The sequence below is a fragment of the Limanda limanda genome, chromosome 4 (assembly GCF_963576545.1).
Source record: "Limanda limanda chromosome 4, fLimLim1.1, whole genome shotgun sequence".
NCBI classification, from domain to species: domain Eukaryota; kingdom Metazoa; phylum Chordata; class Actinopteri; order Pleuronectiformes; family Pleuronectidae; genus Limanda; species Limanda limanda.
In genome coordinates this window covers 19,684,858-19,756,946 of record NC_083639.1, presented here as the reverse complement: position 1 = coordinate 19,756,946, position 72,089 = coordinate 19,684,858, and the positions used below count along the sequence as shown (strand labels likewise).

General features: G+C 41.0%; 1 protein-coding gene across 1 annotated transcript; it reads right to left on the bottom strand.

The window, feature by feature from the left end:
• Positions 1–21,765: 21,765 nt before the first annotated feature.
• On the bottom strand, positions 21,766–54,080 carry chl1b (cell adhesion molecule L1-like b). Its single transcript, XM_061069646.1, has 28 exons — positions 53,905–54,080; positions 51,771–51,788; positions 49,964–50,072; positions 49,549–49,739; positions 48,870–48,992; positions 47,949–48,119; positions 47,677–47,703; positions 47,413–47,524; positions 46,631–46,812; positions 45,147–45,278; positions 43,509–43,649; positions 41,617–41,728; positions 40,358–40,524; positions 40,107–40,272; positions 39,867–39,991; positions 39,406–39,507; positions 38,928–39,125; positions 38,641–38,711; positions 37,607–37,826; positions 35,877–35,992; positions 35,421–35,625; positions 35,165–35,287; positions 31,868–32,047; positions 30,019–30,048; positions 28,686–28,757; positions 25,987–26,118; positions 25,013–25,085; positions 21,766–22,609 (listed from the first exon to the last, which is right to left on the bottom strand). The coding sequence occupies exons 1-28, from the start codon at positions 54,002–54,004 to the stop codon at positions 22,405–22,407; spliced, it is 3,603 nt and encodes a 1,200-aa protein (XP_060925629.1). The 5' UTR covers positions 54,005–54,080; the 3' UTR covers positions 21,766–22,404.
• Positions 54,081–72,089: the final 18,009 nt, after the last annotated feature.

Genomic DNA, 72,089 nt, shown 5'->3' with positions numbered 1-72,089 from the left:
TGTGTGAGGAGGCCCTGTGGAAAGCTGGGCTGTGTGAAGCTGCAGCAGCTCTGTTTACTGTTGTTTGTAGTCACCAGGCCCACAGCCATTTGTCATTGGCGCGTCGGCATACAGTAGAGTACACAGCCCAAGCTGCTCTCTCATTCATCATATCGAAAGCTGGTGCAGGTCTTTGGACTTTAATTAGTCAAAACTGAATATAGTCATTGCGTCGTTCCCAGCGTGAGTGTCCTTTGTCATTTTAAATGCGTAATTTCAAATGACCCACATTTCTGTCCCAGCTCTCTACATGCACAGAAGAATGCACAGTGACACTAAATTATCATTTAAATGAGACATTGTCGTGGTATTTGTTACAATGTCATTATCTCCAAACATACCAGACACAAAATTGCAGTGAGATGATTCTTCCTCAAACTATAATTTAAACAAATTAGCATGACACTGATAGGGTTGTGGTGTGGTTTTAGTCAAGGCTGGAGTTTGACTGACTTGTTTTAGGAAAATATATTGGAACACGAGGAACAAAAACCAGCAGATACAATAGAATATCTACAGTGGGCACATTTCCTGTATAATGTTAAACGTCTCCGATATGACACTGCCATTTTATCTTTATCTGAAAAAGCCAGTCGTTGCACCACAATCTTCCTTTTTTTAATGTACAGCATCTTGTAAGTACAAGCTGGTAAAACTTCAGAAAACATCAGCAGATGGATCATTGCTAAGTTGCCTAATTTAAGAGACAGAAATTTCTTCACAGAAATAGATCATGCTGAAGTGCAGGGACAATGCATTTTAATAATAATAAAAAAATAATGTTTTTAGCCTAAATGTCTGTTATCCTCCTGCAGCATTTGCGAGTTCTAGCAATACTCACAAGGTCTTGTGAGAACTGCAGCAGCAATTAGGAGGAGAACAACAGGACATTTAAGCTTAAAACATGTGTAAATTAAGCGTTTGAGTCAAATTTGAATGTCAGTGCTTACGGACACTTGGACGATACAAGAGCAGCATTTTTGTGTTAGTTTGTCATTTGCTTTTTTACTTTTGAAGACCCCAGTTACTTCAATTGTATTGATTTGGCTGCAACACAATTTACCCCTGAAACTCCAAAAGTGTTTTGTGGACTCAAACTCTTCACCCACCCTTCCAACTTAGTGGTGAGTAGATAATGAGTGAATTTAAATTTTTGGGTGAACCATCCCTTTAAAAAGATTAAAATTGGTGTGGTAAAGGAGTAATGGTAGACTAAATGTATACAAGGACAGGGCATTACAAATAGATGAGAGATTAAAAGGGCATAAAAAGGCCCAGATAGGAATATAACTGAGAACAAATATCTATTATATAGCATAAGTATATAACATTTACCATATTTATTTTTGTGAAATTCACATCATTTACAGAAGCTTTTCCAGCCGTAATAGATGTGCAAAAACAACAAACAACTGGATCATAAACAGAAGCAATATGTAAATGATGGAAACATCTCCAAGGAATTCAGACGAGGGAAGAATCATGGCATTATACTTCTCGGTATTGTGATACTCATTATATTTTATTATATATCATTATTATATCATATTTTGGTCTTGCAGACAATTTCCGAACATTGTTTTGTCTCCAGATCTGAATCATATGTTCCTCATTCACTTAAATTTCTGCAACTTTACACTCGTTTCTGTCCTTTGATAGTACACTGTTAAATTGCACGGCCATTACACGGCTCTAACATTTACACGATCCAAAACACATGCTGCAACTACATTTTAGAGCATATTTGCTAGTTTGATTGCAGAAAAAAAGGTTACAGTCCCAGTCGCATGATTCAAAATGTTTAACATGGATAAACTGTAATAAACCAGTCAGAGTGCCACTTCCCACTGATTTAAGGCAAACATTTTCCATGGCCTCAAAATCATAATCCAAATCCGGCAAATAACAAACATAACAAACATAACTTCTAAGTTATGTTTGTTCCTTTTTATTTTGACGGTCTTAACGTTTCAGGCAGCAAGCCAACTCAGCTTTAATCCTTAAAATTGTAAGAAAAGTCTGCATTATGTAATCACCTTTTTATATTGTTTTTTCTGTTTTCAGAGGTGGAGTCCACCATGCTAACTCATGGGATTCGCAGGGAACAATGCAGCATAGAATGCAGTGAGATTTCTTATTGTTACAGCTTCAACCGTCAAAGCACAGCGAAGTGAAGCAGGCACAGAAAAGTGAATGAAGTACTGAAGTTAAAAAAACGTTATGATCTTTTCTGGGATTTAATTTGAGGTATTGGGAACACTTCTGTCTCTCTCTGCAGCTCCAGACAGAGCTTGCAGTTTTCCCCTTCCTCGTTGAATATTATTAGGCTTTACTCTGATTGGCTGACTACATTTTGAGTGACACATGACAAGGCCTACCACTGTTAACGGTAATGGTAAAAGTCGCCAGTAAACACAAATGGGGTTTTGCTACAGCTGAGAGTAATGTTATTAGACCCTACATATTTGAGTCAGACCCAGAGATGGCGTGCTGTTGCTGTGCAGTTGATCCATTATAGTATTGACAGGATAGAGCTTGAATTTTATTTGTTTTGGATCCAGAATTGTTGTGAAAATCACTCTGCTGTCGGAAAGGCTGCTCGTCTATCAGCTTGACCGGCCAGTAGTCCTCCTACATGTTTAGTTTCTGTGCCACAAGCATATCAATCTCAAAGAGGAAAAACAGTAATTCTGTACATAGAAGCCTCTGATGCTTGTTGTCTACATTTAATTTCCCAGAGCAACACTTGTAAATCCAATACTCAATTCTCACCGGCAAATTACAAACTTATTTACAAAGATCACAGATAAGTGTCTAACTTCAGCAGGAGAATGCCATGTGTTTTCCCAGCAGGAACTCCCAGAGCCGGTGAGTGTGCATCGCTGTTGTGTCGCTGCGACTGCGCTGGCATCAGCTTTTCAGATGTTAGCAAGCCTTTCAATTTGATTTGGCATTTTAATTATAATGTTTTGTTTAAAATGAATCCCGTGTTAACCCGCACATGAAAAAAAACACACACAAATTCTTTATCTCATAATAAACACATGAGTCATTGCTTACGTCTTTTGCTGTTTTGTCAATTCAAATACCATCTGGGTAAACACAGCTCCTGTAGCCCATCTGCTGGGCTTTGCTTCAATTCCTTGTTAATTTTAAAGACAACCACAGTGCGCACAGTGCTTACAACTTGACAGGTGGGAAAGGTATGAGGTTGGCGGGGTGCCACAGCATCACAGCCTGCATGGCAGATTCTTCTTAAGGACACTAGCCTCCAGTATGCTACAGCGGATGAGAGCCTTTGGACATTAATGATAAACAACATGATCTGTGTCAAAGGTCACCACATGAGAAATTTCATCGCAATCTGACAATTTGTGGCACAGTGAGGTCTCAAAGTGTAAAATAAATAAATAAAATCCCAACTCAATCTTCAAGGATGTTATTTACGGTTTATTTTTCTCACTGTTAACAGTTGAAATAAATAAGTAAATCAACAATGACTCCGCCATCTGTTATACTTTCCAATTTCCTCTACAATCTCTCTACTAAGAACAGGACCATGAAGTTTTATTTTCATTTTAAAGATGACCTTCACACGTTTTACACTGCGCACATTCTGTAAATACATACATCTGTCAACACGTTGACACACAACATGATGTTGATACAGGTGATCAAAACATTTAGGATGTGTCTGCTCAGATTTTTGAGAGGTTTAGCTGCAATGAATCTTTGAGAAAAAAATTCTTTGACACATCATATTGTTTGGCCCATGTCCCATTCACCAACATGGAGTGTAGACAGTATTTATGACCTCCACTGCTGCCAGCAACCAGGGGGCGATCAAAACACTTTAGCTACACCTTTGGGAGAGTCAGCCATCTTGATATACTGTCTATTGCTCATGGGTGGGTAAGGGTTGGGATAAGGGTCAGGATTAGGGTCTGGGTTAGGTTAAATCATTTCCTCTCGGACCAGTGACTCTTGAAGACTTTGCGGTGAGCAGGCTCAGTAATGAGGACTGGTCAGCTGCACAGGAGGGCTTCCTCTAAAAAAAGGACGTCTTAGACAAATAAAAAGCATTTGTATTGGGTCCTAATGAAATACTCGGTGATAATAAACTGGTCTTTGCTGGCTCAGCAAACATGAGATGATAAAAGGATCGCTGATGCACATTTGATTGTGAAATCTCTGCTACAAAAGAGAGAATAAAGTCCCTCTAAATCAACCGTAAAATTGCTGATCGTAATCCAGTGTACGCCAGTGAATATGTTAAATGACTATCGTCACCATCGCCTCTTCTTCCTGCCTGACCCGTGTCATATATCATTACCTCATCAATGAGATGGAGCTTCATCTTTCTTGGAGGAAAGTGTTTTATTTTATTTTCATCAACAACAAAAAAAGCCTTGGAAATGAGGGTGTGATTGAATAAAATTAAAGGGAGAGGTATGAAACATAATAATTTAAGAAAACAGAGCAGATCTATGCTCTGTTTTGCAGCTATTAAAGAAGGATACATACATTATTTATAGAGTTTAAACTTCAACGTAAACAATTTCTGAATGTTGTTTCGAACAATATTTTTACCCTTGTGCTTTGTTCTGTCCTCATTTAAGCCTATGGATGTGATCATAGACAACAAAACAAATTAAAATGCTAAAATTTAATTATTTCAGTGCCATGGATAGCTGCGCTCCACTGGCATGTCAAAACACTAAATTTGATGAAAAAGCATCACTGTAATGGTATTTTTCCTTTTATTTTTATAAGTTTTCCTTTTCTTAAAGTTACGAATAACTCATTTTAAATATCCTCAATATTGTCAGATGTGTAATAAGTATAGGTATTATAAGTAGTATAAGGATAATATGTCTCAGACAAGGCTGTGATATAATATCTTGTCAGCCATCAGTGATGATTGGCCTTAACATGGGTGAATCAAACCTTTTTACATTTGCTTGAACAGTCTCTAGACACAAAAATAAAAACTAAGCCTCATATTGATTTATGGTCTGAGATCAAGTTAAGATATGTGAGCTCTGCAGAAGAAAGAAAAAAAAACTGTGGCAGCAGGATTCCGGTCAGTTAGACACTGAAATCAGATAATCTGCTCAAGCATCAGATAAGCGTCACCTGTTTGCTTCTTTCATCTCCTCTCATGTAGAGGAGATCAATGTCAGCGAGGTCATCATTCCTGAAAATAATCTCTGCTCTGGCTCTGCCTCTGTATCTTGCCTCCTGTCGGAAATGTTATTAGGTATTTGGACGTCCACTGAAGAACAAAATCTGACTGACAGTGGAAACAACACAGCATCACTTGGAGCTGCTGCGTCTATGTATTGTGGAGGTTGTGAACTTGTAGAAGATGATGGCACAGAAATGCTGGAGGTTAAGGTAAAAGACGACGCCATGTGTGGTCAATACTTTCAGCTGCAGAACAAGAAAACATTCAATGCAACAGATCGAAGGGACACAAAGGGAGTCCAGAACAGTGACTGCATGTAAACATAAGGTAGCTCTGAAGAACGTGTTGTCTGTAGGTTCTCTTTAACTATTGTATGTTTACAGGGTTAGTTAAGCCGAACAACAAAGAATACATGTTGTTAGTGATATAGATAGTATTTGTTTTATTTCCAAAGATTTTGAGATAACTGTCTCTTAGATTTATTTTTCTTCATAATTTGTTAGGTGGAAAAACAAGTATTTGTGGGCACACCTCAGAAATCTACAGGATACATTTTAGAGCTCCGTGTTTGTCTGCTTGCGTGACACAGTGACACAAATACTTCAGCACAGTGTTGGCGTCCCGGTGGTGTGAAGACAATTGACCATGAGTTTTGATCTGAAGTATTTTGCCGTTTTAGGCACTGAAAATGTTATTTAGGGTTAAATTACTGTAGTTGTGTTGGATTGTATTTATGATGTGGATTTGCTATGTAATTTTGTTAAGAGTTTTGCACTTTCTGCCTTTTATATTTGTATATTTAAGTATACTTTAAATTGTAAAGAGTTTATATGTTACATTTCAAATTTACCTAGGCTTGTGTTGTGCTTTTTCTTAAGCAGTAAGTATTTGTTTTGGCGCCATTTAGGTACGAGTACCATTTCAAAGGTATCGACTTCACACCAGTGTCAGAAAAACCCAAACGACTCCAATTCCTAGTCCCAGCTGCTACAGAGCACGGATCGCCTCTTTATTCAAAGTATAGTAATATATAATATATTGCATGTCTTAATGGCACAAAATTCCACACTGGAATGTGGAACTGATAAAATGACCACTTCTCGAGATATGTGAGCCACATTCAGCCAGATTTATGAAATTAGAAGTGAAGCTCGATATGTTTGGATGAACTGATTTCCTAAACAACATCAAGTAATCTTCTTGTCAAAACAAATGTATTATTTTGTCGCTCTTCTGGCAATCACAAATTTTCTCTGTGTGAATGAATTTAAGATTTAGACAAATACTTCAATATTCTAACAATACATTCAAAATCAAACATCTTCATTGAAATTGTGAATTTAAGTAAAATATAGACCAGCTACACACGACTTGTTTGAAAGGTCTGGACAACTTACAGTTCATTCACACAGAAAATTGTTAATTTGTAGTTATCATCATCATCATGGCTCAAAGAGGATTACATATTTATGATTTAACTAGCATGCAGTGGCACAGCAACATTACAGTGTATTTGGAACCCCCCCTCAGAGTGTGTATGCAGGTCTTTGTCCAGTAACACTCTCTCATGCACCAAATGTCTCAAATCTACTCCTCTACAGTATGATAGCATCTGTCAAGCATCTCCATGAATTCCAAAGAGATCATTTTAAATCATATCCTCTTTATTTCTGTCAGAGCACAGTGCTGCTATGAGGGCAGGCTGTTGACAGCAGCACTATTAATATTAATATAGGTGTCTCAGGTCCTTCAAAAACCCTCTATACTGACTGTACTAAATGTGTTCTGTTTTTGTCTGCTGATTTTTCACTGCAGGATTGAGGCTCTAACTTGCCTACAAACAGAGAAGAAGCGGTCATCTTATTCAGCATTTTTAAGGGCTTTGATTATGCCCGTGACTTGATCTCATAAATTTACAGGTAGCATTTATCAGACTGACCTAAGCAATTTACATAAAGTTTGCACAATTGAGGGTCAGTGCCTCATAAACTGTTGAAGGACATTGCAGCTTCCTATTAACACAGTGTTTGCAAGAAGCAAGCTAGTCACTGGCTTGCAGGCGTGACGCATCCACAGCAACAAGCTAAAAATGGTGGAGCTGATGGTGCACAGTATGCTCACTGACTCACAGACAAATTATGTCCTGCTGGCAGAGTCATCAGATCATAAAACTATTTTTGTGAAGCAGCAGCAAGGGGCGCAGCCGAGTGCACGCTCGTTTCCAACGTGATCGAACAAAGTAGAACAATTAGTCAAAATGTATACAGGGTTTTCGGTGGTAATGGTGCAACAGTCTAGCGCTGGCTGCATAAAATGTAACCAGCGGACCAGCCATCATCACTCCTGTTAGAGAGTGTAGATGTAATAGATCCTCCCCCTGGGGCACACGGCCAATTACCTGTGCAAAATGAGGAAACAACCTCAGTGCACCGCAGGAGCTTCCTACAGCCTCCAGCAGGTGAGTGAAGGTATATGATTACGACTCTGAATTAATATCAAAAAACCACAAATGGCTCGTTGCATCATATAAAAATGTCCAAGATGTCTTATTAGACGTTTTATGCACGTCCCCCCTTCAGTTCAGAGTATGTTCAGACATATTTGGTATCTCAAATTAAACCTTTTCCATCTTGTCTAGAATTTCTAATAACGTTGTGTGATTTTGAACAATGCCTATGTGCTCAACATGCATTTGTGATGATAGACACGCCGCTGGCCATGGCAGAATTATACGAGACATTGGAAGAGGGAATCCCGCGCATGACACATTTTTGGTGAGGAAGAGAAAAATAGGATTTTGATATTTATGTCGGGCGTGAACAATAAACCCAGAGCAGCATGTTAATGTCAGAAGGAAAAGATGCTGCTGCCCGAGGACATTTTTATTCTCGAACAGACAGAGGACAGTGAGTTTCAACAGCCAGAAATCTCACCTGAACTGAAATTGGAGTCTGTTGATCAATACCCTCCCTCTGTTCACTGCAGCTTTATTATAGATACTTTGGGGTATGCTTCAGCAAAAGAGAAAATCTCATTTAATTTTTATTTGCTTGCTGTTTTTCTCCCCTCTCTTTTCAGGCTGAAGGTCAGAAGCATCAGAGCCTAAATTACTGTGACCGCGCACCGAGGCTGATCCTCTTAAAGTTGGAGGGTATTTCAAAGTGCCGTGTTAGGAGCTCGACTCAGAGCTTATCCTGCAGTAACTGGTGTGCAAAATGTAGACGAAATCTTTAAAAGACCTGTTCCTGCCTCTGAAGACCTGCAAAGTCTCCCACCCCCCGGGGAGGCGGCCCATGCAGATGGCTGGCGGTGCAGGTGGACCTGTGGCAGATAACACAAGTCCACACCTGACTGGATGGGAGCGGAGGAGCCTCCTGGTGGACGCTGCAGCAGCTCGAAGTCAGGGGGGAGGACCACGGCCAGAGAGTCATTAGTCTCAGCCTGAGCTGGGCCTGGAGCCCGGGGGACACACCTTGCCTCATACCAGGTCGTGTCAGAAATAGGTTTTGTCTGATTGATTACACTACTGCAGGTTTCTTTTTTCTGGATCACATACATTAGTAAAATTAAAAGGTCCCTTCTACAGCCTACCTGCCCATATTCTATTCAGAGTTGATCCCATGTGACAAGATATTGGACTGATTTCTTTAATTCGCCAAAGTTTTGCACGAATCACGACAAGTAATTCACCCTGTGTTACCTTTGCATTTGATGCTTCATTTTGAGTAAATCAGCAGTCTTTTTTTCCTCTTCTTCTTGTACAGCTTTGAACATACAATCTAACACAGATGGAATATCATTACGCCATGCTTTTACCCAGTATTCCTTCCAGGATTGCTTCCATAGCCTGAGCATCAAGACCCGACATGTTTTAAACAAGCTATCTGCGTTACACTTCCCTGGATGGGGCCAGTAAATTGAACAGCTAATGCCCTGGAAAGCTTTTGATAACAGCTGTGGTATATTAACATATGTATCACCGCACACTTGCATTGAGGAGTCTATTTGTCCTTTGCAGAGGACGTCGTTTCCAGGGTAATAATTGTCAAACCCGCATACAGTGAACCAGGATTTGCAAGAAGCCATTTGGACAATAAAGACAATTTGTTCAGTGCCCTCAACAGCACTTCAATAAATAATACAAGTAGCTCTGAAATTGTATTGTTATTGAATACAAGCTCAGGGCAATTCCTGGGTTACCCTTTTACCCCGTTTATCAGTTCACACAGTACACACATACAAGGAGGATTTACAGAGGTGGAGCTTTATGGGATGTAATCGTCATTTGAACTTTTGCCTCTCTGTAATTATCCACTAATTTACCCATTATATGTAATAAGTGCTGCCACACTGGTTTTATGTTTTCAAGTGATTCTACCATTGCATGTGGTTATACTTAACCCTGTATGTGTATCTTGTTTGTCAGCACATTAGCTCTGTCACGTGTCCTCCTCTCAGTAAACACTGCTTTTATTGCATCAAAACGTCATTATGTTTTTTAATTAGAGAATTACAACCTTCCAGTTAATATGATGTAAAAAGAAAATCCTGTTGTTAAGGTGGCCCAACCAGTGATTTTAAATATGAATCAAGTGCATGTGTAATTTGAAAGGTGGTACCCATAGTCTTAAAGCCAGAAGACAGTGTTTTAGCTTCCTTTAGCTCATAGTTTAGATTTTTGATTAACCCAAAACTTTTAAACGAAAACTAGATCCAGGGACTGCGGATGAAAAGTTGAACTTCTAAGCAGGCTACGTTTCTTTTTGTTTGTCAGAATAGTGGAGAGCAAGGCATGAACAAGTGACTGGTGAGGTCAAACATGGAGCCACCTGGATCTAAAGAGGATGGTGATTCACTCTCTGACCTGGCAGTGTTGGGCTGCGTCCAGAGAGAAGTGGATCTCTCTGAGCTGTGTAATATAGGCCCATCTGCCGGCCTCCCCTGGGTCCCCTGCTACCTTTGCCCCACCATGTGTTCCCCCCCGTAGCCTACATTCCCAAATCGGTGGCAGCCGAGCCCACGTTGGGCATCTGTCTGTGCTAGATACGTCAGTCTGTGCTGGCCCCCTCACAAAATACTGAGAGGATAGACTTGCACTCCAGGCTCCCAACACCTCTCCAGTAAATTATCACCTCCCCAGAAAGAAAGCAGTGTGTTGCCTGAGAGTTTGGATTAAACAACACCGAGCTCTGAGCCCACACGGTTGACATTGCTGTGTGATCATCATTACCCTCACAACTGCCTCTCCAGTAAGGTCACAAGGAAGTCAGCACTCAAGTATCATACGATAAAAATCGATGTAAATGCTTGAGTGTTCAAACTGCTCCACAGCTGAAGAAGTGTGTTAGTGCCTGTTTATCTGCACATAAAAAGCAGCTTCACTGCAACACTTGAACAACGATCTGCATATATTTGTTTAGGACAATGGTGATCTCTTAAAGGTTATAAATATACATATTCATATACAATAATCATTGCCCACTAGATGCTGCACAAGCACCAGCATCTTGGACCAAAACAAAAACTTAGTCGGTGACACCTCTCTTTCCAGATGTTGCGTACAATTTGTGAAGCTTAATGAAAGTGGCCCTCGACACAAACAGAAGAACATCTCCATAAAGTTACCCTGTGTAGAGGAGAAGAGACAAAGACAATCCAGCAAGCTGCTGCACCGACTGGTAAAATAGATCCATGACTGGTCAAAGCAAGAGTACATATGCGTGTTTGAAACTTGTTTCAGGTCTCTCAGCAGGCACGTAATGTGTCCCCGCCCCTGGCATCAGAGCTGATCACTTCAATACCTGACACTCTTAAAGTTGTATCGCTGCTTTGTTGGGCTTGTATGTGGTGTTTGGCTATAGGATAATTCCGATTCCATTTATGGATGGCATAGTGACCTATGCTCAACCACTCTGTCCTTCAGCCTCCTTTAAGTGAGGCCTACAGAGAAACAAGCACAAGTACATTCAAGTCAGTACACAACATGTCTTGTAACTCGTATTACAATTTATTAAACTAGTGATTGGATGGATTTTGTTTGTAGATACATCTCTCAAAGTGTCTGTTTTCACCTTCCCACCCCCTCACACACCTTCTCCAGTGACTATATTTCCCCCCTCCACCCTGGCTTGGACTGCCACACACCCTCCTCCAACCACTGAACATTTGAACATTTGCACTAGACTGTTTTTTTAATTCTGTATTATCCCGCCTATAGTGTATTCATATTTGTATATATTTATCTTGCTCATAGTGTATTCATCGTTCTTACATACAAAATCTTAATACTGTAATATTGCATATATATTTCTTACCACACAGATCTTGTTTATTTACATATTCACTTTAAATATGCACAATACTCTGCACTTTTATTGCCTTTTTTGCACTTTTGGTTAGATGCTAAACTGCATTACGTTTTATAATTATTGTACTGTGCAATGACAATAAAGTTGAAACTAATCTAATCTAATCTAATTATCACAATAATTGCAGTTACCACAGCAGTAGTTGCACTTGGGTCGGCGAATTTGTGTGTCCGATCTGAGGTTGATACTCTCTTCGTCTGAAGTGCTGCCGCATGTCCATTGATTGAATATGGAAGTCCTGATCGGAGTCACATTGTCTCTGAATTTGTTCAAATGGGATATTCTTAATGAGCCATGGAAGGTGAGATCTGTCTGCGTGCAATAAGGTTTTTGAGTCAGTGGCTTTTCTAAAGATAGAGATGTGCAGATAACCTTGGTCATCCTTTGAGATCCATAGGTCCAAAAGGATAATGACTTGTAGGTCATATTCCAAGCTCAATTTTTGATATTCATTTAAGTTTTTTATATAAGCATGGAAATGTAGAAGCTCTATTTCCACACCTGAAAATAACACCATGAAATTATCAATGTATCTGCCCCACCACACAATCTTTTATTTAAATGGGTTAATGTTGGAAAAAATGTGTTGTTTCTATCAAAGTCCTAAAAACAGGTTCGCATAATTAGGGGCAAAACATGCCCCCATAATGCAGGAACCAATATTCCAATATATTTGTGTTACTTTCTTTAGGACCTGAACTGAAAGTATGATGGCAATCTTGCAACAATTGGTTTGATGAAGTACTCGACAAGTTTGGAGGTTGCTTCTGTGATGGAATCATTTCCATTGACAACCTGTCTACCTGGCGTGTTTTCAAATTTTTTGTTAGCATGTAAAACTATGGTAGACGTGGATGTTGGCATAATAGATAGTCATGTTCTTTCTTGGAAATCCAGTCTTTGATTTTGTCATGTTGAGTAGCTCCTCACGCTCTCTTTTCATTTTATCTAAAGGGTTTGATGGTGGCTTGGAGTTATTAGGTGTTCTCTTGTTTACCCCATACACAAACTGCATACTTTTTAGCAGCACTTTTCACGATGATCTCATCTCTGTCTTCAGACTCATATTTGTAATTTAACGGACACATGCAGTGTAGGATGAAATCTATTTCATTTACATCGGGAATTCGGAAATTCAATGCTGATCTGAACTGCTGCATAGACTTTCACCCTGCACTGCAATATTCTTTATTTTATATAATCAGTCAAGAAAATAGCTGTTTGGGGGCTATTAAGGTACAAATGCATCCCTCCCTAAAAGTCTTTGTTTTTATTTTAAAAGTTCAGTATTTTTATGGGCAATGAATTCAAACTGCTTCCAATCTTTTCAGTCATTCTACAATAAAATGCACTTTTTCTTAATACAAGTGGAATAATTCTTAAAAGAAGTTAATTTGTATTGAAAGTTATCTAACTTCACTGGCAGAATGTTTTGCCTTGTTTGAAAATAGTACATAATTTATTGGATGAACCCGTGAGTTTATTTCCAATCTCAGGTATTTTACTATTATTTCCAAATAATTTCTCCAGGGTCCAGAGCTTACCTGGAGGTTTAAGAGTAAGTGTGTTGTCCGAAAAATAATGGTTCAGTCTTTCTTAGACAGAAAGCGTCCTTGCAGAGCTCAGCATTAAACACACTGTATTGCTGATGGGGACAGAAATCGAATAAAAATGGTGGTTCTGATTAAATATTGATAACAAATGAAAAATAAATATTGTTTCGATTTTCAGTCGCTGTTTTCATGGCTTAATGTTAGTGTTTAGCTGTTTGTGTTCTTTACTAACTGGTTGTTTCTCCAAATAAAGAAGGTATTTTTTCAAAATATGGAATACGTATCTTAATTTAATATTTTAAATTAAGACGAAAACTTATAAACCCAACCATTTGTTCCCTGCAACACACACCTCCTGACCACCTGACAATGGTGGTCCACCCTAAAGTGTATCTGTAAAGTTATTTCTGGATATAAAGTGTTCTGAAATGTACTTTCTATTAAATCAGGGGTGTCCAAACTACGGCCTGCGGGCCAACTGCGGCCCGCCATCCATTTTTAATTGGCCCGCATCAATGTCTAAAAATATAATGAAACTCAAAATTTAGTAGCGCTCAAATGGCACTTACTTAAAGCACTTTGTTTTGCTTTATGGGGCCAGGCTTCTTTGACAGGGGAGAGGCCGGTGCATGCCTTTTGGTAACTATACGACAAAGCTACGCAAGCCTCACGCAGCCCGCAAGGCTGTGATTGGTCCGCTAACTACATCCTTTCAAGAGTCATATTTCCGGTTTCATGCCCCATAATACCGGAAGAAACCAAGGAAGATTTAGAAGAACGGATATGGACCAAATAGAAGAGCACTTGGCAGAAGAGATCTGAAAGTATGACCACTTGTATAACCCGTCACTGACTAAATACAAGGACACGCAGATGACCTGCAATTCCTGGAAGGAGATCTCGGCTGACGTCGGTTTGCAGGTCGACGAGTGTACGAAGCTGTGTAGAAAGATCAGGGACAAATTTGTCCTCCAGAAAAAGTAATAAACAGTAGACAAAGACTGCCACACACAAAGTAGTTGTCTCTAAGGTTGTCTTCGACAAAAAACGTTACTCCAACTAGTGGTCTGGCGGTGAATTGCTTTGCTGACTTGCTAGCTGTCCCTCAGAACGCCACCACGCCACGCCGCCACGCCCCCCCGCCCTGAGCGACATGACTGTAAACAGTCCACTCCAGGGCAGGGGGGCGTGGCGGCGTGAGTGGCCCAGTCCTTGGTATTTTTTTCTGTATGTGGCCCTCGGGACAAAAAGTTTGGACACCCCTGTATTAAATAGACCAAAAGTGAGTCCAATTCCATAATGCTAACTAAAATCTGAAAGGTCTCTGTTCAGCAGATCATCCGATCATTCATGAATGTGAAGTTGTGGGCTCAACAAATACTTGGAATATAGTCTAAAACTGTTAGTGGTGCTTTCCAAGAGTGAAGTTGTATTTTTCTTATCATTCGCACCAAAAATACACAGGTCTTGCCAGAAATCTTCTAGTGTACATACCCAAATGGACTTTACTTCTTAAAAGTGACATAAACTATTAGAGTGTGAACTTGACTTAAACCTGCAGTTAAGTATCATTGCAAATGAATTGTATATATGCATGGGGCCTGCATTCCAACATGCACATTACTGTTTTTCATTTATTTCCGGTAACTGGAGGTAACTGATGTCTGAAGAGGTGAGACGATTGTTATTACACTTCACCTGAGAATTACAGCAGCCTGACAGGCACCAGTCCATGATTTAGTTTCATAGACGTTCCTCAATGCCACATGTATATTCAGCACCCCCCTAAAAAAAGAAGGGCTATTAAAAAAAGTTTTGCGAGATTTCCTTTGCCTCTTTTTTTTTTTTTTTTTTATCAAAAAGTTGCTGCTCACAGGGAAAAAATGTGTTGATGAATGAAGCTCTCATATAAAGTGAGTTGCTGACAGCTCTGGAGACCTGAGGGACCAATTCATTTGCAGCCGCAAGTGCCATACGTTGAGATCAGTCCCTCAGATGTCCCAGATGCCTGAGCACTTTGAAAGAGTCACAGGCCCGCGCGCCTGGCACCGGAAATTCTGCAGCACTCCAAAATGAATCGGTGCTTCAGAGCGCGGAGCCCTCGTTGCCGTTGTGGCTCCGATTTCTCATTACCTGACTGTATGAATCACACACCCACTGCCTTAATTTCCCCCTATAATTTCTGATGTGAACTACGGTACGCCCATAAGAGGCTTTAGCTCTCTGTCTATTGGAGAAACAGATTGCAATATCTCCTGCTTTATCGAGGAATATGAAGTAATCTGGCATGAGGCAACAGCATGCAGACGTTTTATCACTCCGACGCTGTGAAATGATAATTGGATCCACTGGTTTCCTTTGCTTTTGTGATGTCGACCTTACGGCACTTTTAGCCAACATGGGAAGGAATTCATTCGGCAGGGGAAGGAGCCCATTTCTCCTCTTTACTTAATACAGCTATTTTTTTCAGTTTAAGACCTTTGAGGCAATTCTGTCGTTCATTTGAGACCTATATTATTTGTAACTCTGATTAACATGAAACTGTCTGAGCGCTTTGTCTGAGAAAAGGCTCTCTCATGTCACTGGAGCTATTAAAAGTCCACCCTGTGCTTTGAGTCATTGACACTCCCCCTCCTCGATTCATCACCCATCAAATGGCGAGGCTGTAGAAACACTCGCTCATATTCCCTCCATTAGAGGTACACTCACAAGAGAGGGTTTTTTTTTTTGCAAGTCCTTGACTTTGCTATTCTAATGAACTGGTACCATGGAATTAAATGTAGGGTACAATTCTCGTTAAATATAGAGCGTGAGATTAGGACAGGGCTTTCACACACACACACACGCACACGCAGACAAACTCACATCTTAAAAAATATGTATAAGGGCTCTCACGTTTTTCTGAAAATCGAGACACACAATTTGTTCAAATATATTTGAATCCCATTATAGGAGGTTCAACAGGCAATGCTCTGCTCATGTGTGGTGCCGACTCTACTGCTTATTTGTTGTTTTAAAGAATGAGGCAGTTAAATATACAACATCCAGCATTTGATTATTTCCCTTCTTTGTTACATTCATTGTTTGTTAACAGAGATGTTTAACAAGGTAGCAGTTAGCAATTCTTCAAACACTCTACATTCACTCAGCAAGTTGACGAAACACAGACAACAACAACCTACCAGACACATGTCAATGTTTGAAAGAGTAAATACATGTCATACCTGCAAAGAGGAGAGAGGAGGTGAATAAAGATGTCCAGACAGGTGCTTCTTCTCAGGCAGTGTCACAACAATAAAAGCCCAGAGCTTCCTGTCTGACCTCTGCAGGCATGACTAATCAACCAAAGGTCCCATCTTTTCCAAAAAGACTCAACAAGTACATCATGGATTATTTCCTCTGGCACACAAGCTGAATTGTTCCTCTAATATTATATTTTTTTGAATCTTGTTAATGTTTCAACCTTTTTCCCGTGTTTTAACTGACCTTAACTCCTACAAAAGCTTTTTATAGTTGTGACCTATTTATAATGTCTCCTAGTGGAGCACATCTCTCCGTCAGGGTCCAACAGTCCCCTTAAATTCAATCAAGCTGCACCAAACTTCACCCACTCATACACATTTTTTATTTCCATTAAGATCCATTAATTATTCCCTGGGAAATTGGATAAAATGTCAGATTAAGTGCCCTATTTCGGGATGGCACAGAAAGTAATAGAAAACTCTTGGATCTGCCCCTTTGTTTGGATCAACCCTGAAATTAAACTGTGTCTGTCTTTGCTCATGTTTCATCCTTCCACCAGGTTTTGTGGAAACCTGTTGAGAAGTCTTTTCACAATCCTGTTGACAAACAAACAAACCCCAAATGTTTACATTTCAGATCGAAACTCATCATCGATCAGCTTCCTAGTTAAATTGCTCCATCACATATTGGTATCAGTCCTGTCACTCCACTCCCACTGAACTTGTTGCCCGGCAATGGAAGAATCCTGGTCGAATTAAATCGATCATTTTTTCTCATAAAAAAATCAATTTCAATTTGCTTCGACTCTTTAATCAGTCACGTCTCTCATGTGGACAATTTTCCCAATCAAACTACCTTCACGTATTAGCAGTTCATTCTTATAAGAATGGAAAAACACTACAACCTAGATTATGTACAATTATTAAGTTATTATTAAGGAGCACAAGATGAGATTTCACCTTGCTTCATTTGAACTATCTCTAACTACCGTAATTAAATATTTGATTGTCTTAATATATTATGGCACTATAGTGATGTGCACCATGAATTATTTGCTTATGGAGTTAAAAGAAGTCGAAGAACAGCTGATGTGCAGCTCCTGTATAATAGCCCAGTGTTTCCTATGTACTGGGATGCTGCACACACAAAAAGCTAAAGCACATCTGAGATTCATTAATGCACCGAGGCTGTTACTGCTCCTATTTGGAGTTTAATTTCTTTTTAAATTACTGACTATCATCTCCTGCTAATGCTGAAGCAAAGTGTGAACGGTAGAGCTTGGCTGAGCTGAGAACAGCTTTACGTTCGTGATGGCCCTTCCATGTTGGTGTTGTGTTTGCACATATGTTTTCGATGTTAGATCGTGATGTCTATTTTCAATGTGTGATTCACATGTGAATTCTATATTTATAGTGTTTAGTGTCGTTTTTGTCTGCTTTCGGTTTTTTGTAATCCTACAGAATGTGTTAAAGTTGTATTATTATTATTATTATGAATAATAATAATATTGGTAGTATTCTTGATATTATTGTTGTTGTTGTTATCATGATTATTATGCTTCCACTCATATGAGGTGAAATAAAGGCAACGACTGTCTCATTGCTTGTCAAAACAACAAAGAAAACATAGGGCTGGACAATATGGCAAAAATTATATCAAAATTAACATATCTATATCAGTAAATATCACGATTTTCATGATCATATGGTCAAAATATTACAGATGAATTCTCCTGAATGAAGGTTGTGAATTGAAACTCTTCTTCATGAGCAGAGAAGGACAAACAAATCTGAGGTAGATCAATTATGTGTTATTGCTCCTTGCTGTGTTTGCACAATGCATAAACATGACATTGATATATGGTGAACCTTTTTTATATTGCTATTGATGAAAATTATAGATATTGTTTTATTGCCCAGACCTCAGACCAACCTATCCAGTATACTTTATATCAAAGTGAAGGGTTATCAGATTTGAGAAGCTCGTGCATTAGAATGAGCACTGAAAAGGTGCGTAAGCGAAAAAGCACACGTAGGTGAGAGAAGAAGAATCCCGCAGACTGTCCTGTACTTGCAAAAAAATGTTATGAAGTATATAACGTTTCTGTCATCAGTGAACATGAGAGTGCAATATACCGAAATGTCCCCCAGCCATTCTATTGCTGTGCACTTTGATGAACAAAAACTCCCTATGATTCTATAGTTGGGGGTTTGGGGTAAAGACACCACCTCCTTGTGGTGACCACCATCTGTTTCCTAAGAGAGGTGAAGCCTTTTGGATCTTCTAATTACAACATTGTCTCCAAAAGGCCTGAATGATGAATTGTTACTTAATGTTATGTGTGAATAGCATCTCTGTAAAGGACCAGTCAGAATCTTTGATTGTTAGACGTATCTATTAAAGTTAATTTTACTGTCCAGGCAATTAAGCCTTTATGATTGTTTTCTTATCATGTAGATTTGTTCTTACAATGTAGATGTTGTGGATTCATCGTGAAAATTTATTTTTTTCTAAAACTTATTACCCCTATTTCTAATTAGGACATGTTTTTACAGATTAATGTCTGATAACTTTCAATTTTTGATTAGCTTCACAGATTATCCATGTTTCTACTCACTCAGGTATTGAACCCTTAAGTCGATGATCTTATTATTTGACATCATCCCTTGTTTTATATTTCCATTTGGTTGGTGCTTGTACATTGTCTTGATCACCCTTGGTTTAATATCCCTTGCATATTGATGTATTGTGCTATATATTTCCCTATATGTTGTTGCTTATGGTTTGTACTTTATATTATGAGAACCTACTGCCCATTTAGAGGACATTTTAGAGGTTAACCTAAACAGTATTATGTTACACTGATGAGCTATTGTACTCATATCAAAGTTCCTTTCTTGATGCCAGGTATTAATACTGTTGGGGGCTGTGCAGTCTTTTCTAATTATTTAAAAGGAACCAGACTGTACAGGACATTGTGTTGTAATGAATGGCATCAACCATTTATACAAACGTCAGCAAACATGTCACAAGTCGTGAAATGGCAGATTCAGGAAACTTCATTCATATGCAAACTTCTCTCGAGCACAGGAAGCACCGACCACATTTGAAAGCAAAATTATTGCAAGAGTCTGGACAAATCCTTCATTTTTCACAAAGAGCCTGTTTTTCTACAGAGGAGTGATTGTTATGTTGCAGAATTAGGCTCTGTACTCCCTGCAGGCCCGGAGCCCACATGCAGCTATTCACACTTTCAACAAAGAGCTAGGGAAGTCCAGCGTGGCCGTCAGAGGCTCCACCCCCAGAACCTGAAGGTCACACGTGTGAGAGCTGAAGCCTCTAAACAGCCGCTGAGAGTGATGAGAGGGTATTTGAGGCAGATGTGATCACCCTCACAGTGACACTCTCCTATATCAACCATTGGACGTGATTACCTCGCTCCCTCCTTGAGCCCGGAGCCTGTAGGAGCCCACTCCTCTGATTTCTGGTGACTCTCTCCTGCCGCCGGAGTAAATCACACAGGCTGCTCAAACTCAGACAGAGGCTTGACCCCGGCATTACATTTGTTTTAGTCACAACACATAATGGGAACGATTTGTCGAACATCTGCCATTTTAATACAGAGTGGATGAGGGCAGCTCCACAGGTGCTGCTCTCATCCACTTGTACTTTACTGCTGACTGACGAGTTAATCAAGCGTTCATCTGTGGGGGGAAACAGTCAGACCATAACCAGCACATAGGAAAGTAAAGCAATTTAATGACATCAAAAACACCAATTAACATTCTTATCATGCAATGGCTGAATTTTTACAAAACACTGCGACTCTTGTGATCATGGTGCTAATAACATAATGAATGTGTATTAACAGAGTAAGGCTTGTTAAGACTCCACACGTTCAGCAGTATTGGTGAGTGTCAAACATGCAACCAGATCCCAGTAATCTGATTACACGGGATCCACAATCCATTGCAGGTTTGACAAAACTTTCTTCTTGAAGGAGTAAACAACTAACATCACACATTAAAGTCAGTTCATGCAGAGATACTCAGCCTGCGAGGACAATGTACAATGTTCTCTGTGGCTCTGGAGTCGACTCTGAGAAATAACACTGATGCTGTTATTGTGATGCCACCCCGGGTATATTGATTTAGATAGTACAAATATATTTAGAGCAGGTCTAGTAGTAGTAAGGTCTTTGTTTATCAAGTTCGTACTAACATTTTTTTTAATCCAAATTCTGATGAAAATCGTCACACACAGAAACCTTGCACACTGAGTCCAATGACTTTCAATATTCACAGAATGAGATCAAATGTGTCAAGCACTGGGCATGATTTTGTGGTCCTCTACCAACATTTCAGGTTTTCATTGGTTTCATTCCACTGCTAGAGCTGAGACCACATATTCAAAATAAGAAAACATAATTTCGGTGATCCAATTGATCCCAACCAGCTCAAATCCAACCGGTTCTAATAACGTTAATGACAGATCAAAGTTTCAGAGTCTATGTGTAACTGTGACACAACATATACGGACTTGGTGCACAAAGACCTTAAGCCTGATCTGCAAACTGGGACGTCGAGTTTGAAAGAAGTAGATATTCTGGTAAAAAAGACAATTAAAATGCCTTATTGGAAATGTAGGATTCAGCTTTTTCAGAGCCTGACATGCCGGGGACTAAAAGTCAGGATAACAGATTATCCTATTGAAATATGCTTATGCACTTTCTTGCTATGGATAAATTGATAAAACTCTTTAGTCTGTGTGTTAAATATGAGGTGACAACTGTCAACTCCTTAGTTTAGATTAGCTGGGAACAGCTAGTCTGGCCTTGTCCAGAAATTCAAAATCCATCTGCCAGCATATCTAAAAGTCATTGATTAACATGTTATATCTCATCTGTTTAACCTACAAAAAAACCTGAAAAATGATGGTATCCAGGGGTTGTATTAAATTCACATTAAACAAATAAGATGTAATTTATCAGTGAGGCGCTGGTGGGAGGATTTTGTTACCTTAAGGCGGAGCCACACTAGCTATTTCCCTGTGACCAGTATTTACGCTAAACTGAGCTACCTGACTTCTGGGTTTTGTATCAATCATCCTAAATAACTTTCAGCAAGAAAGCAAACAAGTTTATTTCCTAAAATTTCTATGATTCCTATAAAACTTTTCAAACGGCAGGTATTGGCAGCTTCAGTGTTGTACAAATTGTTAGGTTCTCTTTCATGTATAATCAGGAACATAGGGACCTGTAAGGGATTACATTTTAGAAAATCTTTTACAAAGCACAGACTAGGTTTGGTGATTTATACAGTCCAATGGATCTAAATGTTAATTAAATTATATTTTCTTCTAATATCACAGGAGGTTTATGGTTCAACAACCAATGTTGATGATATAGAATGATATGTAAATTTCCTTGTTAAATTGTCAGGTAGAAAACCACTGGGAAAAAAAATAAGTTAATAAGCAACCTTTATACACATCTTAAACATTGTACTTCATATTTAATGAATCCATTTCAAATATAAAAGGTCAGTAATATTTGCTCCCGTTGAAAAAGATCAACTGGACTTCCCCCCCTCGCCTGTGGTCTGCCACAAGATGACATGAGAGGCAAAGCTGCGTGTAATGATGTGCAATGGGGAGTGACATTTTTGTAACATTTGTACAAACAGTTCTGCAGTGAAAGTAATGGAAAAAGAGAAGAAAAAAAATCCAAGCCCTCTAAATGTTCTGTGTAATAATAATTATAAAAAAAAAGACACTCCGCACATAGAATATACACTATATATACACAGTATTTAGTAACGGTCATTCTGTTGCAACCTGACAAAACAGAGCTTCATAACATGAGAATGGCAGTTGGCAAATCACGCATTACTTTTGACACAAAACTTGTGCTTGGGTGTGGATAATGTTCTGCTTCCTCTTTCATTTGTTCGTCCCAGCAGGTTTTAATGGAAACGGCGTCCCGGGGTAAAGATGAGAATGGCGCTTCCGCTCCTCACGCCGGTGTCTGAGCGGCGGCTTTGATCTCGGCGGACACCCTCTTCTCCTTTCGGCCCGCGTACTCGCCGATAAAAGAGCCGTCCTCGTTGAACTGGACGTCCTCGTCGCCGTAGTCCACCAGACTGTCCCCGCTGTCCCCCGCTTTGATCTCCCTGCTCAGCGAGTGTTGGCTGCCCTTCAGCGGCTTCTCGTCGTTGTCACTGCGAGAGAGGCACAGTGGATTTAGAATCACCTCATTTCACCCATGGCTTCACTCTATGGCTTATTGGAGGGGGCCGAGCTGCAGGCTTGAGCTATCACTGCCTCCGCGAGGAAGCCAGTGTGATTGGCATTAGTGTTTACCTCTGGCTGACCAATGGGAAATCAACACACACATGCACCCGTTCCAACAGTCATAATCGCTAAGCTACACACGCGCCACTGCTTTTGACAAAGTGAAGAAATCCTGAAGGGGACATTAAAGTGGTGGCACACTGCGGTCCTGTAACAGACACTGATACAGTGTGTACTTTGTATTGATTAGGTTCACTAGAGAAGAACTTTCTCAATTCTTTGTTATGACTGCAGTGATGAGCGAGTTTCACCTCACTGAATTTAAACAGGTTGAAACACACAAACTAGTGTTGAAGATTACTTGTCAACAAATATCTCCACAATCAACCCGACAATGAGGTGAGGTCAGACCTGACAGCAAGGTGAACCGTTTTGTTGTGTTAGCATTTGGCGACGACCCACAGTAGCTTGAGTGTATTGCTAAGTGTGTGTGAATTTGAGCCAAGAATTAAATGAGATGACCGGTATTACTTGTGTGTCTGCCAGACAGGCATTTGAGGTCCTTAACACACCTAAAATCGCTCATAACATGACTATGACCTGCACTGGGCATGTGTGTGCTGGTGTGCACAGAGGCAGATTGTTTACTCTGAAATTGGTTGCTTAGTTGTAGAAAATACTATGACAGAGGAACGGCAATGGTGAACATTGCGATTGGGGATTTATTTTGTTGAACCAATGGCTATGTTCACAGGGTAAATGGTCTGTATTTATATAGAGATTTTCTAGCCGTGATGACCGCTCAAAGCACTTTACAAAACAGTTTATTGTTATTGCCGTTCACACACACATTTATACAGTCAATCTATGGGCAGCACTCTTTCTATGAGGGGCAAATCGAGGTCCAGTATCTTGCCCAAGGACACTTAGGCATGCAGATGGGAAAGACTGGGATCGAACCGCCTACCTTCTGGTTAGAGGATGGCTGCTCTACTATTTTACTCCGATAAAGACAATAGTCTGAATGCCATAAACATGATATCCTTATCTTACCTTGTGAATGAGGTCATACTCACAATTAGCAACAGTCAAATTAAGACATGTGGCGTATCACATGTCTTATGTATTATGTCGTATTATATCCAAATGTGTAAGTTTCTGCCTGTTTGAACAAGCAACACAGGAAACTCAATCTGAAAGTGGGCTCACAGTGTGTTCAGATTTAAGGGGCTCAAAACCTTCTGAGTTGTGTGGATGTCAGGTACAAACGTAGCAAAAGTGGTGCAGTTTAAAAACACTTCAGTGTGGAAGTAACCTAAATTTGAAGCTAACTGTCTGCAGCCAGCTAGCCGAGCTTAGTATAAAGATTAGCAACTCTAGTGCCACTAAAAGTCACTATTTAAAAGATTCTAACTATTTTTATTCCATATGGAATTCCAAGCATAAAAACCACATGCTGTGTTTTATAAGAGGTTATTGCTGGCAACAGTCACTTGTGAGGTTACCAGTCATTTACTGGAATCTAGCTGGAAAGTAGCTGTGAAATCCAGTTTCCACAATTTATGACATTTAAATGTAATTTGGCATTATAATGGTGTGACCGATTTATCACAAACTCAAGAAGAATTTTACACAGACTTGGCAACAAATTTAAGAAGAGCTGGTGCCAGCAGCTCCTGGAGTCAACATAACAAAATATAAATCCTGTCTGACTGAGCCACATTTCACTCCATCATATCATATAATTTGTTGTGATGTGCTGTGCAGATCCCACTGATTGGGGAATTACATTGGGACTTCTGCTGCCGTAGACTGTTATGAATTGGACGACTAAAGGATTAATGAAACGTGCCCAGATATTACTGCCCTGGAGATGAGCCACTTTCAATTACACTGATTGGTTTTAGCCTCCCGCTGCGTGCTGTGCAGCCTGCGTTTCGCTCCGTAAGGACACAAAATTGCTGCATCTGAACGCCGCTGTGGATCCCTTTATGATGCAAAGTCTATATAATCTAACACCAACACAACACCGTACCTGGGATCACAAAGTCCTATAAAGGGAGGCTAGCAGTCTGACTATACTGATGTGTAAACAGCTCAGGGACACTACTGCTGTTTATCACATACATTCCAGTTACTCTTCAAATGTCTTGGACAGATGGAGTGCGAGGCTCCACGTGAACCGAGTGCACGCCGGGTTGTCTTCTCAGCGAGAGGAGAGAATGCATGGGGAGAGAAAAATTAAGAGAAGAAGATAGGAACAACTGCTAGCAAAAGAGAAAATTCATACACTGTTGTGCGTGAAATAGTGCTCCTGTGGCTTTGCATACCTGTACTCGCAAAACGTGTCGTCATTCATGCCCTGGGACTCCACGTCCGGGTGAAGGTCTTCTTTTTCTTTTACTGCTCACAAAATAGAGAGAAGATATCAGTGATTTCCTCTGGAGGCGGCTGCCAATGAAGATCACTGTGTCCCTGTGTGACTGCTAACGTTGTTTGAACAAGTCCCCTATTCCCTGCACTTGTTCACTGGATGACAGATCAATGAGAGCTTTGGAAAAGATTGCAAATATTGAATATAAATATACATCTTTTTTTTTTTTCAAAATGAGAATCTTATTCTATATAAAAAATTGAGCTCTATGTTGTGAAAAATATTAATGATAAAAATGTTAAAAACAGAAGAAATGAAAAATTGATATATCGCTTAGTGGCGTGACAGACAAAAACACGTGGCTCAGGCAAATGAAAGAAAAGGTTGTAGGAGCAACTGGCGATAATGAGAACTTAATGAGAAAACAAAGGACAGAGCAGCGTCTCGCTCTTTTTTTCTGCTGACAAGTGAAGCGATCGCTGCCCAGACGACAACCCGATGGCCATTAGCTGTGAATAATAAAGCTGATAAGAACTCTCATGTCCCCAACTGGAGGAAAATGACGGAGATACCATAGAGCTTCGGTCATCACAGCCACCTCTTGTGCAGCATTTGCATTTAGTCTCAATGTGGCTGGAAAAAGCGGCTCGTCTAAATAATGCAACATTCAAATGCCGGACATATAGTAGATATGCTCATTTTCCTATCAAAGCAGGAGCCTATTCATGTACAAATTTGCATTCAAAATAATTTTGAGGCCTGGGAAAAAGACAACATATCAGCTTACTAACATATTCTTGTAATGGCATCAAGGATAATAGATCATTTATTTCATAGCAACCAACAACGACATGGAAATATAATGATGCTGCGAGCAGCAATTACTATTCAAGCAAGGTAATGTGTGTGTGTTTGTAAGCGAGCACCTACCGGAATACTTCCCTCCTTTATTTCTGTTGACAAAGCAGGCGATCAACACAATGAGCGTGAGGAGAGCGATGGCGCTCATCAGGCCGATAAACCAGCCCTGGGTGGATATTCCTCCGTGGATGCTGGCCAGACCTGAGGAGGAACAATACCCGGTGACTTTGACACGACTTGGCCTTTTCATCGGGACACTTGATTGAATGTTTACACCGACAAAGTCTATCTGATGCAGAGGGGCAGAAGGTGGTAGGGCGCGCTGCTGATGGAAACGCTCCAATGTTAATATTAAACAGCTAATCCTGCTTGTCTAATTAATCAACTATGGAACGCTGTACACATATACAATTCCTCTAAGCGAGTCTGAGCGGCTTAAATCCTCGTCCCGGCGCAGAGGGCCGCACGTCGTGGCCCCCCCGGCTCAAGGATGCACCTGAACTCTGCTCAGGGATCGGTCGATTAGGTCTGCTGATTTACTTCCTTTTAATTTCAGCTATTACGGTTTCCCTCCTCAACTGTGGACCTGGTCGTGATAACATCTTCAAATATACTAGAATTGTCAACCCAGCTGTTAGGAATAAGGCACACAGTGTACTCAGTGCCAGGTTCAAGCCATCAATGATGTGGAAAGTCTGAGAGGTGTTTAAGGTCTCTGAAACCGTCCAGTGACCCTCACCTGTGCAGAGGGTGAACCATGCGGGTGGGTTAGTACTCATGAGGACACACAACTAGAGCAAATCTGGTGAAGGTATGAATGAAAAGACATGGAGGACAGTTTCAGACACACTCCAGCGACAGTTATGAGCTGTTTCACACAAACACAATCTACTTCAATCACACTCACAATGTCAAGAGCAAAAAAGAGCTAATGTGAGCTTACGGTTGTTCATATACGCAATATAAAACTCTGTGTGCTCTCCTCATGATATCCAGCTGATATTTGCAGAGCGGTCGCTAACGGCTGAGCTAACATTCAACAGGGACTGATGGAGAGATGAGAGCAGATGAAGAAAGGGAGAGAAATGGTGATGAAGGATTAGTAATAGGGGACAGAAGGTCAAGGCCTTCACGGAGCGGGTGGGAGTGTTGTCATTGTACGATGAAGGATGTGGCTCTTCACCTTCTAGGAAGAAAGCTCAGCGCACGCTTGTGTGTTTTGTGTGTGTAGGGACGCATCAATTACATGTGACAGAGTGGAACGTCGGGTGAATCTCTCACCAGCACACATGACAAGAGTAATGTGGGTATGAAAGGAGAATGGCAGGTGAAGCATGCAAAGCAGAGTGAACATGGACTGAGTTCCTAAAGGGTTTAGAATCGTAATCATGTGATTGTTCCTAAAAACGTTGCTGTTACAAGTAGTAAGTACATTACATTACTTACTACCCTTACAACTGTATTTACAATATTTTTGATCTCTCTCTGCATGATGACATAAATACCTTTTCCACATTGACACCTAATAATGCCAGACATACTGAACAGACAACAGAAGAGGACGAAAAAAAAATCTAATAACGCGGAGAATGATATGCATCATTAGTGTGGTTTGACAGCAGCTGTCTGAGCGAGTCAACAAAGCACAATCCACTTCATTTCCCCGTGGCGAACATGCAAATCTCCAGCCGTGTCTCCAGCTCAGGTGCATTATTTGCTCAGGTGATAATTCAGCACACAAGGACACCTGCGTCTGCGCTGCCCATCGCCGCCACCGCACATGACAGCCTCCAGCTAATGTTGATGGATTAGTCCGCAACTACGGTAATTGCAATTATTAGACCTGTGTGATGACTTCGACTGACATAGGCCCCTGAACTAAAAATATCTTACGGCAGGCTGTCGTGTTTCGCCACCAACTCCTCAGTTTTCTAATAAATGCTGCAGCTGCTCACCCAGTGGGGGAGTCAGAGCCCTAGAAGACACCCCTTCAAAGTCAGGAGGCTCGTATATAGGGTAAGTCTAGGAAATTTTCGGAAATAGGAGCTTTCAAAAGCTTCTACTTATCCAATTATCTCAGTGTCCAGTGAATATTAGCCTCCCAGTATGAGCATGGCCCAGGAGAACATATCTCTCCTCTCCATTTTTCTCAGCTCAGATGCTGCTGTGGACAACTTTCGTCCCAGAGCTGTGCTGCTGTTTACACAGTTGAAGATTACATGTAAATGTCAGGTGACTGTTGGGTCAATATGCTGCTTGGTTCTGGGGAACTGGGGCCCAACAAATCAATCACTGACAATTAGACATATTTGTCCCATTCAAGCGGCTCCACTCTGCAGCTACTCTGCCGGATCAGGATATAGATCTTGTATCCTCGATTTCCCTGTGGTGCGGCGGAGAAATTAAAACCTGCTTTTTCATTAGCATTCAATTGTCTTGTTCCAAACAGGAACGCAGAGCTGTTACCTTACATTCAAGCTCCTGTTGCCAATGGAAACACCTTCAAATATCAGTGAAAAATACAGGAGACGGCTAATTACCTTGCACATTTGCAGAGGTATTTTTAACATCTTTTTTATTCTGTGATATCAATTGCCTTAAAAGTCAAATCCAGGGAGTCCAGGAGATCGCTGCACCTATGTACAAATACTGGTTTAAAACATCAGGAGCTATTTGGTTTCTGTTTTAGTTTTTTCAGATTTATTTCACAGCTTTTGTTTGTCTCTGTGGTTTGATGCTTGTGGTGTCAGTATGTGCTGCAGCTCTACCTATGGTGGAACGAGTGGGTTTGGTCACTGGGGACTTTGGAGTGCTTGGAGGTGTGGGGGAAGCTGACTTGCCTGAAAAGAAAGACAAACCTTGTGATTATCAACTGCGGCGAGAGCCCCGGGCGCTAATGTCTACTGTTAGCACACATGCTATTACCTAAAATTAGTGGCTACGCATGTAAAATAAAACGTCATATAGAACAAAATAATTGTTTGTACAGAAGGTGAGATGTTGGAATTTTAATTTGACTTCATCTTGCCTTTCAACAGCTACTTAATTTTCTTTTTGCACATCATTAAAAGGAAGAAGGATGGATGCGTGGCGTGTTTTTGATCTTCTTCCTGCGTTTGGCTCTTGAAGCGTCATTTATTTCCTCAGCTTGACTTAGACGTGTTGCACAGTGTCTGCTGTTGCTAGGATAGAAGTCAATATTCGTTTACAGCCGCTAATGAGCCACGATTAGTATGAATTTATAATTAGGTTACTCATTACTATTGCTATTAGAGAGGAAGCCACAAACTTTATCTGAGGAGGAGTTGACATTTTTCTAATGAAAGGAGGCATCAGAGAGCTCTCTGCTGATGGCAAGGGCAAGCAGCAGACAAGGTCAATTATCTGCAGAGGAGCAAAGTGTATAGCACTTTTTGATAATGTGCGAGAAAAATAAAATGTGCTCAACAGTTTGAGACTCAAATACGCCTGATGATTTACACAGGTTTAAAGCATCCGTACCATTTTCTACAACTAAACATGCAGCCGCTACCTATGGAACTACCAACTGTCAGACATGTCATACCATCACCCAAATTTATAAATAAATGATTACAAAGAGGAAGGAAAAAAAGTATCTTCGGAGTACTTTGAGATCATAGACTGGAAAAAAAGATGCTTTGGGGGGAATGAGCCACAAAAGCAAGGTCGTGCAATTACATGTGCTAGACCGATCGTAAGTCAATCTAAGCTTCAAACCGTTTTTTGAGTATTAAATAACTAACAAAATCGCAGCTAAAACAATGAGGTCTGACTACAAACTATACGGGGAGTAGTGTGAACAAGCACACTGCAAATAGCTATAAATAGCAATAGAGCAGATCACCAAGTAAGAGATCTCTTATGCTTTTATGAGGATTTGGTTTAGTTTCATAATGAAACTGTGGCAAGTTTTCCATAGATTTTGAGTTTTTATTTTGATCCACAAACATAAAAGAGGCAGGGTGACTTTACTTTTGGGGAGCCATCCTGACAAGTCATCTTCATATACAGTCTATGTCTGAGATTATAAGTGTAGGTATGACATGCTACAGCTTCTACGTGAACACAGATGCTACATACTGAGGCCAACAGTGGGAGCCGAAGTGGAAGCTGTGAAAAAAAAAAAATGAAAAGAATGAAAGGAAAAAAGACAGAGGGGACAAGCACTGCATTGCTAAGCAGACGTTTTACACATTCACACACATTTACAAGACACTGTATGATCAAAGCTGCGGTTGAAAGCAGTGCACTGTTTAGTGGCGGCAGAGTGATGGTAATAGTGCACAGTAGAATTACCACAGAACATTTTAATGCTCGAATTCTCCTACACACACACACACACACTCACACACTCTCTCACAAACACACACACCCTTATAACAGCTTGACTCAATTGCAATTCAATACATACAAAAATGGCTCCTCCTGCCTGTAATCACTTTTAAATAAACAACCCCTACGAGCCAATTAGGTTTCTTCCTGTGATTTTACGCCAACGCTGAGTCATTGTCTGCATATTTAGCACCTGCAGTGTGTTCCAGCATCAAGTTGAGCATTTTGTATTTGAATGACACAACTTGAACCGAATCAGGGACGATGGAAGTCAGTTTGATTTTTGGGTGCTAAAAAAAAGTCTATATAATAACACAATATTAAATGAAGGATAAATTCATGATTATAATATTCATTCGAATGACCATCATAGTTCTATACTAGTGTGAGGACATTTTACACAACAACATGCAACAAACTTGGCATAAAGGGATAGTTCACCCAAAGATGAAAATTCAGTCATTATCTACTCAACACTCGCCAAGGGGCACGTGACGACATCAGCCCCTTGGGCCAGAGCATAGAGGCGCAAGCCATAGGAGGATATCAGAAGACCTTTAGGCCAAAAACAAGGTGTAAATGATGCTGTTTCGAGTCGAATTTGAATGTTGAGGCTTACGGAAACTTGGCTGACACCACAGGAGCAGTGTGGAGGATTTCAATTTTTAGAGGTTTTAAGATGTGGTCGCCATTTACTTCAATTGTATTGGATTTGGCTGTCTACCTCTGAAAGTGTTTCCGATGCGATAGCTGTAAGTAGATAATAGCTGGATTTTTCATTTTTAGGTGAACTTTCCCTTTTAAAGGCAGTACTGAAATTATTTCAGGTGGTGCATATATACTCAAAAGTCTTCTACAAAATAAAATATTACAAATTGCATTAATTTGCAGTTGCCGCCACGGCACCACTAATTGCAACCACTTTATAACACAGTACATCTGCCGCCCAGTTGTTTATGCGGAGAGTATCTGTTGCTGCGGTTCATTACGGTGATACTCAGGGGACTCCACGTGCTGTTTCCTGTTTCATTCACATCGTATATCACAGTGCCCACCACCTCACTGGGGCTCAGCTGAAGAATGCTGTGCCGTCCACACCAAATGATAAGTAATTGAAAAGAAAAGATAACTTGCTACAAGCCAGCTCATTATGATTACTAACCCACCAACTCTTTCAATGATTACACACTTCAGCATCAAAACTCTCAGTTTCCCTTTCTCTCAGCGGATTGTTTCACAGCTCTCGCTCTCCCTCCAATCAATAAGCACTTGCTCTCTTGTGACAGTGACAAATGAAAACCTCCACGACAGCCGTATGAAATTGTTTATCCACAAGAATTACTTATATGGAGATATGAAAAGCTTGGCTGCCCAGGCATATATCATATTCTGCTAGTTCAATAGCGTTTTGAAACAGTGACACAGCTTTGTCACCTGCAGTCGCTCGCTCAGCCTGAATTCTGCACCTAAAACCCTCGTCTGTGTTTCTCTCTGTCTTCCCCCAAAAGCTACCCACTCATTCTCACACCCACAGGCCATCTCACACACACACACACATCACCTGGTCTGGAGCTTTCTGGACCCTCCCATTACTCACTTGTTTCGAGGGTGGTTGTGCTCTCTTCGCTGACAACAGGCCCACAGCCCACTGCGGTGCAAGAGCGCAGGTAGAACATGTATTTGCTTAGGGGCTCCAATCCGCGGAGGGTCCACTTGGTGGTGCGGGGGTTGCTGATGTCTACCATCTGCAGGGGCCCCACCTCCTCTGTGTCGTTGACTAGAAAAAAAGACAAATTATTTGTATTACACTTTGCATATGTGGTCATAAAAGCAATGCACCAAAAATGTTTACTCACATCCCACACTGACATTGTAGTAAGGAGAAGTTTCTCCTTTTTAAAGTCATCGTCCTCAACATGCAACATAAAACTAAATCCACTTTATTCCTTTGCTCACAATCTGCTGATCCTGGTCTCTTTTTCCAATAAAAATGGACTACTTTTGAACAAACATACCCAATCTGTCTTCATCTATCGTACCTTTATATTCTTATTTGTTATTTGTCTGTTTGGTACAAATAAATGTATCTTAATCTTAATCTTAATCTTATTTGAACAAAATAATTTGATTAATTTGTGGACGATAATCAAAACATTTACTTGTTGTTGTTCTAACACAAAGAAGTCTGGCTTCCAGCCTTTACTGCTTCACAGCCAAAAGCTCCCCATTCACTGGCATGACAAAAAAATATCCAAGTGACAATCTCTTCACACCAATGCCGAGAAAAGCAACTGTTACTTGTTTTGATTTGCACATTTTCTTTGTTAACATTAGCAAAAGACAAATTGTTATTTGCTCTTTCTTTGGCTTAATATCCCTTTGAATCATATTTGCATTTCACAAGCAAACAGGTTATGTTCTGCACATTATAAATAGGCTCTCTTTTGTGTTGTTGTCATCTGCACTTTGACTACGCTGTGATAGGATCTCATTTTTCACTACGTAAAGCAGGCGAGGAGGTAGACGGGTGGCATTTATGTTCTTTGTAACAAAAACAAACACAGCAGGTGTTGAGGTGACCTTTGCTGTGAAAGAGGTGCTATGTCTCTCTGGTAGCACACAATGACAACAATGTATTGGCCTGCTTCCCTTTTTTTCCTCAGATACCACCCACTGTTATCAGACATCCCAATGTTTTGTTTTGTTTGTGTGAATAAAAACTGTTTATTTTTGGTGAGAAATGCAACTGGTGCGACTGGAGACTGGTACAGAGAGGAGGCCACAAGCATCATTATTCTCTTTCTCACTTATCCGCACATACTCAGGCCAATCATCTCATGTAGTGAACTGGCTGAAGGCTGCCGAGTATTCCTTTCAATTCAGGCAACATTTAGATTTCCAAATATTACTTAGCCTGCTGGGCCAAATACAGCTGGCCTTGTGTAGTGTGGAACAGACCGAGATGTACAAACACTGAAATGACCCAACAACAAGTGTGAGTTCAGCCCAAATACAGAATGAATAGCAGCCAAGGTCATTCTGAACTCCTACGTGTGAAGATATTTCATGTCAGTGCAGTACAAGGTCCATCATGCTTAGTTACTCTACAGTCACTCAAATATACTGAAAAATGGTTCAGAAAGACCAATCTGCATTTTTTCACAGAATTTTTTTTATCCTCACATAAATTCTTAAGAGTTAAATTTTAAAATACACTTGCAGGGTAAAGCCTAGTTCACACTACGTGATCTAGGCTTACTAGACTACTTTTTCCCTCGTCGACAAATTGTGTAGCTCGCCAAAAAAAGCCCCACATCAAAGCAAATTCGGTCTTTGATTGTCACTCACAATTGCTGTGTGAACTTGTCAAAGATGCAATTCGAGAGGCTTGAAGACACGTTGCCTCCTCTGACTAGGGCTACATTCATATTTCACTTACAGTTTAAAACTGTGTTTTTAAGCTAAAACTATCTCTTTTCACACCTGTTTTGGCTCCACATCAGTATCAATCCCTGTGTATACCAATACGCCTCAAATTACCTATCACACACATACCTAAAACCACAAAAAAAACATTTTAGTTAAGTGCTAATCAAATCAACGGTAAAGGAAAACTTTAAAATTTGAGACCTCATCTTTTATGACACAGGTGCTAGTTAGCTGGGAGCTAAAGGCTTTCAGTTAGTTGATACTGGCCTCCTTTGACCTCAGGCTTCACAGTCAGTTGGCAGCTCTCAGCAGTGAGGGGAACTTGAGGATTCATTCCGCCTTTATGTTTCGAAATGTATTTCTAATGCCTTCTAATGTCATTAACACATTGGTGATAACCTGACACAATGATCAAAAGGTTTCACACAGACAATGTGCCATTTCAAAGCAGTGCAGTTGAAGCAGTTGAAACATCCTGGTTTTACCGTATGCTCAATGTGTTCAACAATGTTACAATAGTGAAACCTGTGAGACGTGAAGCGATTATAGGCTGCTGCGGAGATGGGCGTCAACCTCAAACAGCTGCGCTGCAGCTGGAGATTCCACTACTTGTCACTAATGATACACTGATACTCCTCAACATTTCGCGCATGACTTCTTCAAGAGGACTTCAAGAAAAGTCACACTTCAAGGAGTCCATCAGCTTTATTGCTGTGGCACAATGAAAACGTCCTCTCCTGAAATACTGTATGACACTTGGCCCCCTTGTGCAGCCGCCAAATCAAACTCAATTAGCCGGGAAACGTGAGGCTGGGACGTTGTTCAAAGTTAGTCATTAGCTCTGTTGTGACTTTTGTTTAAAGTCATAAGATCAAAGTGTGTGTGCACACATGTGATGTGCTCAGTGATGCTATCCCCAAGGACTGAGAGCTGCTGTGAAGACATCCCCTGCGGACAGTATAGGGTCAGTAAGCAGGGACCTTAACAGACTGTGACACAGTGGCCTTGGTCAGCACTAGCTTAGTCATGATTGTGACACACAGGCCAACAGACATCACCGTGACATGTTTCCTATACACACACTCTGACCTCACCATGACCTGGGCCTTATTAGAGCAACACAATGATTTTTCCTTCCGTGCTCAGGATCATGGGTTAGACAATCACCGGTGAGCCGAAGATACATTTCCTTTCCTTTACTGATACACTCCAGAGGTACAGCACATACTTGGCTGTTTTAAAACTGTAGTATATTATACAGAGGTAGAGGCTGTGCATTTCAAACAGTGAGGTTAAACAGCCTGTGTGTTTTTAGTCTTTCCGGCTTGTACCCTCATAAGAATAAAAAGGATGTGAACACTATTAAACACAAGGGAAAATGCAATATCTCTTTGTCGCAACACGGGAGCATCACCAGTATATCTGAGTTAGTTAAGTGTCCGGATGAAATATAAGAGATACGTACTGAACTGATAGTCTAGGAGGTACCCGGTGAGAATCCCATTAGGCTCGGATGGTGGGTCCCAGACCAGAGAGACAGTGTGCTTCTGTACATCTGTGACCCTGAAAACAGGATTTTTCTCGGGCACTGTGGGGGCACAAGAAGGCGATGCAATCATTAAGCAGTTGAATTCTCCAAACCAGTTTCCTTGGCTATTATTAGATTTTCCCTTTAGAAGTTGTGAATCAATACATTTCATGCTGTTTTTCCACAAACCCACCTCCCTCTGGGGTTTTGAAGTTGACGGGATGGCTGCCGGGGCCGTTGCCCCGCCCGTTGAAGGTCATGACAATGAGGCTGTACTCGGAGAAAGGGGTCAGTCCTGGTACCGTGGCGTGGTTTCGGTCTCCAGGGAAAGTTAGAGTGTGTTTGTCTCCGTGACTTGTCTTTGAGTCGGCCAGGCTGCGCATACGCCACCAGTTTATCTACATCGGGAAGAACACACACAGAGAGCCATCCTCAGTGGAGTGATCAAACTATGTACATCATAGGTGTGGGTGAGGGCTGACTGGATACTGAATATGCAATTGTCTATCTTTCCTTTCAGGTGGCGTGAGCAGAAAACATCAAGTAAAGCACAGCAGAGTGGGGTGAGAGAAGCAAACGCTCAGAGCGAGGTCAGGGCCATATCTTTTAAACTGTGTCTAAAAGCAAAGGTTGGTTTTTGAGGTATTACCCTGTAGCCTCCCAGATGTCCATGGAGGTTGTACTCGTCTACACGCATCCAGCTAACCTTGACCACTGAGCTGTTCATCACCTCCACAGCTACATCATCAGGCGCAGCGGACGGAACTGCAACAGCAAACACACATTAGGAAAAACAGTCAGCAGAGGGAAAAGTAACCAAGGTGTGCTTGGAAATGACTTATAGTTTGAGCAACAACAGAAATGAGCAAAAGACAAAAATACTAAACGACTACACACATTTGGAGATCACCTATTTACAGGAACACGTACTGGGGACTGATCACTCAATCAGTCAATCAATAAATCAATACAGGTCTCTAGAGGGGTAAGTATATACTGCAATTACTAACACCACAGGAGAGCAAGGACACAACAGTGAGTAGTGTCATGACCTGATGTGACCTCCTTGGGGCAAATCCAAAAGAAAGCTGGACAGGGGGAAATACAGTCAGCCTTTTTCAGAAACTGTAATTGCTCCAATGCAAAACTCTGAAACTCGTATCCTCTCATTTATTCTCAAAGATTTTAAAATCACAAAGCTTATAAATAACCCATTTCACCAAATCCACCTGAATACCGTGGATGAAAATGCCAGAGTTAAGCAGAGATGAGAAGAAAATATTTTAATCAAAACCATCTTTTGTCCACAAAAATCATTTATCCTAAAACTACACTGGATACTTTGCACTCTGGCAGCTCCAAATGGAAGCAAGAAGTGAGTGAGAAGTTTTTGAAAATTTCTCTTCTCACATATAGAAATCATTTACTTTTATATCAGTAAACTCCAGACAAATAATCAGTTTTATTCAACAGGACTATCTGCAATATTTTCCCACTGAAAATAGCCACTAGAACATTCATTTGTTTAATTTTCTCACCAGAAAACTGCTTTTACATTTATCTCTTGGAGCATCTTTGTCAATTGGCTTTAGTTTATATCTAGAGAGCAACTTTATTTTGAAGCTTACATTAACTTGGGAGAAATGTTAGAAGTAGCTGAATCACCTTTGACGTATTATTTAAACTTACAGCAGCTGCAGAGTTATGTTGAATCTAACATTGAAACTTTTGATTAACTGTAGAGAATAAATAACAAGTAGAGAAAAGTCATGCAGTGAGTGACCGGCACAATAATGTCAACACAGTTTTTTTTGCTGTTGTTAAGCGTGTTCGTTTATCCTTTAAGAGATATAAGCAATTTGAAATGCTCATATCTTTATTTGTTTAGAATTCTGGCAGTACAGACTATAGTTACAAATTTGAAATCCTAACACTGTTAGCTAACATAAACCACGAGTTAGTGGTTACTCCAGACCAGATAAAGCAAAAACAATTATATATTATTAAACCATAGTCTGTATACAAAGATGGACAACGCTACTCCACTTCCTCCCACTATCTAGAAATGAGGCCAAAATATCCAACATGTGCATGCAGCCATCGTATGAGGAGTCAAATGACAAACACCCTCTTCGAGGAAACTTTGACTTTCTAATTTGGCCCATGCCACACTGCTAACATGGTGGAGGGGGGGATTTTCGGAGAGAGGTTTAACTTTAACATGTTTCTCGGCATTTGCACTGACGAGCAGAAGTGAGGACATCCCAACCAAAACAATGTGTTAAAAAAGAAATGCATAGATATGAGGGGAACTGCAAATTGGTATCTTTCCATATAACCTAGTGCAGCTTTGAGTAAAGTTATATATCAATTACTCACAGTCCTCTCCTGAGTAGCCAGTCACTATCCTGGGTTGAGGTCCCCAGCCCTGATGGTTCTTAGCTTGGATCCTGATCTCATAGGGAACAAAGGTGGGAGTGTTCTTCACGACAAAGGAGTGTCTCTTCACCATGTGTTCCTTCCAGTCCTCCACGTGCTGTCTTTTGTAACTCACCTTGTACTCTAGACCGGGGCCATTATGCTCAATGAGTAACAAGGGCTGACCGATGGAAGCAAAAGACAGCAAAAATAAATAAATAACAACAATGGGGTGGAGGGGTTTCATGCAGGCTTTCACAATTGCATAAGACGCTTCTTGTATTTCTCTGTTCAATGTCACTGCCTCTGAGGGATTAAAATGACAAGCTAGCCCAGTGAACTGTGCTTGGAACACTGGCTGTGTTTTATCCCGCTATCTAATAAAACAATGGAACAATTGACCTGGTCTAGCAGCAAGGTTTTTCTTTGATATAGGGCTTCGTATATCTTTGTAGATGAAAAGATTTATCTGCTCACAGGAGTCAGCGCGTGAGAAATAGAATGAGATACGATTTTCCACAAAGGCAAATAATTAACAGTGGGGAAGCTCATGAATCCGGGATTCAGGAGCTACGTTACCCTGACAGGGCACCCGGATAATAAGTGAAGGAGAGATTCATCTTTCTTCAATAAGGCAGAATTTATTACTGTACGCATCAAAAGAAAAATTTTCCTTTTCATGGCCATCCTTTCTCTTTCTAATCAAAGAAAATGAGCACCTTTCAATGGGGGCCCTTTTCACAGCGATCCCAGGAAATGGCTTTTCTAAAGAGCTGAACCACAGAATGAAATATCAAAAGGCGACCATTTCCATTTCTTAAATTCCTATTGGTAATTGCCTATTGGACATCAATAAAACTTTATCTCTTTTCTCTTAGTGGGATTCTTTGACATCCACAAACGGCAGTAGATGTGAATAATTCACTATGCAAAGGTAGCCCACGTTACAGAATCTGCAGTAAGAGGATAATAAAAGACCAAACGCTGTTCCTTACCTCCCAGTTGATATTCATTTCATTTGGCAAATGACCTTCGATTTTGATATTTTCAGGGTTCCTGTCAGGGGCTGTAGAAAAGAAGAAATATAGATTTAGTCGGCATAGTGGAATAAATCTCCTGTGAAATAGGCACACAAGAGGGCAGATTCTCAACAAGAGTGGGATCAATTATGCAGCGGGTCTGAGTGTTTTAAAGTTCACAAAGCAGCAGCAATGGCAGCTCGAGGGGCCTGGCGGACCTTATCAAAAAGTACAATAAACAATGAAAGGGGGAAGCCTTAGACCTGCTGCGGGGGTTTTGTATCTCTCCGAGGGCTCGCTGGGACGCCCCCTCCCAACAGCGTTAACTCCAGACACTCGAAAGCAATAGTCGACGTGACCGTGGAGATTGGCGACGGCAGAGTTGTGGTTTCCGGGTATTCTGAGCAGCTCCTTCCAGTTTCCGGGCTCCCACTGGCTTTCCTCGTACTCGATTATAAACTCTGTTGAGGGGTAGAGAAACAATCAGCGGTGTGGTTCTTGCCTCTCTGACCACCAGCCGAGCAGAAAGCTCCTCAAACTCTGCTCCGGGCCGGTTTGTTCCTCAGTGAGCCTTGTCATAATTCACACGTGGATGAATCAATCACGGATTCACATTGTACAAGATGCTATCAAACAAATCTATTCAAATGCAGAATGACGCAGCTAATGTGTATGTCACTGCGAGATGAACTCGTTCAATTTGTTCTATAAATACATTCTACTGATACATGCTCCTTTTACCTGTGGTTGAGCTGTTGTGATCGTCCCCAGGGAACCATTTCAGTTTCACGCTTCTGCTCTCGTGTTCAGACAGAACCAAGTTGTCAGGTGCATCAGGGACATCTGAAAACCATCGTAACAACATGGCAACATGAAAACAGAATCACAGACACATCCATCTGTGCAGCCGTGAAAGGCCAAAGAAACAAATGTTCAATGAAATCCTCCAAGTCCAGGGATGTGGAACAAGCTGCATGGCTGCGCGGCCCACAACTGTTTCTTTTCAGATTGAAGGAGGTCAAGAGTATTTCAAAGAGCGATTGTCAGACACAGCACTCTGCCCTGCGCTAATTAAGCCACGGTCTGCATGTTCACGCTCCGCTTTGGCCTCCTGACATTATTGATCCCTGTGTGAATGTGTCATACATTTATGCAGCACCAGGGGTCTCCGAGGCAGAAATACAGTTCACGTGTTGGCTCACCTAACACCATGAGCAGCGCAGAGGCCGTGGCTGTGTCCACCGGGGTCCTTGCCACACACGTGTACACGCCCTGGTCCCTGTGGCTTACATTGATGATCTGAAGACTACCGTCCTCCACCAAGTATCTGTTGATAGAAAGACGGAGACACGGTATTGACGGACGAAGCTGAGAAGTAAAACAACTTTCAAGCTGGGATTAAGTCTGCAATTCTGTTTTTTTTTTTAAATCATGTATTTCACCTTGAATTCTCAGTGTAGTTGAGGGTTAACTCTATATCATCTTTTTCCCACAGGAGCTGAAAGTCGTTGCTGAAGGACTTGTCGTACTCTGCGAGGCATGAGAGCTGGGCCGTGGTGCCTATTAGGATCTGTTGGTCCTCCGGGGCCACGACTATGCTGGTGGGATCTTCCAAATGGGCGAGACGGTGTTAGTTACAGCTTGAGGAAAATTCTGAGCCTCTGCAATCACTGCTCCGTGTAAATCTGCTCACCTTTAACATAGAGCATGGCCTCGATGGCGGACGTTCCCTCTGTGTTTTTAGCTAAACACGTGTACTGTCCCGCGTCTTCTTTCTCCACGCTGTAGATCTCCAGCGATCCGTTGTCGTGGACGCTGAATCTCGGGCCCTCCACGGATTCGGAGGAGTCGTCTGTGCTCCTGCAAAAAACATAAAGAAAAAAAAAACATCAGTCAAAATTAGGGTTGCAAAGGGGTGGAAACTTTCCGGAAACTTTCCATGGGAAGTTAAGCTCGGGAATTTTGGGAATTTTGAAAAAAACTAAAACTTTGCAAATTAAACGCTGAGCAATTAAAACATCATTCAAAACTCTATTTTAAAGATGTATGGAATGCAGCACACACTGCACGTTGCATTTCAAGCCTCCACTGTGCATTCTTCCATCACATGCACAGATAACTCCCAGCATCCTTCACTCTACAGCACTATTGAGGCCTGCTGTAGTGTGCAGGACTAGTCAGGTGAGTTTCGATGATATTACTGGGGAAAATATATTAGCATGCTGATTGAGGATTGTTCATCTGTTCATCTAGCCTATTTCCATTCATTTATCCATCAATTGTAAAATATTTTCACAGACGATTCCAATTGTTTGGCTAACTATTTATATCTCTGGCATTGCATTAGTGTTTTTTTACAAACTTTTTTCTCATCTTATTCTACAGAACAATGCCTCGTGCACTATCTCATGTGTGGAGACATTTCACCCCATCCAATGTAGAAGGAAAGGCTGTGTACATTTGCAAATACTGTGCAAAGACCTATGTTAAGAATGACACAACGATGCAGAAGCATATAGACAAGTGCCCAAAGTTTCCTCAGGGCTCAAATCAGCCTATAACAAAACAAAATGTTTATATTCATGTCTGTATATGACAAGGTAAATTCAGTTAGTATAAATTATCCACAAAATTTCCAGTTTATTCCCATTAATTCCCGTTAATTCCCGTTATTTCCCGTTAATTCCCGTATATTCCCATGGAAAGTTTCCAACTTTGAATATTCCCGGAATTTTGCAACCCTAGTCAAAATGGATAAACACATCACTGTGGCAGCAAAGATGACACAAAAGAATAGAACAGTGCTGAGTGACTGGCATGTTTTTTTTTTAAGAAACAGCAGGTCGTCGATACAGATGAACAGTGCACAGAAGGACCGTGAGCGTCGAGCAGCTGAGATCTACTGCTCTCTGCTGGTGTGTAGTAGACCTCGTGAAAAACAGTTACGCTTACCAGGTGATTGTGGAAGGAGGAGAACTGAAGACCCTGCAGTGCATCATCAACCCCTTCCCTTCCACAGCGGAGTAATCCTCCCCTTCTTCGGTCAAAATCATGGGGGGCAGATCTGCAAAAAGCCCAGGAGCAGAACGAGTCATCGATCAGAGGTTGTTGGGGAAAGCGGTTAGTGCGTTAATGTGGCTTCTCAACCGATGAAGGGAACAAGGTGTGGCCCACGGCTGAGGTACTATCGGGACTTTGAGGAGGAGAAAAACAACCAAAAGAGATCAAGTTTGCAGCTTTAAAACCAGACAAAGAGAAAACAGAAGGGAGGCAGATAATCGTGGGTTAAATGAGGTGACAAAACAGTTGCCTTATACTGTGTGATAATTGCCGCCTAATTTGTGTTAAAAACAAAATAAAATTCACAAAAAACAGATTCAGCTGTCGCGCTGTCAGAAATGTGCAAACGTGAAAACGAAATCAAAGACGAAAACAAAGGAATAATGAGTAAGCCGAGCGCGTGCACCTTATCAGTCGTAGTCAAAGCCTCCCATTAAAATGCTCTGTCTCCCCTAATTGTTTACAGAGGCAGCAGCTGGGACTCAGCATTCAGAGGCTGTCCGGTTTTATTAACTCCTGTGTCACCGAGAACAAAGTCGCCCACGTTGGTGCGGAGCGATGGGAGGCAACAGTCTGCCTTTTTTTGTTTTCTATCTGTTACTCGTAAAGCAGCACATGTTTGTGTCGTGGCACTGGAATCAGGACAGAATTGAGGGGGGGGACTTGTTAGCATATACAGTAAATGTCAGGGGACGCCGCTTGGTACTCCACAGGGGGAGGGGCTAGCCTGTGCAGCTTGTAGACAGCCCCCTCCTCTTCACTGCTTCACGGGCATATGCCAACATCATCACCAGCTCTCCAATCTTTAAAACATCTGTCAGGAGTAGGGTTGCAAAATTCCGGGAATATTCAAAGGTGGAAACTTTCCATGGGAATTAACGGGAATTAACGGGAATAAACTGGAAATGTTGTGGGTAATTTATGTTAATTGTATTTACCTTGACATATACAGAGATAAATATAAACATTTTTTTGTGTCATAGGCTGATTTGAGCCCTGAGGAAACTTTGGGCACTTGACTATATGCTTTTGCATCGTTGTGTCATTCTTAACATAGGTCTTTGCACAGTATTTGCAAATGTACACAGCCTTTCCTTCTACATTGGATGGGGTGAAATGTCTCCACACATGAGATAGTGCACGTGGCATTTTTCTGTAGAATAAGATGAGAAAGAAGTTTGTAAAAAAACACTAATGCAATGCAAGAGATATAAATAGTTGGCCAAACAATTGGAATAGTCTGTAAAAAGATTTTTTACAATTGATTGATAAATTAATGGAAATAGGCTAGATGAACAGATGAACAATCCTCAATCAGCATGCTAACATGTTTTCCCCAGTAAAATCATCGAAACTTACCTGACTAGTCCTGCACACTACAGCAGGTCTCAATAGCCCTGCTGTAGTGTGCAGGATGCTGGGAGTTATCTGTGCATGTGATGGAAGAATGCACAGTGGAGGGTTGAAATTCAACGTGCAGCGTGTGCTGCATTCCATACATCTTTAAAATAGAGTTTTGAATGATGTTTTTATTGCTCAGCGTTTAATTTGCATAGTTGTTTTTTTTTTCAAAATTCCCCAAATTCCCGAGCCTAATATTCCCGTGGAAAGTTTCTGGAAAGTTTGCGGAAATTTACCGGAAACTGTCCGCCTCTTTGCAACCCTAGTCAGGACTCCCCCCCCATGACTCACCGCACTTACTCATTAATAGCGTTATCTTCGACTTGTTAAAACACGCCGGTGAAACGGATCTGATGGATTTAACCAAAAGCCGTTGAACTCACTCATGATCATGATGTTTGCGTTGGCCAGCAGGCTGCCGTGTCGGTTGGAGGCCTCACACTGGTAGACTGCACTGTCAGAGGCCTGGGCGTTATGCAGGAAGATGGTGTCACCGAGCGTCTTCCTGTTGGCTGCTGGGGCGTCTGCGGTCGACCAGAGAAACAGTCGATGAAACATCAATGTTGGAGATAAACTTCATCACACACAGATAATCACATATCAATAGCTAACTGGACTTTTCTGCTTCATTCATAACCCACTCTCTTATCCACACTGCACTGACCATTCATGCACAAGAACAGATGGGTATTCTTAAGATTTTAACAATACTACTAAAGTAAACTTGACTCTTAACAATACTGCTTATCAATTCGGCACTTTAACAACACTCGCACCCCCACTTTTTTGTATATATATATATATATATATATATGAATGCGGGACTTTTAATTTGACAATGTTTCACTATGCCATTGTTCACATGCAGCTCCCAAATCACTGAATCCATCTCCCTGCTCTGAGTCACACTTTTGAACTTTTACTTCTTATTCTCATTGTCACTAAGAGCGGCAAGCTGTGTGTGTATGTGTCTGTGTGTGTGTGTGTGTGTGTGTATACAACTACATAAGATTAAGAGGACCATTTTGAGCCGAGAACTTACATTGAGGACGCTTTCTGACCAACTCTCAATAGACTGTTTGAGTGAAAGTACTGGTTTGTTAAGATATAGTTAGAATTAGGATCAAGTCAGGGTTATGTTTTTAGTCGTGATGATAAAGGTTAAGGCTAAAGGGCTCAGGAATGTATTTTGCCAATAAGAGTCGTGAATTACTGAATTGTTGTATTCATACTTTTAAATAAGTACAAAAATGTGTGTGAGTGTAGTTGGTCAAATAAAATGTACAAGATAATGTTTCATGTTGCAACAATAAGTACAATCTATTTACCTCATTTCTCCAGTGCCGAAAACAGAACCAATATCATCAGAGCTTATGATACTATCGTCTTAAATTATGTAGCACCAGGACCTGGTTAAAACTGGTTCATTCCAATCCCTAAGCAAAAGTGAGTATTTTCTGATCGTTTATCCTCCCTTTAGAAATGCTTTTGCAGCCTTGTTTGTGGTGGGAACCTGTGCCCTAATCCATTGAGCCGGGACTGTTTCACAAACTTTTTAATGAACATGTTGTTCATGCGTTGCTCTACAAAAACAAGAAAGTCGACTATACCATTGATGTGGTTTCCACATTCTGCCCTCTATGACACAAAAAACTGCACCGTCACAGTTTTCATCACGAGTGGTACGACAGATAGTTCTGGTCTGTTTCCTTATTTCCTTAGATACAATGTTTGCGTCTCACTGGATGGATTTCAATTTAAAGAACCCAGAAGTTTTTGACAGCTCAGGATTATTCTAACAGCATTTCACAGTGGATTCCTTCAACATCCATTTAGAGTTTGAGGCTTCAATGACTCTCCCATCGTGTCTGGAACCCCCCTTCCTCGTGTGTTAAATCTTATGCAATGTGATGTCGTATGGAAGAAAAACTAAATTTCAACATTAATTCTTTTTGAGACTTTAGGATTTCCCACACTGTATGAGCAGGTTGTTCATGTTTAAGGGAGTGGGGGGGACTGACCCTGCAGAGGTACACCGTTCACCCTCCACGAGATGACCGGCGGAGGACTCCCGCTGGCGGAGCACTTGATGGGCACGTCGGAGCCGATCATGCTGAGCCGACTCTCGGGCTCAAACAGCCACTCCGGAGGCTCTGGGAACACACAGTCAGCGCAATGTTATTAAAGTGATGAGTGTGAGTTTGAGAAAGACACTGAGCATTTACACAGAAAGGACGCAACCCCAGGAACATGCACGCATGCTGTGTTATTCAAATATAAGAGTGCTTTTAGAATAAATGCTCCAATTACATTTAAGGTTACCCAGGACAGACAAGTCGTGGCACACCAGGCTGCCACACCACATTAGTATTGTTTGCAAGTTTCTGTGATGCATTGGTTTGGACGTTATTCAGGTTGTGTGGCATGGATTTCTAGAAACAATTAAAGGGAGGAGAAGGTAATAATGCTTTTAACAGAATATCTGACGTAAAATGCAACACCTGCACTTTACCGAGGAGAGAGTTTCACACCCTTCTGCATCATCACGTTGGTCTGTTATTATTTTTCACCACATTATCACAATAATGAGCCTCACATACATATTATCCTGGAAACTTGATTGTGCTATTTTTGGAAATAACTTAGAATTTGTGTGTTTTGTATGTGTATGTTGTCCTTGCACATTTGTATACAGCTACAGTGAATTTGCAATGTAAAAATAACAATGAACAATGATGGAACATAGATATAATTATTTACCTTGTCTGTGATTTATATGATAATTTAGAGGACATTCATAGGATATGAATTATTTTATTTAAACAACCAAATATGCTGTTTTTTCTGCTGCTGTTGCATTATTTATATGTATGTTACTTTATGACTTTATTTCTACTCCACTACATTTAGAAATTGGAACCTTTTACTCCACTAAATTTATTTTACCAACATAGTTGCTCGAGGTTAAGATTTTTGTACAAGACACGTAACAACAGTGTAATATACAAAGCATATCCAAAGACTAAATCAGTGTTTTTGTCTTTTTTTCCTTCTACTTTTTTTCCCGACCATTACTGTTTAACCAAAGAGACATTTTCTTAAACATTTCTTATCCAATTTTAGATTTAAATGTTTGTGGCTGAAAGATGTAAAATCCGACAATATTTCACACAAAAAAGAAAGATTTGAATCTAATCACATAATTTATATGAATAAATCCATCAAAGGGGCCATTTTTAAGAACTTTCTTCAAGTACATGTAGGTCATTATACTTTTACTTGACTAAATTTCTGAATGGCTGTATTCATACTTTTAATTAAGCAATCTCAGCCCTTCATCCAGCACTTTATCTGTCTTCTTTTAAAGGATCATCATATCATGCACAGCTCCCACAGTAAATCTGCTCTACTTGCTTGTTGCAAGAGAAGTGAAGGTTCAGTCCATTATTTACATAGAAAATAGGTTCGATGTGACAGCAGCACAGTAACTGCATGTACTATTTACCTTCTACTCTCACTGTGAAGTAGTGGATGGCTTCTCCTAACGGGTTCTTCGCCTTGCAAATGTACTTTCCGCTGTCGTCCTCTTCAACTGTCGGCACTATCAGCAATTTGCCATGATTCTCCAGTTTTGCTCTGACGGGGAGCTGATGGCCAATCTTCACCCACTCCACCTGAGGAGTTGGACTGACAGAGAGGGAAACACCCAGTGAGTTTAAACATGTTAATATATTCAAATTAAATAAGATAATACTTATTAGTCCCACAGAGAAATATAAATATATACACAAGTAAAAAATATTGAAATAGAATACATAAAACATTCCTGAACATGCTACAGTTACCTGGATATAAAGTAAATAGCATTCAAACAAGTGACAAGTCATTTTAAAATATATACAATAGATATAAAAACTACAATTCTCCACCAAGGAAGATTTATCCTATGTTTGTTGGCTGATTTGTTTCTTTGTCAGCAGGATTATGCAAAATCTAACTCAACCAAATTTCATGACATTTTGTGGTGAAGTGAGACACACCCATTGAACTTTAGTGTAAATACAGATCAGGGGACGCATCCGGGAACTTTTTGTTTTCTTTAACATTGTAGAATTGTACGTTTTTCATTTTTCAGATCTAGTGGATTTAAATGTGTTTTCAATAGTGGACTGCTGGGCCTCGGCGGAGGTATGCACTCAAGGATATCTGAATTTAGAATTAGAATTTGAGGAAATTACTCAAAGGTGTAGGATAGTTAATATGTTTGAAATATGTTGAATTACTTACAATCCCTCAGCAATACACTCCAATTTCAGGTCCTCTCCTTTGACCAGCTGTGTCTCTGATCTGACACCAGAGGGCGTCAGAAGAGAAGGCCGTCTCTCCAGGATGGCATTAGCTGAGGAGGTACAGCAGTGAATTAGACAGTATCAATATACATCATATGTTTAATGCAGTTTCCTAGAGGCTTCACCTAAATAAATGGTAAACTGACAGAGCTGCATTGTGCACACAGCTCTTTCTAGCTGATGTTTCACTCAAAGAACTCACCAGCTTCGGGACTCATGTCACTTTTTTCTGGAATGGAGGTGGGTGAGACAAAAATACAATGAACATGAGGACAACGTGGGTGCACCATGACAAAAACATCACCGAAATCACAACACAAAACCGAGAGGATGCACAAAACCAGACAGGGTGTCACTCGGATGGCTTTTGAAGTGCTGCTATGAACGTGGATATCGGTGAACAAGTGTGACAAGATCAGTGTTCTGAAAACAAATCAAAGTTGAGCTGGAATAAACAGCTGAAGTGACGCCTACTTGTCTTGACGATGACAGACATGGCGGTCTTTTGAACGATGGTCCGTATTCTTGGGAAGGCGGCGAAGCAGCAGTAGTCTCTCCTGCTGTCCTTGTTCTCCGCGTGAGAGAAGTAAAGGTCCCCGTTCAGGCCCATGGACACTCTCTCATCCTGTTCTATGTGCTGAAGATCTGAGCAAACACACACACACACATGACGCGTTTATGTAGAAAATACAAAGCAGTTTTATATATTCGAACTGAGGTCAACAATCTTTATGAATCATGACTCTTTATAAAACAGAAGGGTCTTGTCACGTTTTAAAAATCCATGAGCTGTGGTCACATTTTCCAGTATTCCCCAAAAATAACAGAGATTTATATTTGTGTGGCATTAATTGGATAATGACCTCAGATTTACATGGTGACACTGAAGGGGCCTGATGGTGGGAATCACCAGTATAGATTGAATAATGTTATCTGTAATAACGTTTGTCTCATTTCCCAGATATTTTACTGCACATTTACTTTGATATTTACACACATTTTGTTGATATTACTCACTGTACTGGATATTTTAAACATTGATGTGTACGTAAAATCAAGCTTTGGGTTTTGGATATAAGAGAATATTAAAAACCAAGACGTCATCAGCATTTCAAAAACTTTTCCACACAATTCAGACTGACATATTTACCTGTGGAAACTTTGGATTCTAAAATCAAAATTTTAAAACTCAGATCACAGTTAGTCTGTGCTGCAGTTTGAGTTTTGTGGGATTAATCAATTTAGAGGGTGAAATAATAACTTGCTATCTTAATATACCTAAAGAAACTGTTTAATTGATGAGAAAAAAAAGGTGTTATATTGAATATATTAAATGAAAAAAAATTGACATGTATTTAAACAAAAAATCATCATATCTAAAAAGGTATCACTTACTGATGGTCATCCAGTAGATCTGCAGAGGTGGGATTCCTTTAGGTGGGTCACACTGTAAAGTAAAAGCCTGGCCTTCCTCCACCACCACAGGCTCCAGTGTTTCTTTAGGAAACTTTGGCACAGCTACATTAAAGACATAAAGCAAAAAGAGTCAGCAATTGAAGTCAGACAATAATGAATCAACAAATCTCTTAAGTTCTCTTCCAGTCCAGTAGATGGCAGTAATATCCTTCATGAATTCTGTGTGGGGCCTGCTTCCTGAGCTCTGTCTGTATCATTCAGTAGATTGGATTCTGTGGGATGTATTTCAGTTCTTGGACTTGAAGAAACAAAACAGACACTTGTTGTGGCTTGTCACCACTACTGAGTGGCGCCCAGCCAACTTTTATGTGTGTGTGGGGGGGGGTTATGTACTGTAGCTTGGGAACAAAAATAAAAATGTGGTAAAGTGATGCAGAGGCTCGATCACATCTGATGATTTCTCCAGTGCAGAGTTATGGATGAGACGCTGTGAGGGGTGGAGCAGTCACGGACCTCAATGACTTTCTGCCATGTCAAATACAATGAAAAGCTCACAATGGAGCGGCACGGTCGTTACATAGGACTGCTGGTCCTGAATCACTTTGAAAAGCACTGTAGCGGAGCCCCCTGCTCACACACATGGATGTATGTTACTCACTGGGCACGTAGAACTCGATCTCCTCCGATATGGCGGTCCCCAGTTTATTTGAGGCGTAACAGCGATAAATTCCCTGGTACTCTGTAAGGTTCCCATTATTTGGTATCACAAAGGTCCCAGAATTCTCTTCTTTCATCAACCGGGGGTCGAGGAAGGGGTCAAATTCCACGCCATTCTTTGTCCATCGGAATCTACATAAAGAAAGCCAGTATTGAAATGTCAAGTCCTAAAACCTGAGATTTTCAGCATGCTCACTTTCCAGAGACGGTGCACAAATTCAGAGCAACAAAACATAGCACATCATGTCAGTGGCCAACTGTTGTTGTTGTTTGTTGTAGGTGTCTGCTTGGCTGCTAACAAGCTCTCCATCCTCGCCTCCTCCCCGGTCTGGAGCGGGGTGAGGTTGTGTACTCACTCTGGCGCGGGATTCCCTTTGGCTTTGCACGTCACGGGGAAGCTCTCGTCAAAAGGGAACGCGATGACAGTGCTGGGCGACTGATCTGTGATGGTGGGCAGCTGCTCAACTGGGCAACAAACAAGCAGACAAGCATGGAAATGTGAGAAGCACAACACTGGCCTGAATACAGAACTCTATTCAAAACGATGTCATATGAAACGTGATACTACAGCAGTGGTCTCCAGCCTTTATGCCTCCGTGATTCAAATACATCAAAGCAGGACCCTGAGCTGACACCCCCGCCCTTATCGAAGGTTATAAGGCCTCAGTGTGAGAAGTTCAACTTTACTTCTGCCAAGGAGGTTATGTTTTCACCTGTGTCTGCTTGTTTGTCTACGACACTGATTTCCACGTAACTTGGTGGAGGGATGGAGACTGAGAACCTGTAACATTTTGTTGTAGATGTGAATGAAGGGGTGGATACAGGACATTTTAATTCCACTTCCTTTAAAATTGCAGCATATTTTATTTTTGTACAAATTTTCAGTGAGCAATTATTATCTAAAAGATCTGACATATTTTGAAGGTTGAATTTGGTGCAGATACCAAAAAAATCAGAATCTTGCAGATTTTAATGTTTTCATCAGAGGATTTTTCAAAAACAAGGCTATAAAACTGCAACTAACAGTAATAAGTAGCTCCGATAATGTGGCCGCATGAACATAAACTCAGTTTTAACATATCATTGATTGTTTTTAAAGTGTTATACATACATATTTGACAATTTTGGAGCATGATTCAGATCAGATTTTTCTCATTCATAACCTTCTGAGGACATTGACTGTAATAAAAAAAGAAAATACTTGAAAATACTTGGAAAATATATCATGTTGCACCTCACATTAAAACTACGACAGTAAGTTCCACTTGTCAGTAGTATTCAATAGTACTCAGGACCTCAGCATTTTTCTCTCCTATATTTCATGTGTAGGACTGTTTGGCGTTGGCGGAGGTACAGTATGCGCTGTACTGACATTCAAGCTATTCATAAGTATGACTACTGAAGCCTGAGGCAGTAAAAATGTCCAATAACTCATAAGAAAAACACATGTAGAATTTTCCATCCATCCATTATCCATACTGCTTTGATCCTTTTAAAGGATGCAGGGGGATCTGGAGCCAATCCCAGCTGACATTGGGCAAGAGGCAGGGTCCTGGACTGGTCGCCAGCGTATCATAGGGCAGACATACTGGGGCAAACAACCATGAATGCTAACATTCACACCTTTGGTCAATTTAGAGTCTCCAATTTACCACATTGGACCAGTTCTAGCTGTTAGACGACAGAAGTACTGTTTTTCTTCCCGTCTTTTTCCTTTAAATATCTGGCAGTTAGATTTATCTTTCAAGCTCAGGCTGGAAACCACTGGACAAAACATGTTTACACCAAAAATACATTTCATGCAGAGTTCTATCCCAAAACAGAATAAACCAACAACTTTCTCTATAAAGTCTTAAGTTTAGCATTTATGAATAAGCCAACTTGTTGGATTGTTTCTATTTTGGGCATAAAACTCTTCACTCAGTCTCATATGATCTTATGACATGGAACATATGGTAAGAATGGAGAACACACAACACATTATGTATGACTGTAGTATGAATAAGTATAAAGGAAATGCAAATGTGATGTCTCATAGAAGCTACAATCGGTGTATTGTTACGGAGTCATGACTGATGCTGTGAGTCAGCGAGCCAGGAGATGAACTGAGAGAGAGCTGAGGTCATCACTAACACCAGCTACAGAGCGGCAGAATGAACTTACTGTTTACATGACCTAAAACTGCACAATCCACAGCAGCAGGGGGAAATAAACAACACAAAAAACAGCCTTGTCACAAGTATTCTCTCTACACAAGCCTTTTCAAGCACATACCCATTGGTGATGCAAAACAAAGGAATGAATTAAAACAATATTCAGACATTATGAGCCTTCCGCCTTTTTCAGAAAACCTCCTTGAAGTGTTCTTTATCAAGCTTTTAAGAGATATCCCTGAATAATTTAGAGGGAGAGGTTTGATACGTTTTTTTGCAATAAAACTGGGAAGCACGACGACGACACAAAAGCGGTCTCACTCGAACAAGATAATCGCTGTAGATTTATTCCCTTCACAGAATACTTGATGACTATAACAGCTCTCTGTGGTGTGATTTATTTGCCCCTAAATTATTCAAGTTAAACCAAGAACCGATCTCTGTAGAAGCGAATAAAGATTTCTGCGACTCCTTACACATAACCTTTCCTTGTTTATATATTCCACTGGGTCCTCTCGCATCAGAAATCACTTTCTTTGAGTCGTCTATGATGTGGGTTTGTTACGGTTAAGTGTCGCTTATCTGAACATTAAGCTGATCTGTTGTGAATTATCAGACAGGAAAACATCATATACATTTTGTGCAATCAGGTCCTTTGTACCACAAACTGAATATAAATGAATAAATTAAATTCCTCTGACTTGAAAGGTTGATTAGAATCAGTGCACTGCAGCTTGACTCTTACTATGTATCTTTGTTTCTGTCTTTTAAAAATGTTTACATAGTACAAAGTACATTTATTACTGCAGAAACAAGTTGTGGACGCTACGTTGACATCAACAGACCCATGGCTATCTTTAAATGAGGTGTGGTCAGGTGCGTTGAAGTTAAACATGAGCATATTATAACAATCTAAACCCACAGTCTGAATACATTTCAACTTTTGTCATTCATGTGGTGTAGAAATATTTTAAAAAATTTGTTCCAATCTGGGAAATTTCACGTAAAACTTATATCGGAACATCAACTAGGAAAGTCAGCAAGACTTTTGGTACATGAGTTGCTAATGTCATCACTTAAAAACCAATGAACATAGTTTTACAATCAGCTCAAAATAGCTTTCAATGTAAACTTGTCAAATGTGACTTTTGTGACTTGCAAACTGTTCCTCCATCGCTCAGAGTGTCTAACACGACCCAAGTTTTTTATGAGCATACATTTAAAATTATAAACGTGCCTGTCATACCTGATCCTTTTGCATTGCTCTTCTTTTCTATGCAAATATATAAAAGAGGTGTTGCAGTGTTGTTTAAACCATTATTATATAGTCACGACACCTTTTGTTTACAGCGTCCATGTTTTTGCCACTTTTCGACATTTTAACGACGCTTCAACTTCATTGGGACGTTCCAAGGGGCTTGTTATTGTGCAGTAAGTTCAATGGGGGAAAACCTGCAAACACACCTGACTGCCAAAAGGAATGGTAGATGGCGCTATATTTGGTTTAATGAATGTTGGGCCCCAAAACGTACAGTACAACCTTTTTTTTTGTAACCATGCATCTGGCACCGTGACCTTTTCCCACCATTAACAAGATGGAACTTATTTTGACACATCATAAATGCCCTTGCACCATGCACTTTTCACCATGTGCTTAAATCATTAAAATAGTTTAAGTTATTTAAGTTAAACCAGCTTACAATATTTTACAGTGTATAAACCATGATTTAATGGGTAAATTAAACCAAATAATGAAACAATAAAAACATGATTTCGCACATAACTCTTATGTTATCTTCAGTTTATGAGATATCCTGCTGTCAGATCTATCGCTCCATTTAAACTAAATGGAAGTGGATGAAGTTTTGTTTGAAGTGTTAAAATCTTTATAATTTAACAAATTCAACAATGTGATAATTTCAAATACAATGTCTTTGTTTATGTGGATACAACAAAAAAAAAACAGAATCATGCTTTAAATCGTTTTAAACTTGAAAAACTTCAAACATTGTGTGTGTAATAAAAATATATGTTTGTTATCTGAAGGAACTACCACTTTAACTGCAGCAGTAATTGAAAACACCCTCCTTTGTGAACATGTGCGAATCATTAATGTTTTGCCATAGCAGAAAGTCAGCACTCACCTTCCAGTGGGATGTCAATGGCAGTAGTCGTATATAAGGCACAATAACAGGTGATCCAGCCCAGCACGGCCACCAGTCCCGGGCTCCTCTGCGACCTCATGGCTTCACTGTAAATCTCGGACGTCCTCAGGAAACGCGTGTTCTCTCTCTCTCTCCTCTGCGTCCTTAGTTCATTTCTCTGGCGCGTCGAAAGAGGCTGTACCTGTGAGAGCAGCACAGACGGAGAAGGCCCCCATGAATCCACCCACGCGCTGGCAGACAGAAAGGCAAACCCCAAACACAACAAATCCCATGTGACTAGGAGCCTGGCTGCTCCCTGCTCAGCCAGGCATAACCTGGCACACCGCACATTTTCATTTGCATCGACAGGGGCTCTGTTGTGCGCTACTTCGCGTTTTACTGTGACAAAGAAATATTCACATTAAAGCCTTGTAACATCCCCCTTCCCCCTGGGACCCAAATTGTTTTGTAGTTTGGTGTCAGTGTAAGTGTGTAGTCGGAAAAGTGCATTTTTTCATGCGGCAGTGGGAATAACTAAATAAGCAAATGAAGGAGCCTGTGGATTTATTAGTGCATGGCAGATGTTCAACAATACTGAAGGAAGGAAACACTTACTCCCAAACAGAGCCAAGATTGAAATCAAAATAAAAATCGGAGTTCAGACTATTTGGCCGATTTAATCACAGCGCTGTTTTGATCAGCGCCTGCACGATTCTGATAACAACGAGTCAAAGAGATTAACAATGCAGCCACGCGTTTATCTGTCATTGCAGCAAACACTGTTGCCTGAGGGATGTGAGGCATAAATGGCGTACATAGTTAGCAGTCAGACAAAGTAAGCTGTGCACACACACACACACACAGACAAGCACACAAACACACACACACACTGACAGGCTGCAGAGTACAGGATCATTTTGCAGCTAACAGACCAGAGTGTGGACCATAATGAGCACATGATTGGTCGGGAGTGCAGGACCGGAGCAGGGAGGAGCACGGAAGAGAGCGATGTATGGGAATTTGAGTGTCTGTGCAGTGTATACCCTGTGGGGTGTCAGCTCATTAGTCTTCCCTGTGTTGGCTGTGACCCAGCTCGGTAGGTCATGTCGTAGTAATTAGCTTAACAGCTTAACATACACCATTACAACAAAAAAAAGACACAATAGCAAAAAACATTTGAGTTCTAAAGAAATGTAGAATCATAATTCTGTTGGTCTGCAGGGGTTTTTGTTTTTATGCTGGTGCTTAAACAGAAACTGTTGAACATGCAAGGATCCTCATTACAAGGTAAGGAAATCCAGTAATTGCAATTACTGAATTAGTGTTGATGGGCTCGCAGTTAATGTCAACTACACAACACAGTCAAGCAGTCATACCTGAGATATGAGCTGGACAGTAACAATGCTCAAACACCCTGGAAAGGAGCCTGTTTGAATTCAGCGCCTGTTCTTTCCTAATCTTCCTGCTGCTTTCACAAAACTCAATGGGCGACACCGAGGTCAAACTCCTGTTCGAGAGATGGAATTGAATAACTGACCAGAGAACAAAAGAGTCGATTTCATTAATTCAGAGAATGATGAACATGCGTTGACTCTCCAGCCGTGCCTCATGGTAATGGTATTAACTCCGTCTGCAACTCAATACTGACCTTTTTGAACCAACTCGTGACCCCTGCCCCGCCCACCAACAGCATCGCCATCAAGGCTCGAGAATCCGAGGGTGATACGCGTAATATAAACCCGCCCCACTCAATCACAATTTATGCCCGCTGATCTCAGAGTTATAATTCATCCACAGAAATGCCTGAGGCTTTGCTTTTGTTGCAGCCTTTCCCAAACAGGAGGATTTGCGTGTGTTGCTAAACAGAGATTAAAATCAAAGGTAAGGGCTTTCTGCTAATTGGTTTGTGCTTTGTTGGTGAGATTGGCCTGGTTAAGAGGAATAGGGAGTACGAGAGGGTTACAATTCCCACTAGACAATGTGTTCTCATTGTTAGACCGTGTTGGCCAAAATCCTTTACCAACCTAACAACACCTTAGATGGATTACACTTTGTTCAAACTGTGCGTGATCATTTGCCTTTTGATTTAATTTGTTCTCCCCTCATTAAACATTTATTGGGAACCAACAGGGCCATCTGGTTGAGGGAGGTCCGCTCAGGGCTTAACTGCTGCGAGTAACAATGTCTACACTGAAGTCAGAGGGTATAGAGCCTATTGGACCTATATGATACACTCAAGAGGGGCCCCCTCCGACTCGGCTGATTTACAGACCGAGGGCTGTTTTTAATCCCCGCCCCTTTCAGCAGCGATCACACCAGCTCGAGATTGATGAAGCTGGCAGGAGGTTAAAAGCTGCTCACTGTGGGAAGGCCAATATGAACCCTAACCTTACTTAGCCAAGGCTCAGAGGGGACAGAAGCTCAGCCCAGGAGGGGGCAAGAAGTGGGAGATGAAGCAATGTGGGCCAAGTCAAAATCTGCCTCCACACTTTAAAGCTGTCCCTGAGTGACAGATGTAGAGCACTCTCTGATAAACCTTCTCCTCATCAACAACACCAAAAGGACCAAGTTGGTTCATTTAACAGTGTGGACCGATTCTACACAAAGGCATTTTAACCTAATTTTACCCCTCATCATTGAAGTGTTTGGCACAGTAAAAAGCTACCGAGATAGTTTTCAAACTCCCAGCTGTGGTGGGATGGGGGTTAGACATGTGCAATGTGGCACAAAATGGTGCCAAAATAACATTTGTAGTCAATATTGATATAATCACCAAAATCAACATGTATTTAAATATGAATGAATTCTCTATGTTGGGTTATGAGATTGTTTTGAGAGCAGTACAATTAGAAATTCAAAAACGATCAAAAACCATATGAGCTGCTAAAAGTGAAGCTTTCATTATTATCAAACATAGATTTCATCTTGCATCTTGGGTCTCTTTAACTGTCATAGTAAAATAGTACACTGCAGACTAAATCTATCAAGGGTATAAAGATGCCACCTTGTACAGTAAATCTGCAATTAGGGTATTTTTAAAGAATTCCATTTTATGATTAATCAGAACAATTAATCAGCAGGATAATCAATAATAGAAAGGGATCATTAGCTGCAGCCGTTATTGGTGCCAAATTACAATCAAGACAATTTAGAGCAAATAGCATGTTTGATTTGAATTACATTTGATTAAATTTAATTAATTTCATAATCGATTAGTGTGTGTTGATTAAATTTGCAATCACTTATTGTACAAGATGTTAAAAAATTCGGAGAAAAAGCTGAGAGAAAAGCAGCTAGTCAGGAAATTGACAATGTTTGGCTTTTTTGCTTAGAAAATCAATGAAACATTGATTGATTAATAATTTCAGTTCTAGTGGCTAACAGTTCAATGTGTCTAATTTGAATAGTTTGAGACTTTAGGGAGTTGCATGCTTTATGTATCACATTATAACTGTGGGTTGTAGTATTTCCATTCTTTGTTGTGGTTTTAACTGAACACTACACATAAACACATTGTTCAAGGTTCAGTGTGTATAATTTAGTGACAACTAGTGGTGAGGATGTATGTTGCAGCTCCCCCCTCCCCTTCCAAACACGAAAGCGAACCTGTGGTAGCCTTCAGTTGTCATAAAAACTCAAAGGGTGTTTAGTTTGTCCAGTCTGGGCTACTATAAAAAGTATGGCGTAGAGTGGACCCCCTCCCGATATAACTGTCAAGGGCTCATTCTAGGATAAGGAAAATCCCATAGATCCCTTTCACCTAAATCTTACTCACTGGACCTTTAACTAGTGATGTGTCTTATCCACTGAGTAACTGTGCTTGGTGTAGCCAAAGAACGTCTGCACCACCCACGTCTTGTCATCTTGTTTATCCATGACTGATCCTTACATTTGGGGTTGTTGTGACTGTTGAGTGAGCTGTCACTTTCCGTGCCAACAGAAACAGTTTCCTCAGTGGGGTTACTCTGCGTTCCCATATGGACTACTGATATCAAAATGTCCTGCTGACAAGAACAACCCTTCAATACTTAGTGGAGTCGAATTTTAAATATCTGGCCGACAAAGTCATTTGTCGACAGTATATCCATAGTTTTCTATTGAGAAAATTATCTATGGCAACCAGTGTTTTTCCATTTACTGTATATTGCTCATCCCCACTTTACCTTTGTTATTCTGTTGATCTTCTGTGTCGGATGTCTGAGTGAGCTCGTGTGAGAATATAGCAAGAAATATCGTTACCTTCACAATGGGCGAGCATGTTGATGACATTTCTAACACGCAACAGATGCTGAAAAACTAAAATTGACTAAAAAAAGAACTGAATAAACAAAAATAATATAAAAATTTCAGGATGTAAAAGAGGACCTCTACACCAATAAGTTGCAGATAGATGCGTCAGCTTGCGAAGAGGATAATTAGAAGCTTTTGGTGATAAGAACAAACATGATGGGATGTTTCCACAGCGGCATTTATAGGCTTATGTCATGCCTCTTGTATTGCAGTACTCAGCTGTCATCCCTCACCTGAATGTTCAGGACATTTTCCTCTTAGTGTGAAAGTGTCTGACGCAGACAATCTCCTTCTCAAATGAGAAAGACAAAGCTGACGTCTGAAAACATTGTCTTCAATACTGAGGATATTCTTTGTCCTTATTTTCCTCTCCATTTAAAAAAAACAACTCCATCCACATGGCCTTCATTCGCCAGACAATAGACAAACTGACTACAAACAATATAACAAGCATGCAGGGGCCAGTAGGTGGTGATAATCTCGACATCAATTATCCTTTAAATGCCAGAGAAGAACGATGTGGTCCAAACAGACACTCGTTACACAAAGCAACAGTGGGCGTGCGCAAAGTAAAAAAACATGTAATCGTTTCCCAGACAAAATTAATTGCACACACGAATACAAAGAAATGTGAGTTTTTCAAAATCTGCAGGTGTCTATGAACGAGAAGCTAAAATACAGAGAGAAAAAAGCTGTTCTTCACACCACTGAATACTGTATAACTAAAGAGCGGAATTCACTGACTCGTTACATTACAGACTTTTCACAGCAGCCATTTTGACACGAAATTACATTTACCAATTAATAGTGTTACTAATTAAATTAATCAACGCTCTGTACGTAAATCAATCAAAACCTTCATTAACGTCAACACCTGTGTTTACCCACTATTCCATGTCAAAATGGCTGCTGATCTGGCACGCCACTATCAAACTGGCCTGTTCTTGTCTGTTTCTCGACTCCTACAGTTCAGCCATCTGCTCTGGCATCACACCTCAACTGTGGCCCATGAACAAATTCACAAATATTGAAAATGTAACACACGCTACGAGGATGGCACGGGTCAGATTTCAAAGACAAAAACAAAGCACATCAAGCCGCTTCCTTGAACATTCTCCATGCATGTTGTTTAGTAACGGGGTGGGGTCCGGGCTTCACCACTCAAAAGTTCACTACAGTAGGTCTAGAGCCCTTGAGCTGGAACCATCTGCTGCTTTCTCACACAAAGACAACAGGGCAGAGAGAGTGTGAGCCTACTGTAGTTTAATGTGCGAGCCTGTAATAGGATTAACCAGATCCTCGTCTTGTCAGGCCGGATTAAAATATTCTCTTCGCTAAAGACCTGCAACGGGAAGACAGCAGCTCCACGCTCCCCTCTCACAGCCCTGATAATGCTTTCACACTGATTCCCATTTGATCATTCAAGAACAATTAAAACAACGGAGTGAGCTGATTAACACTAAGCAGCAATTGACTTGCGTTGCTTCTGAAGTGTGTAATGAGCGCACAGCTTTTTTCGGGGTCGCCAGTTGGTTCTGTCAGTCCAATCAATTCCTCATTAAGCTTGCAAATGTGACACACTGTCTGGCTCGCTGTGAAAATGCAAACTCTCAAGTGGTAAAAACCTCTTTTTTTGTAGAATTGTATTTTCGTATTTGTTTAGAGATTTTCGTTTTCCCGGCTTGCTCTTCGGAATTCGAACTACATTCCTTTCTGACCTTTGGCAATGTTAAGCAGTTTTAGTATTCTACAACAAGCCTGGCCATGCGCTTCATCTATTATTAAAAAATGGATGAGGAGGAAGAAAAAAATACAGCAACAAGGCTTTTAATGAGATTAGGAAGTGGTAGCAATATTAGATAATGTGCCTGTCTAATTGAGATTGGGCTCGATTTGACTGCACCTCAGAAAGCATGACAGTTCCATTATCGCACCATTAATTTCAGAGGCCCGTAGCGCCGGCGTGCTCAGGGGACAGGGTCGGGCGCTGGGCGAGAGGAGTGACAGGAGGAGGATGAAGAATGAGGCAGTGAGGAAAGAGGAGAGGCTCAGGTTGTGGAGCAATGGGGCTCAGTTGCAGACAGATATAAAGCAGCTGCACTGATGAACTGTTCGGTTCCTGACCCCCGTGTGTTCTATGTGAACTAATGAAGAGCGACCATCATGACCCCAAGTGAACCCCCCCTTCTTCAAGGAGAGAGTGGGATCCACTGCCCGTACTGCTCAGTGACCCTGCAGCCTTATGTAACGACACACTGCACTAGGGTGGGATCTTCATGTCAGCAGCTGCCATCAGACACCCTTGAGCAAGTGCATTATTAAAAGAAAATTGAAGAGGTTTTTCACGAGAGGTTTTTATCTTGTCAGTAATGTGTATTTTTCCAAGAAGATTTTCATGAACACAAGAGAAGGAAGGCTTTCTCCAGAATATAATTAGCTGCTCTATTGTGCGTCTGAAAGCTGTTTGCCTCAGAAAAATATGAAACTCTTCTGTGAATATTCAATCCGAAAGTTACAGCGCTCTCTCCGTATCAGAGCTAACCATTGTGACTTTGAATCATGGCCTGTTGCATAATTAATACGCAGAATGAAACTCTTGGTGGCTGAGACGTCTGAAACAAGTGCATTAATGGGAAAACACAAAAGCAACAGCCACAACACAAATGCACAAGTGCAATAGCCACACAACGGAAGCACAACCACAACGCACATTGAAACGAGCACAGTTACTGACTGTGGTCGAGTCAAGGATGTGTGTGAGCCAGTGTTTATGAAGTCAACCGCCGCTTAAATGAGATACTTGTGGATTTGAGTTGTTATGGTACAGGTGCTGGGAGGATCAAAAAAAGGAAGAACGCAAAAATGTTTATACTTGTATCGTAACACCTCAAGTGTGGATCTCCTTTTAAGCAGCGGCTGCTCATTTCATTGTCAACATCAGTTGTCCCTCACTTCAGGAGTGGTTCTGTTTCCATTGTGTGTCTTGTGCAGTTAAGTTGTGCCCTTTTGCCTTCATGTTGTGGCTTTGGCGTTCGTGTTTTCAACCACCGTATAAACTGATCACCATAGCGTGTCACGTGACATGGAAATAACAACAATAAATCCTGCACACTGTTTGTGGCTAAAACTACATAACAGAAAACTTCCGAGTCCTCTCTTTGAACCTGGTAATATGTTCAGAGCACAGGGAAAAGGTTTTGGAAAGTGCACTGCACCTGTCTGCATCACAGCTTACAGCCTTTTCTCCTTTTTCCCTCTGATGTGCTCTCTTTGAAGTCCCACAGGAGTGCCCTCTCGCCCAGGACAATAATCACATTAGTGTGTGATCCTCGCTGAGTAGCTGGCCCAGAGATGAATTTGCGAGCTGGACTCCAGGGTTTGGAATATTATTTTTCCCTCGACCTAACACAGCACGCTCCTCTCCGCAGCCATTCCCTCTGTCTGACTGATGCTGGAAATTACCCCAGCGCAAAACTGTCTCATGTCAAGACATGATCGATGGCTCCTATATCCCAAATCCTCACCTCCATCAGCCCCCGGTGCAATTTATTTCTGCCAACTACCGAGAATTCCGGATGTCCCTACAGCACACACGGAGCTGCAGAGCAAACTACAGTATTATAGAAACACTCTACCTGTGCTGCCTCATCCACCTTCCTAATCCCTTCAGGTGTCTCATATCCATACGGGGAAAAGAAATCTGAATTTCAGCCTGTGAAATGAGAGGCTCTGCTCGGACTGTTGTGACATTTGAATTTCCTGTTCGCTGCTGCAGCAGAGCATCTGGACAGCGTTACCCAGGGTAAGCTGTTTGACACAGCTGTCGGATATGTGGCCCAGTTCCTGTGGCTCTCAATCTCTTAATAGGGTCGAGATGAGTTTATGTTGAGACCAAGCGACTGGAATGAGTTCAAGACCTGACGATCAAGATTTAAGATTTTTAAATATAACAAAACAGAATATCTGTATTTACAGTGGGCTGTCATTAGTTAAAGACACTAAATCTATTTGAAATTCATGAAAATGTTAGAAGACAGCAACAACTGAACAAAAAGATGGGTGATGTTTTCAATATCATATTAACTGACTTTCACTTTTTCTTAAATAAATGTCTCACTGTCTTTGCAGCTACATTAAGATTATGATTATTTTAAATCAACAAACCCCTTCAAGCTTAATACTGCCAAGACTATTAGTGTTTCTTAATGAAACATGAAATCCAGCTTGGTTACACTTATAGACACACCACATTAGCTAGCAATTAATGCAGATGAGAAAAGCTATTTCATACTACCAGTATTTAATCTATAGTAGAGGGCTTATTAAATAAAACTTATTGGAGGTCGGAGATGCACCTCAGGGTTCATTTTAAAGTCATCACTGTTACTGTCCAGTTCCACTTTGATGTCAAATTGGCAAAAAGCAACTTGCAGATAAACTTAAAGTGTATGTAAATACAGTCTGCATTTGCTAGGCGAGTGCGCTGGAAACCTTCCAGACATACCAGGGCTTGACACTTACATGTGCGAACCCGAAATATTTAGGGGTCTTTAAAAAACTTCAAGTCTGTCCAGCGTTAAAATCTGCTCAGTTCTTGGACACAAAATATATATCACAGGTTCAGCAGCTCTTGTAAGCAGGTGGTCTGGTCTGCTTTGAGCTCAACCAGTGCTCCTCAGCCGGACCAGGCTCAAACTGCACCACTGAACCCCTCCATGCTGATCCAGCTGTGGACACTCCAAGGCTGCTTCTTGTTGATCTCAATGTGTTAAAAAAAAGTGATTTGTTTCAACGGACAACACCGGTTCGACGCAGTGGTTCAGTTTACACAGATCCAGATGCGTGTGATACACGTGTGTCCATCCCTGCATACTGTTTTGCATGTGTCACACATGTGTTGCACAGCACACTTTTCATTAGCTTAGTTTCAGTAAAGGGAAATTCAAGCTTCTTAAAGTTGAATGAATGAGCCCTGACACTACAACTATAGAATCATTCAAGTTATATTTAGCAAACAATCATGATAAATGTGTGTTGTAAGAGTAGCTTTGAGATCACTGAACTTAGGCAACTTGCGCTTGTGTTCACTTAGAGCCACAACGATTTGTTATCATTACCGATTCATTTGTTAATTATTTTCTGGAATAATTTAAGAATAGTGAAAAAGCCGACTTTTCACAGTGCAACATGTTTTTTTCTTAATTTTTGTTCGATCAAACCCAAAATATTTTTCATGATTTATTTTGCTTTTATAAAATGAGAAAGCTTGCAAATATTTACTTTTAATCAAAGGATGATTTCAGCTCCAATCTAATTAATCTCACTCGTTTGTTTATTAAATCAATAAACAGTAGGTTAAGACTATTTACATTTGACTGAGGACTCTTGTCAAATTTGTTTGCAAACATGTAAATGTAGTACAGTCCCACATTTACTGATGCAGACACTTCAGATGATCCTCTACTCTTGTCAAACATTTCCCATGAAACACTTCATGACTGTTCCACGATTGAATCATCAACCTCCTGAGATGTTTTTCAGACATCACAGTAACTATGACGACAGTGCTTCGAGAGGATGTAAACAGTTTAATTCTAATAAACAGGTGTTTTTATCTTTAACAACTATTTGGAGTTGCATTATGTTGACGGGTCATAGAGCAGATTTACATTGGGCTTTGGTTCCAGAGAAAGCTATGATAAAAAAAGTATGCATTATAAACATAAACTGTGTTGAGAGGTATAACATATGCAAAACAACAACGCAAGAGAACAACACTTAGACTATGTAAAATGCAAATCTTGCAAGATTTGCATTTGTACTTTTAGAGAAGGAAAATCGACTGAATGCCTCCCAGAGTGTCTCCTCCACGTGGAGAGACCAAAACATGCTCAACCCGAATGTGCTGCAACAGCTTTACAGGCGTCTTCAGACGACTATAGAATACTCACCAGACTTCACATTCTCAGCTCTGGCCGTCATGAGATGAATACCCGCTGCTTTCCCGGCAGCAACATCCAGAATCAAAGAAAAACATGACGGAGATAAAAATCATACTCTAGCAAAAAATCATAGAGAGCGGAACGCGTTCTTTGTTGTGTCATACGAGCTGCAGACGGACAGGACTGGAGCCACTGTAGTCACATATGTTGCCAAAGCCTCTAGCTTGGCAAAGACGCTCATTAAGCCACTGACAATCATTCCCACAAAGCCTGATCTGAAGCCTATTCACCGGCTGTGTACAAAGCAGAGTGGTGGAATGCAAGTTCCATCTCGCGCCCCCTGTTCAGTGTCATGAAAGATGTTTGCTGCACCTGAAGGCTCGATGAAAAGCGTTTTATTAGCAATAATCATTTAAGGGAAAACATATGGACAGTGTGCTGTACTAAGTGCGAGCACCGATCGCCCACTGTGTGGAAATCTGTTAAGTTTACTGCAATCTTCTTCTGTCAGCCAGTGAAAATCTCCTTAATTGCTAATACCACTGAAGACTGTCGCCTGGCATTAGTCTTGTATTTTTGAAGTGCGGAGCTTTTGAAGCATGCGTCTCTTCTTTATCTTTCCAATGGAATAGGATACTAGTTGAAAAACTAATGTATTTTTTTATTTTTCATCTGAAGTGTGCGTCTGGATTCAAGTGGACGTGATTGTTCCACTCAGGTGAACAGGGACCTGACTCCACGGCTATGCAGATGGACTTGAGTGGATGCCGGGTGACATGTCGGGGGGGGGGTACAATGCCCAGTGAATGCTGAAACTGTCGATAAGGGCTTTCCACCAGCCCAACAAAAAAAAAAGCCGCAGTCTCCCTCTCTCCCACGGCGGATGAGGGGGAGGGGAGGAAGCGCCCCCCCCCCCCCCCCCCAGTCTGGATGATGTATGGTGCGGACCCTAGTCTGCGACTTGGGTTTTAACGGGGGAGAAAGGCAGAAAATGAAAGGGGGAGGAGGGTCATGCTTGAATTATGCTGATGCAGGTCGTAACCGTGGTGAAAAAAAAACAACGAGAGCACGGCTGCTTCCACGGAACTGGCAGTCACAAAAAACATGGTTATTATCACTCAGGTCTCAGGAACGGTGACATTTGGGAAAACGGTTTACATGAGATTGTACCTTTCGCAGGATTGGACAGAGATGTCTCGTAAATTAGCATAATCAAAATCAAAATTGTATTATTTCATTTTTTCTTTCCACACAGAATTTAAAGTATCTTGAATTTACTTATAAATGCAGATTCTTTGGTCAAATAAATAGACCCAAGTGACTGGAAGGACATGTTATCTAGCTTGAGGTTTCCATTAAGCAAATTAGATTTAGAAGGAGAACACAATGAAGGAAATGCAGATAGTGGAGGCTGAGATTTGAAACTGTCAGGACAGGAGCAGGGAAGAAGGGGGGGGGGGGGGTCTGCTCTTTTTCATAATGGGAGCAGTCAGGCAAAGTCAGTAACTGAGAACACTCACGCCTCTGCAGCATCAGCGCCAGGCCCTCGGAGCCCATAAGCACTCTTCGAGCTACAACAGGATGGAGCTGCCATTATGGCCACACAAACAGAGGGAAGCCTTATGAACTTTGCACAAATGCTTAGTGCTCCGGGGCTGGACAGCTCTGGAAGCCAGGGGAGATGGGTAGGTACCGGGGCGAGCTGCCAGTTCCGAAAAGCTTAGTGTTCATGCACTCAGGCCAGACAAACTTGACATTGTCCTGGGCACTGCCCCCGGGGGAAAGCCTCTTCCCCTTTCTCTCTGCTGCTCTGGCTCATTCACACTTCTAGTCCAGTTGATTCACTGATTTCGGACATGACTTACAGAGGCATGAGGGCAAACATTTGTTCACACTTTGAACCAAATGTTGAAATACCACAAAGAATGTTGGGAGAGAAAAGGGTAAGCAGATCATTTGACTTCCATAAATTCAATTGGCTTATTTTTGTTCACAGTCACCATGATTCACATGTACCTGATGAGTCATTTTTTTCTCTGATTAAGTTTTAAGCGGTCACTATGAATCAGAGTGCTGAACCGATTCACCTTAAATCATTCGGTTAGAGAGGCAGTTAAATCATCTGGATGAGACAGCAAGTAGAATCTATGGAGAGCCTACACAAGAGGCATATGCATTATTATTTGAACGCTCCAGTTTTTGCTTAGCAAGCCTAAACCTAACCCTTTTCATTCACATTTGTGGGAATACCGGCTACCGGGTCGTTAACTGAAGGCAGTGACGAGCCGAAAAAGGTGTACTGTTGGGTGCCAATAGCGAATTCCAGGCACTGGAACTGGTAACGATTGTGCAAGTAACCAATCCTACTCTAAACTTTGGGTTTGGCTAGTTTAAAAAATTCAGTACAAATTGGGTTAATCCACTGTGTCCTCGTACAGCATCTCACATCTCTTATCTCCCTCAAGCAGAAATCACTAACTGTTATCTGACCACTACAAGATGGAGGGCTGCAGCCACATCCTGTCACTGGAATTAATATAATGCTCTCTTGACCCAATGGCCCCTGTGGGCAAGTCAGACCAAATGAGAGGAAAGCACAAACCCAACCAAGCCTTTTTTTAAAAACCAACGCCATCTTGCTCCCCCACTGACACGCCCTGAGAACACAGAAAAAAAGTAGGCGGTCGCACCCACAGTTCAGGGCCTCACTTAAACCTCAAAATGTAGCTGTGTGTCCACTGTGTGTGCTCACTTCATGCCTGAAAACCTCCTTCAGCCTGTCAGGTTAAGATAAATATTGAAAGGATTCTTCTTTTTAAATCTGTTACAGGAGAGCCATCAATATTGCTCACGGACCAGCATGTTGAGAAAGCAGAAGACTGGTTCTCCCTTTTCTCACTATTTGGCAAATATGCTGGCTACACACAGTGTGAGGCTTTTAATTGAACTTTGGGCACACGGCCCATTCACCAAAAAATCGTCTGCTACTCAGTCTGTCAAAAACGGTCAATAAGCCTAAAACCTGGCAGTTGCAGATAGCAGCAAAGCAGCCCGCCTTTGGCTGATACTATGGGCTTTATTATCTGCACTCTGAATCAATATGAACACGAGTGCATTTCTGTGTATGACTGCCTTATAAGTTGCCATAGTAACAAGGGCCCCTATCTTCATTCTGATCGCTTGGGCACTGATGAAAACTTCTCTTCTGTTGATGCAATGCAGAGCTGTCTACCACAGTGTGCTACATGATGTGTGGAGTGTTGTTACATTTATTCCAGGTCAAAGTTTGAGAATTCCATCACAAACAAGTTGCAACTCTTTTTGAACTCGACAAGAACCTGTGCATTGTTGCCATTATTATTGTGACTTTGCAGTTTGTGACCTATGACTGCAAATGAAAAGCAGACAAAATTCCAGGACTCAAATTGCCCACGTTTATGTGCATTTCCCCATTACCCATGGCACTTTAATAGTCCGCTCAATTATTCCCAGATTTGTGTTGACAACTGATTTATTCAGCGCAGGACACTACAAAGGAAACGGATCAAACAACGCATTTCTAAAAACAGACGAGAAACTGATAAATCAAAACACATCCGAGGGGGCCTGCACACATTGTGTGGTTTATCTGAACTATACAAAATGTTTAATATTATAACAGTGGTGTCACTTAAGAAGTGTCTGCAGGCAAGTGTTAAGTGGTTCCAGTTCTTTGAAGTCCAGAAAAAAACCTTTTCCTGGTGGTGTGAAGCAGAGCGGAGTGAAGTCCTGTGAGGACACGAGAGAGAGAGAGAGAGAGAGATAGAGAGAGAGAGAGAGAGAGAGAGAGAGAGAGAGAGAGAGAGAGAGAGAGAGAGAGAGAGAGAGAGAGAGAGAGAGAGAGAGAGAGAGAGAGAGAGAGAGAGACTTTACCAGACTGTCATCCATCTCTCTCAGCCAGACTGCCGGCCAGCAGAGCTTCACAGATGGTGCTCTCAGCGATCATGGCAGTGATCAAGGGACCTCTACTCCTGATTAGCACACCTAGTGAACACAATGTGCACCACAACGTCTGTTGCGTCTGTGACTCTACAACACCTAATGGGTTGGATCCATTTTACAAACAGTGGATACTCTGTCCTTTGCAAGGAAGCACAATTCATGTAAAATATTATTTATTTAATCAAAAAGGTAAAATCATGGACCCCACCTAGCCCCTTCTTTATATTGTATTGTATCATTTACCTGACCTGTCAAAGAATCCCCCCAAAAAATGTCTGATGGTCTTGTAGTGATTGAATTATTACTATGGCTGCTTTAGATGTTATCACTGCATATTAAGTACAATCCTTGCCTGACAACTTTGATATGATGAAGCAGTCCTTCAAACGATGGCACGGATGGACACAATAAATCAAACTCCCTGCTCCAGGGCCTGTGTGTGCATATGAAGAATAAAACAACTCCATCATCCGATGCCAGTCACAGCCCATAACGTCACATCACTGGTAGCCATCAACTGCTGTCCATGTTGTTTGAACAAATCTATTAAACATCCTGAATTATTTTGTGTCAAACTGAGATTGTGCCGGTTAAAAACCGACTTTACCTAGCATTAGTGTTGAGTCAATAGAGTCACTGAGCTGTCTTTGCTGTTGACCCACAGAAAAGTGTTTGAGTATGTCAGTGTTTTCAGGTTTTTACATTAACATTAATAATGGACACATACAACAGCCTCAAAAGTTACCATAGCTATTTAGCTCCATGCAGCTGGCTACATTCACAAATACATCAGTGAAGTGTCTCATATAACATGAGACTGTCATATGAGACAACAACCTCAATCACAGCTCTGTAATAGGCTAATATAGGTGTGAACTTTAATTTATCTTCAAAATACCAAATTGGTGATATATTTGGTTCTCACATCAAGAGTGACCAGCGGACCACTAAGCTGGCCCTGGGCCATCAGTTATGTCGGACCCTGCAGAAAGGAGGGATTGATTTAACCACATAAAAGAGAAAATATCAGACCAGGACCTGGACAAAAGCACAGTGTCTCCTATAGTCTCTTATCTCCTCTTCTGTGGACAAGTTCAGATGAAGAGTCCACTTAGAACTCAATTTAATCATGTTTCCCCAAAGAATCAATAAGCTATTTCCCCCAGGTCACTTTTAGCAAAGGGAAGGGCCTCTACTCCACTGCTATTTAGAGTGTGTACACAGCTGACAGAGAATACAGAGACAAATATAAGCTTGAATAATGAATTCATTAAGATAAACGAAGTGTTCCTCAGTATAGTGTGTAGGCATGGTAACCACGCTTGGCTCTGCTTTGAGATACATGCTGGACCCAGCTCTCAAAATGATTGGATGGATTGGCATACACACACACATTGTGTCCAAACATACACACACATATACACTCCACATATGCACAAACAGCTCACACAAGTGCACACTCTAGCCTGAATCAAATCTCCTTCTCCAGAGAGGGTGGCTCAGTTGTAATTTAATGGGAAAGTCCTGCAGGCAGGAAGCTAAATGAGATGATCATCTCCATCCGTAGCCTCCACCTGTCAGAGAAAAGCTTTATCAGGAAACACTCCAGGCACCACCAGTGTGTTCTCCCTATGCCAACAAGTAGGATTAATTATTTCCAGAAAACAGCCATTTTTCCGCCTATAGTCTTATGACAAGGGAAAGGAGGGCAGATAATTCGGTTGCACGCCCACTCATAATAAGCAGTAAGGATCGAATAGCCTTTAAAGGAGCGTCCTGCTGGCCACCTCTTCACACACACATCCCAGGGTCAGCCCCTCACGAGCACTGAGGCAGAGCGGCCCGTCGCGCAACACAGTTAATCCTGTGGTGGAAAATGTCGGAGGGATCCGTCGCACATGGACGAACAGCAAGAGATGAGGAGGCGGACCAATATTTGAGACGAATTAAAGATGTGTGAGTGTGTCTGTGCGGGTGGGTGGGTGGGTGTCTGCGGAGGGCTGGGGGTGTGTGGTTGAGGCCTCATCTGTGTGTGTGTGTGTGTGTGTGTGTGGGTGTGTGTGTGTACACAGACATGCTCGTCAATAGGCTGGCTGCACAACCTTTCAAACTTCATTCTCATGGCCATTCACTGAGCACATAAAAAGAGCACATCTACTTCAGTGTGTGTGTGGGCTGGCAATATTCTTTCAATGTTACTTTGCCAGAGCAACAATAAATCCCTGGTCCTCCAATATACCATAGAGCTACAAATTTCTTATAGTTGTCTTTCCTTTAAAAAATATAGCATGTACTGGTGGGAATCCTGTTGTTCTGTTATTCTCAAAGCCTCTCTCTTGATAGCCAATTAGCCCATGCAAGGTAAACCAGCCCACAGGCACAATTCTGTCAAGTAAAACCAGGAAACTACCATTCGAATATCCCTCCTGGATTCACTTGATGGATCGTGTTTATCAGTGTCTAGTTATATAATGTATGCTGCATATGTTCCAAGCGAATACACCACAGCAAAGGATACTTGGGACTCTGTGTCGTGTAGTGGTGGCTTATAAAACTTAAACTCCATCAATCATAAATAATTTACTGTGTCCAGAGGGGCTTGTTGAGGGAGTACAAGAACCTGACATTTGCCTACAACCTCAAGCATTACAGCGACAGCTTCATAAATTATGGGTTACAGGAGAAATGTATGGATGAGCATAAAGCGGTACCTGCTGACTTGGGGCGAAATAGGTATAGTTTCCTGATTAGGTGCAATACTGAACCGCCGCTCGTAAAAGGCTTCCATCAGTGTTTCACTCTTTACGAGCACCAGTGGTAAAGTACAATCATAGAACTGTGGAACAAACCATTAAACCAGAAATGTAACCACAGGACAACATAGACATCGGAAATATCCACCCAGCATCAAACCACTGTGACAGATGTGGAGTGTGTCACCAAATCAAGAGCTTAAAGCCCTCAGCATTTCTGAGAACCCCTGCTGCTCAGACAAATGAAACAAATGCCTGCCTTCAAACGGAAACACAAGGCACACCCAGAAAGTTATCTTTTCACAACTTGAAAGGACACATGAAGCATTATAAAATCTAGTGAAAGAGGCTTTAGGAGTTGGTGCCTTTGTCAGGCTAACATCAAAAGCTGGGCCCGAAGACAGAATATCTTTGTGTTTTCTGTGTGGGAGGAGGTCTGCTGTTTTCTGAACTATAAGTCACGCAGAGGAGAACTATCTCAGTTATTTTCTCACATGAGATATATCGATACACCACTTTGATATTTCAAAATACTTGATTTAATTTTCATTGAGATGCATTTGATGCTAATGTTGTGTGGTCATGTTTTTGCTATGGTTTTCAATATATAAAATATACCCATTAACCACGACTAACCCACTTACCCATGGATTCAGTATTCAAGGGCGCAAATGTCAAATTGGAGGCACAAAGAATTGCTTTGGACATCATGATTTGAACCCCCCAGTATATAAAAATAAACAGCCTTAGTGCCCTGTTAGCAAACGAATTACACTCTGTGTCTCATGCCATGGTCAGGTTTTAATGGTTAAACCAATGTTTAAACCAAGGCTATACAAGTGAGCCACACTTGTAATTCCAAGTCTGAGGTATCAGGAATTTTTTTAACTTGTGAGAACAATACAGAAATAAACAAACTGTTGACAGAATGGTAGCAAATATGCAACTTCTGGCAGTCATATCAAAATAAAAGCCAACATTAACAATTTATTGAAGTCATTTCATAGGAGATACTGTCAACACTATGTATCTGGTTTCAGGTAACTACAAATACATGAACAAATTCAGAGAATCTGGTGTTCCTTCAATAAGCACTACGGATAACATGGTATGATAACAGGGGTTTTCCATATTCCATATGTTTTCCCATTCTGCCAACATAGCAAAATACAGCAATAGCTTTGTTAACAGCGCAGCAGGTTGAGGTTAGGTAGAGACA

Bases quoted from the DNA above. Each gene is read 5' to 3' on its own strand.
- chl1b (XM_061069646.1), bottom strand. From the start codon at position 54,004: ATGAGGTCGCAGAGGAGCCCGGGACTGGTGGCCGTGCTGGGCTGGATC. The intron at 39,992-40,106 runs GTGAAATACATG...TTCTATCAACAG, and splicing joins AACTACACTGAGAATTCAAG to ATACTTGGTGGAGGACGGTA. The intron at 38,712-38,927 runs GTCTAAGGCTTC...TCTTTTCTACAG, and splicing joins ATACAAAACCCCCGCAGCAG to CCCCTGACAGGAACCCTGAA.